This window comes from Lates calcarifer, linkage group LG7_2, assembly GCF_001640805.2.
Source record: "Lates calcarifer isolate ASB-BC8 linkage group LG7_2, TLL_Latcal_v3, whole genome shotgun sequence".
NCBI lineage: Eukaryota > Metazoa > Chordata > Actinopteri > Centropomidae > Lates > Lates calcarifer.
This window is the reverse complement of record NC_066854.1, coordinates 11158643-11228201: the sequence shown is the minus strand read 5'-3', so window position 1 is coordinate 11228201 and position 69559 is coordinate 11158643. Positions and strand designations below refer to the sequence as shown.

At 42.3% G+C, this 69559-nt stretch overlaps 1 protein-coding gene across 1 annotated transcript; it reads left to right on the top strand.

Annotated features, from left to right (window-relative positions):
• Positions 1–28260: 28260 nt before the first annotated feature.
• LOC108900603 (fidgetin-like) lies at positions 28261–61959 on the top strand. The gene is given in 5 exon segments (XM_051066020.1): positions 28261–28575; positions 29542–29572; positions 55710–56278; positions 56280–56579; positions 56581–61959. Coding segments are annotated over 4 exon segments (2304 nt in total). The 5' UTR covers positions 28261–28575; positions 29542–29547; the 3' UTR covers positions 57991–61959.
• Positions 61960–69559: the final 7600 nt, after the last annotated feature.

Sequence of the window (69559 nt, the reverse complement as noted above, 5' to 3'; positions counted from 1 at the left end):
TTGAGACATACTCTGCTGTCAGGTAAGAAGACAGAATATCACTTTACCCTATTGTGACTTTGAACTATATGACGGTAAGCAGACAGATTGTTTTTGTCACAGAACTAACTGACCTTGAACCCAACCGTTCTCTTTTCAAACTCTTCCTCCGTACATCTAAAAATATTCCCATCAGAAGCAAACTGATAGAATTTACAAGACCTAATGTCATTGCAAAGAAATATTACCACAAACATACAGTACATATTTTTGTCTTTATCATTCGAAGAGAGTTATCATTTAGCAAGCTTTGAGGTCCAAGGTGAGACAGGAATATTTGAGTATGCCTAATGAAAGGCAATATAAAAGGTGCCTCTTGTGCTGTTTGAAATCAGCTTGTTTTGTTTTTTGGCTATGTTACATGTGCTGGCACTAATTATACAAGCTAGGTAGTCCTCGCACATTCAAAAAAGAAAACTCGACCATTTTTGACATGTTCATTTAAAGTTACTAATCAGATGTAAATATGCAAAGCAGGTCCCAATGGGATTTCTTTGATATGCAAATTGAAAGTGCAAACAAAGGTGGGGGAGATGAAGGTTTTTTTTTTTTTTCTCAAAATAATAGAAAAAAAAAAAATCTCAGATGGTATTGTCATGACATTCTGCTAGAAAAGAAAAATGGGAGATACGACCATTAATGGCATTTTGTTCGACCAAGGCCAGAGCAGGTAGCATGGCTGCAAATGTGTGGGCATGATAGAAAACATCACACGCTAGAAACTCAAATCCGCAGTCAAATTTCTGACTCCTGTTCATGCATCAAAGCCAGCGTCCGATACGGATCTAGTCCTATTTGCCATTCGCCCGCAACACAACATGTAAACAGGCATGAGTGCTTTACCCCCTCCTCCTATCATAACAGCAACTTACTGGCCAGTTATCTGTTTGATGGGATGTAAAGGGAAGGTCAGTGTTTCCATAATTCACTCCACAACCATAAATCACATTATATGATCTCCTCTGCACAGGGAGCTGGCGTGTGCTGTTCACTCTAAAAGCAGAACATGAGCAATTCACTGCTGTATAATATGGCACTTATGGGCACAGGTGGAGTTTTTAAAGACTTTGTTTTGCTCTCTCTGTCTCTTAGTGTCTATCTGTGTGACCAGATTAATCGTTAAAATCTTACTGGCTGTAAATGCAATCACCATTTTCTGCACGTTAGCACAATATTAGCTGTCCGGCGCTCTGACTGTAGCTGACAAAAGTCCCTTTGTGGTCAGCGATGGGAAGCAATGGAGGGAAACTGACTTTTATTGACACAAGGCTGTCAGAATGGAGACGGGACCGCTGTTCATTTCCAATTTCAGCCCACAGATTGGAATCTGCCGCTGGGCTCTCCAGTGTCTCAAGCACCATTTTCTGAACCTATGGTGTGGAAAACATGATTTAATTCCTGTTCAATGCTTTTCATCAGATTCTCCATCTCTCCAAATCGTCTTTGTGTGGCATCATATTGAAGGAGTAATTGTGCATCACTGTGGATGGTGGAGTGCAACATCCTCTGGTAAAGCCAGGGGTAAAATTACAGCTGGACCATTCAAGTACACAATAATATATGAAGGAGGTTGTAGCTTGATGCTCCAGCACTGTTACTGATAATGACTTATTTCTGTGACACATTTACTTCCTATCCAGTACAAAAAAATTAAATATCCTCTTGCACTGCTATCATTACATTTCAATGCAACACCCTGCTTCTACCATCTGTGTCCTGTACTGATGTTTACAATATAGTGGTAATGTTCTTTTTCAGTGAAAGTGACTCAGGAGCTGCAGTCACAGGAGTGAAAACAACTGCAACTAATGAAAAGTGACTGTAAACCAATACCTGACTCTGTGATCAATATTTTAATTACATCTTTGTGGAAAGTACCATGATGCTGCTCCTTCACCACTGATATGTTTATTCAGGCAGAAGTGGGGGGCAAGTAAGTTAGATTTCCTCTTTTACTGGAGTAGGTGCACTACAATACATCCTTCTTTAAGTTACTTGCTCTCTGTTTCCATCACATTGGCTTTTTGCTCAGTTGCAATGGATATGACTTTACTTCCCATTAGGCCAGGTTCAGAGTCACAATATATGACAGTCTTTGACTCCACCCACCAGCCTTGTTCATGCAAAGCACCAGTTTTAAAAGAGCATGAGATACAGTAGTACAGGAGTAATTCCAATATTCAAATTCTTATCTTTATAAGTATCAGGTATATCAAAGGTTCTGTTGCGCTGTACAGTGTGTGTACTTTCCCTAGCTTATGTGGCATGACTGAGTGCTGGCAAATCTCCACACAGGCTCTCTGGAGATCAGCCAGAGTGACCATCAGGTTCTTGGTCACCTCTGTTACCAAGGCCATCTCCCCTGGTTGCACAGTTTAGCCAGGCAACCTGCTTTAGGAAGAGTCCTGGCTGTTCCAAACTTCCTCCTTATGGAAGCCACTATGCTCTTGAGAACTCTTAATGCAACAGATTTTTTATTCATTTTATTAATTCATTTATTTTTTTTGTAGCCTTCCCCAGATCTGTGCCTCAACACACTGAGCCCTGTTGGCAGTTCCTTTGATCTCAGAGCAGGTGTGTGGCTTTCCAAATCAAGCCCAATCAATTAAATGCACCACAGGTGGACCCCAATCAAGGTGTAGAAACATCTCAGAGATGATTAAGAGAAACTGGAGGAACCTGAGCTAAATTTCAAGTGTCATAGTAAAGGGTCTGAACACTTCTGTCCATGTGATATTTCAGTTTTTCCTTTTTAAAACATTTTCAAAAAAAGTCTAAAATCCTGCTCTCACTTTTATGGGGAACTGAGTGTCAACTGATGAGGAAAAAGAATTAACCTACACAATTTCAGCATAAGGCTGCAACATAGCAAATATAGAATAACTGAAGGGGTCTGAATACTTTCTGAATGCAGTGTATCAGCTTTGAATAAGGGTTTTTAATACATAAAATAGTCACATAAGAATGTGATAGAGCACTCTAGGTGGCAATGCTGAGGACCGTCAATGACACGGTTTTAAATGTGAGGACATGTAAGAATTTTGATGACTAGGAGAAGAAATATGTTAATTCTGTAAACAACACATTATCCCATTAGTCATAATTGTGACCGACAATAAAACACACTTTTTCACCTACATTTCCAAGAAAAGAAAAACAAAAAACAATGTCTTATTAATTCAAAGGGTTACCAATGACATTAGAGTTAGACATTTTCATGTCCTGCTGACAAAGTAATTGTAATTGTCATTACTGAATTTCACATTAGAATCCCTTACACCACTTGTTACTGTAAAGTAACTAAAAAAAGTAACTGTGTAGTTGCACTGGGGGGCAGGGGATCTCGTGAGGATCTCTAAACCATCTCCATGACAACCCAGAAGCCCTGTGTTACAGGCTCCACTCCAAGTTCAGTCTTTTACTTGTTTCTATTTCTGAGGTTTCCACTTACATGAGATATTTTTATATACAACACTCATGAGTATACAGCCACCTTTATTCGACTGAATGAGCTTTCCAACAAGGAGCTGCCCTGATCCTTCTGTCAATACTGACACATTCTTATTATGATTATGGAGAGGACACCAAACTGTAAATTGTGGGGGTGAAATGTTAATGCTCAAATCCATGGTGAATTCACCTGTAAATTAACTGAAAACTCCTTATTTGCAGATATGTTTTTGGCACAGCTTGATCCAATTTCTTAAAAAGTGAAGTGTTGACTTTGATGAATAAACACCGCAGTTACCCTCACGGATGAGAGACATTCATTATTCTGTATTTAAATGCAATTCATTTTTAAAAATGTCTTTAAATATGGTCTTAATGGCTTTTCAGATATTAATATCTCAGATGTGCAGTTGTATGGTGGAGTCCAGCTAAAATATATCATCATCGCTTTAGGACGAAGACATTTATCACACAATAGACAGACCACACAGATATATCCATCAAATGTTGTATGTTTTCCTACTTGTTGATGGGCTATTGTGGCGGGGCCAGCGCTAGAAGTATGGAGGGAAAAATAGAGAGAGGGATTTATTATCCTGTATTGAAGTTCACCCCAAAAGAGCTAGCATTTCACAGGAGCTGCACGCTGACCTTTACGACAGCCAAAAATGTCATTGAAGGTTTAAGGCAAAGAAATCCAGTCGTATTTAACCAAGCCTTCAAAATCTTTGACATTTCTTCTGATGTTGCCACAGGATGGCACCCTGAAGACTGAGAGCTGGCCTTCTCATAGAGAGCTATAGCTTTCTACACATACAGGCTTCACATGGAAGCAGCCCTTGTGCAAACACCAGTCTTCACTATGAAAAGAGAGGATTTAGAGATATGGCATCGTGGCTGATAGAAGATATGATTTGTCCCTTTTTTAAAAGCCTCTCTTTGTCTGCCTATTCTCTCACATGAATGGGTTATTAATTAGGAAAGACACACAGGTCACGTGGCAACAGTTGCAGATTATTTTAGAAAGATTATAAAGGTGAAACCAAGATATTGCTCAGCTGTTAATATTCCTTTTTTTCCTGACACACATACCCTTAAACTTTATTTTCTTCTTAATTATTTCCCTCTCTCTGCAGTTTGTCCCCCATTCTGTTAACCCACAAGTAATGGCTCACACCTCCCATCCCACAGACACACATGCACAAGCACACGCACACACACACTTCACTGAATCAGTGCGGTGCCAGTCCGCATCTTCCCTGCCACTCACTAAATTGGAGAGAGAGCTGCTCTGCGCTCAGGCAGAACTAAACTAGGAAGTGCTAAAGCTGGAGGCAGAAACAAGGGACAAGGATGGGGGTGGGGAGGGGAGGGAGTGGATTGTGAAAGAGAACACAGGGGTAGAGGTGGGGTGGGGGGGGGTTGTGGTGAGTGTGTGTGTGTGTGTGTGTGTGTGTTGGAGGTGGGGGGGGCACACTCTCAACACCACTGGATACCACCGCGGTGGTCCCTCACTGATTCACATTCCCCTAATCCCAGTTGGCAACCTCTTGGACAGGCACACTCACTCCACACACACAAACAAATGCTCACACACACACACACACACACACACACAAACACACTCACTACCCCCACGCTGTTCTAACTCACTTCACTCTTTTAGAAAATGGACACAATGGTGTGGATGGGTTCAGCTTTAGATGAGGCACAGCCGCAGATTGAAGTTTTTACACTTGCGTAGTCATCTCAGTAGATTGACACCACCTCCAGCAAAGAGGCTGAGCCACTGCAAATATCAGATCTAACCCTTTATTAAGGGAAACTGATGATATGGTATTTATTGAATCACCAGTGTAAATGCAGATACCTTTACTGAGGGACCCACATATTTTCATTTAATCAGTACAGACAATACAGAAATGTAGTTACACCCTGAGGTACCAGCAGTCGTACATCTCAATCCCACAGTTAGTATTTTGAAGTTGCAGTGTAGGTGGGAAATTCACCTGAAAGAACAAGTACAGCCATACTTCCCTTTCAAACCAGCATTATTTCAAACATTTTAATGAAAAATAATGAATAGACTCAAATTTTGAAAACTGAAGACGAATCAGCTGCAGCTCTTTTCCTGTAATCATCTGATAACTGGGTTACATGGCTGAAGTGGAGATGATGAGGATTTTGTAATCCAATGCTTTTTGGGTTTGGAAAAAGTTCCATGCACATTTCTGAAAAGTTCACAGATATATTTGTCCAACTGCTGTCAGGCTAATTCTTAATGGGCAAAGTGGCCAGTGCCAATCAGTGACATTTAAAACTGCAACTGATTTTTTTTTTTTTTTGGTCAATCTGGGGCAGTGCGCTGAAAACACTATTACATTCAGTCACATTTCCAGCCACTGGGTGAATAGCCACTCTCCTTTAAGCTCTGTGTCTGACTCTTTACCTATTAAATGCCGCACTATGACTAACTTGTCTACTTATTGTTGCTGAGCAGGCAGTGTATAATGGGTCTAAATACAACTTCATGATGTAAACAACTGCCTGCTGCTGAGAACACTGAAGAGCTAAAAGATTCTAAAGCGCTGCACTGCAGAATCAGGTGCTAATTCTCTATGATGGCAGAATTTTTGTTTGCAGGTGTTGGAGAATGCTCCTGCATAAGTTGTATAAAGTATTTTGGCTCCAGAGGGAGCTGTGTGACATCTGATAAATGTCTTCATGTGATATCACTTGAGTCAGTGTTGGCCGAGTCTGAGGACGAAGGACTGAAGTTTGAAAAATCTGGGGGGTTGGAGTTTGAGCAAAGTGAGCTTACCTGACCTGCGTGAAACTTTAGTTGTTACAAACAAAACACACTTGAATCTCAAACTGAACTGTTGGCTGCCAAGCTGGATGGTGGGTAAAGTAGGCACCATGTTTTAACAAAGAGGAGTGCGTATTTAAACAGTAATGACTTGGTTTTCTGGATGGCGGCCATTATCTTTTCAAGATGGATGCGAGTGGTTGCTGGTGGCCAGGTTTGGAGGACAAGAGCTGCAGAAATATAATAACCAAGGGCAAATTGTGGTTAGTGTTTAAGTAGCCTATTTCATATCCTCTTTTCAGTAAACAAACCCAAACAGAGAATATATATATATATATATATATATATATATATATATATATATATATGTGTGTGTGTGTGTACAGGGGTGGAGGGACAGAATGAAAACACACAATGTGCACATACACTGTAGATGGAATTTTGGGAATTTAGGGGAAAACACTTTGTATATTAAAGATGAAAATGGATATGAGGTTTCACACACACACATGCACACACACCTGTGCTTTTGGCTCCCTGCCAGGAGTTGTGACATGCAGACAGACTATAGTTTTGTCCATCTGGCTGCGCTTTCACATTTCACTTTTCTTAACATTTACATGTGCATCTTTATTCACACTCAGAATCTCAAACCTCTGTGATTGTATTCAGGGCCTGGCTGCGTTTGAGCTCTTACCTTGAATCTTGAACAGCACGCGTAAACAGAGACGTCTATATGAGCGTGAGTAAAAAAACACTTCATGATTTGGTTCTATGTGTGTGTCTGAGTCTTTCTGTGTATTTTGATGTGTAATTTTGTCATGTATCAGTTTGGTTTGTGTCTTGTGTCCTTTCACAGAAACAATAGCGGTTACCTTTTGCTACAGACTGTTCACAGCCAGTCATTTAGAGAAAGGGGGAAAGATTTTCTATATGAATTAATTACAAATGCTTCGAAATGTCAAGTATAGATAAAGCTTAATACCCTGTCTCCTCCCTTCTGCAACAGAGAAGCTTTTAAATGGCTCTCTGCCAGCCCCTATCTGCCAAACGACACCAAGGTTACTGGGAGAAGCTGAAATATTCATAATATATGCAAAACCACCGCTGTCCATGGACAGTGTTCATTGGAATTCAAGAGCGAGCTTCAAACCTTTGACAACTGCTTAAGTAATTAGTTGCTGGGAGAGCGACACCCCCCCCCCACCCCCCTCCCTCCCCCAATCCCTCCCTCCGCATAGCTGCTGAAACTGGCAAGTAAATATTAGAGCATTTTATCTTTTCAGTTTGATAGTATAATTGAATATGTTAAGGGAAGGTTGTTAGATTTCTTGTAATCTAAATTCATCTAAAAAAAATTGTTTGATATGGAATGAGCCATTGTTTAGATTCAGTTAATTGTATGACTAAAAGGACGTTTTAGTCAGCTGACTACAAAGACTGCAGTGTTTTTTTTCCCTTCTTTTAGAGTATTGAACCAAATTGCAGTAAAGGCCCATCCTGCTTTCTGATTTGAATGTCTAAATAAAAGGTTGAACGTAAGGAATGAAATGAATTTGCTGGGAATCTAACATCTGCATGTAATTTTAATCCGCGATCTTAAATTTTGCATGACAGAAAAGTCTCACTGCATGCTCATGAGTTATGTAATACTCAGTTTGGTTTTTGAACAAGGTGCCTCATGCCTAATTCTGCTGTATTTGACTTACAGATTTTGGTCAATGTATTATTAATAGCAGACAACAAAGAACAACATGTTTTGTGTTGAGACAATAGCAGAATTCAGTGTTGGACACCGGCCTGTGCTGCTTCTCTGCTCTATCTTCACTCCCCCCCCCCACTCCTCTCTGCAACTGCTAGTCACTGGTCAGTTTGTCAAGGCTGGGAGCTGCAGCACAATGAGAATCATGCCCGAATTGGAGTTGAGCCAAAGCCCATTCAAAGCAACTCCCCATGCCTAACGCATTACCCCGGCTTATTAATCTGAAGAGACCGTGTTTTTGTGTTTACTAAGCATGATTCGCTTCTAATTACAGTGAAATAATTATACTTCAAAGGAGCAGGGAGGCAGGATAAGTGTTCAAAGACAAGAGCACCTCTTGTCATGGGGAGAATTGCTTGCCACAACAATGCAGGACAGCAAAATTAATCAAACGGATTGTAAAGATATTAAAGTCTTTTAATATAAGAAGTCATTTTATATATTTATATATACATAAATGCTCAATCACAGAGAATTTCACATATAGCCTACAGCACCACACATTAATATTTCTGATCACCTGTACATCATAACTAAATGATTTGATTTTACAGGCATCACATGAAGTTATTCATAATTTACGCTCTTATAAATGATTAGAAATGTACTCAATACAGCAGATGTCTTCTTTAATGATCAATCATTTATAGACATGTTTTATCCTTGAATTTATTTGCAGTTTATTGATGTATTTATATGAGAAAGATGACATTTAATAGACTTGAGATCATCAAATGCTGAATCGAGCACTGGAACACTGAAGTCTAAATTCTAATTGAAGCTTATTTAGTCAGTGACATGTTAAACATGTGATTCGAAGAAATTCTGTGAAATACAAGCTGACTGATTGGGTATAATATGGACATGTCAGCCTGACTCCAAGGTTTGGTTCAGCAGCTATGGCTGGTGTGAACAATTGGACCACCCCTTTTTACGAGCACAAGTGTCCTTGTCCTTGGTAAGGCGAAGGTCGGTGCGTTCCCCCCTCTCTCTCCCGCTGTGGCGCTTCCACTGGCCATTCATTTGGGCCTGTGATGGCTCTAATAACATCTCCATCACATTAAAACCGAACCAGGCTGAGGAGATGTTAATACTCCCCTGCACTCGCTGCTGGGAAATTGGTCATGTATTACAACAAGTGCTTTTTAAGAGCCTCTGTGGCCAAGTCTATGGAAACGGCAGATATTCATGGCTGCCTGCATGTGAAGCTCTTAACACGGTGGATTTTCAAGTTGTGACAGTTCAAGGGAAGCGGCGCTGTTAACATATTCAGAATGGTCCTGTAGCAAGGCCGTTCTTCCAATTCCTCTTTGCATCTCCACTGCTCGGCTGACAAGGTTGCCTGTGATTTTTTTTTAAAAGGCGGAGATTAGAGAGGAATGCTGCAAACACTCAACTCAAAAGCAGGGTCTACTAAAGGGATAATACTGAATTTAAAACACCTGGTGAATAGATGGGAAACCAGACAGCCCCAAGACAGACAGTCAGACAGATATATACATAGATAGATAGATAGAAAGATGTGAATATTGGAAATGAGTGGGTCTAAGATAAAAGTGAGAATGCTGTTAATAGAAAAAATAGCTCACTGGGCCACATATGTGCACGGAAGTTAGACTGAATAAAGTTGGTTTGAAGTGTATATTAAAAAGATGAATAAAAAGAGAAACTTTTTGACAACATTTTTTTAGCTCATCAATTTTCCATCTAAGATCAAGCCATACAGGTTTCATTTTTGGATCACAAGCACCTTCTCTCTATGTTTTCTTAACAGATTTATTTGTAAACCATGGAAACAATACAAAAAAAAATGCAACTGCTCAGAGATGATTATCTGTTCATCCAAATTATGTATTTGTATTTGTTAACATACCTAATAGAAAAGATAAAGATAGAGAGATGATAGATGGAAGCAGTAGTCCTCGGGTGGCTGTCACTGCTGGTCACCATGGTAAAGGAGGGATTGATGGCACCCATTGGCTGCTCAAGATGTATACATCATGTTGGTCCAGGGCTGCTGCATCCAGATGGACCTGGGCCATCCATTGTCTGTCAGGGACACAGCTGTCTGAGAAGTGCCGTCCTCCCTTCTCCTTCTTTCTTACAGAGCTAACGAGTCTTTCACCCGCCACGCAGGATGATGTCGTCTATAGGGGCAGGAGGGTTTTTCTCTCGCTGCACAAGGTTTTCCATGGACTCCATGTACAGTTTTCTGACATCGCATCAGAGCAGCAAAGCTCACAGTGATTTGTTATTTCCTTTTGTCTGAAAAGAGGAAAAATGATTTTCAGTGTAATATTTTGAAGTGCTGGGACTCGAGAATCTAAAGGGAATATTGTGAAAAGGTGAAGGATGCAGTAAAAGAAATGGTTATTACTGCTGTTTTATTTCTAAAGTCAGTGAAAATGGTGAAGTGCTGGAATGGTTGCTTTTGTCTTACAAGGACAAGGTGAAGCTGAAGTATCTGTTATCGATTTTTACAAAATACCTTTCTTCACAAAATGGCTCAAGATGTAAGAGTTGTGTTTTATTCCACCATCCTTATACCACATATGAATAAATACAGTTAAGTGCTTATTTAAAGTTGCAATAATTGTGTCCATTCTGACAATGGGTCACCATAACACTGACTCCTTTGGAGAGATTCAAGAAATGGGACCCTGGCCAAACAATGCATATGTGGACCACAGTGCTCTCTTACAACAGGTCAAACACTCGTCTCAGACTGAAAGTAAACTCAAGAAGTAGCAATCTGGATGAGCTGTTGTTGCTAAATGTATAAGGATCTACTAGTCAGCATACTGACATGTGTGAGACTTTGGATCACTGTAGATCTGGTCTCTCTCATATAAACTGTAGGTATAAGCATGCATCTTAAACCAGAATATGTTGTTTTTCAATTTCAATTTATAAACAAAATGTGACATCTTGTTTGACATGCATTACAGGTGCTCACTGGCATACCTTTTTGTTACCTGCTTCCAGTCCAAATTAACCTAACAGTCTCCAGACTTTAATTCTCTGCGAGAAAGTAAAGAGGTATATTCCCCAAAGTGTTGAACTACTCCTTTAACCGAACCAGAAGCAGGTGTGACAACCATACACACTTATCCGCAGACACTTACATGCACACACACACACATTCCTTGCAGTCAGCCAGCCAGCCAGTTCATCGCTTCCCCCCGTGGTGTGAGGTGGGACTAGGGAAGCATGGAGTTATTCACTGTCTGCCTACTTGGTTCTAATAGTCTGGCACAGCGTGACTGACGCTGCCCCTCTCAGCCGTGATTGAGTGTATTGATCCTGAGCCGCAGCCGCCGGCGTGCTCCCTGGACACCAGGCGGGAGGAGACCAACAATCAGATCCTTCACTGAGGGAAAAAACCCTCCTCATCTGCCTTAATCATCCGATCGATGATTAGCGCGCCGGCCCACTCATGTCTCTCTCTTACTGACAAAGACATCTCCTAAGTCTCTGCTCCCTGTTTGTTTTTTTTTATCCTCACTTCCTTGTCTTTATTTCCTCCTTCATCCTGCTGTGTGTATTTCCTATGTTTGAGCGCTGCATTGGCTTTGGTGCGAGCGTGCGTGCATGACTGCAGCCAAACACAGAAATATTCTGTGAAAAGGCCTTCTGCTGACCATCCATTTTTTTGAGTGAGAGTGAGGACGACAGGGAAAGGACTTGATTAGAAGGAGAGGAGAGCAGAGAAATACAGGCAGAAAGAGGGAGAGACAGACAAAGATGGGGTGGGTTGGGGGGGCTGTAATGGAATCCGACAATAGGAACTGTTGAATCACCGGCTGCTTTTTGGGGTTGGGATGCTTCCAACCCTCTCTCCTAGCCCTCATAACCCCTCCCTGCTGTCGTCTGCAGCCAATGGTGCACTTCTCCCTCCTTCGTTCGGCGTTGATTGGGCAGCAAATTGCTCCCATCACCTGGCATTAGTCCAAGTCTCACCAGTCAAAGCTTTTAATCTGATCATTATCCTGGTGCTAAGCGGCAGCAGCACAGCTTCTGTTTGCTGGAGCAAGATATTGTGGCTGATTGAGTGAGGAGGATGGCTATAGAATTTCAGTTCCATCGCTGTCGAACCGTTTAAATGTGTGGATTATCAGAACTGGATCATGTGACCTCTGTCTGTGTGTCGTGCCTCTCAGGCAGCCCCTGTCTCTGTCTCTTTATCTCCTCCTTTTGTTTTTCTCTGCTTCTTTGAATCAAGTCGTTTCCACTCTCAAGGTTACTCCTGTAAATAGATTTTGTATCCACATACCCTCATAGAACACAATGGAAGCAGATAGCTGTGTTATTTTGCCATTCAGCACAATTTTCTGACCATTTCACCATCCTCCACTCTCCTGACAACATGTCCTTCAGAGAGGTGATCATTGTTGATGCTCAACATATTCTTGAAAGAGTTTATTCTTTGCCTTTCAACTTGCAGAAATGGAACAAGGCCTTATCTTCAGTGAAGCATCCGCTGAAAGCTTGTACTGACTGCTCAAATCTATTTGAGGGTGGGAAAAGTAGCGAAGGGTTGTCCTTAAAGCCACGGACAGCGGGAGATAGACAGAAAGAGTAGGGATACTGAGGTGGAGGCTCCTTCGGTGAGCCATCCTCTTCACATCCTGAAGGATTTGAGAAGAATTCTGTCACATTTCAGTAAAACTTTTCAAGGCTGCTGCTCTCCACCCAACAGTTAAGTGCAATATCTGCAAAACAAACCCTTCAGCAGACTGCGAAAAATTGTTGCAAGCTCATTATCTGTTCCTTCTTGTTTTCTGTGCAAAGCTAAGTTGAACACCTATAAACTGCATACTATCCACAAGCCCTTTGCCTGCATGTTGAGTACAGCAGTGTCTAGCACATGATTACAGCAGCCCTTCATCGTGCACGAGGAAAAACGCCAGCCAACGGCTCCTAAGTGCTCATTTTCAATTATGTTCTATTAGGAATTCCAGCATCTACTGCCCCTTGCAGAGAACCCACTCCTGCTGCCCACCCACTAACCTACACACACTCAATCCGGCACCCGAATGGGCCAAGAGCCCGCAAAACATGCCAGGCGGCGAAACAATGCATGATGTAAGTTTTGAGAGCGTTGAGTGGCTCTTCACGCAGGGAATCAGCCGGCACCTTCTCTCGAGATGTAAGGGTGGGGTGGGGTGGGGGGAAGACGCAGGAACAAAATGACTGTTTTTAGAAGATCCACTTCTTCCTGATGAAGAGAAAATCATTCTCCCCCCTTTGTGAGAATGGCTCTTGTGGACACAGAGAATAACTAACACTAGAGATGGGTAGTTATTGTTCAAGTAGCATTTTCTAACTTGCAAATAGCCCTTCAAATCTGCGTGGAGGGCTTTTCTTTAATGTAAATGCAGGAGTGCTCCCTCAAAGTAAATGAAGTAAAGAAATTAGAAGCAGGATTAGACAATAGAGGCATTTGCAGAGTGTGAGAAGTTAATTCCTCACTGGCAGAGAGTGTAAACAAAAAACTTCTGATTTATTTTATTTTATGATAAAACAAGTTTAGAGTTTGTTGGCTCAGACCCAAACAAAGAAGAGGCAGTAGCAGGCGATGGACAGAAATGACCCCCCCCCCCCTGTAAGTGACTAATTCATGACATCAGTCTTCACTAATGCCCAAGTGACAGTCAGTCTATTTGGTGTGACACGAAACAACCACCCTGTTGTTTCACTTCCCAATTCCGGAGGAGTTGATGGAGGGTGTTGATTGTTGTGTCGTTCCCATGACAAACAGGAGGCAGGGGAACCAATTAGTTGCAACGGCTTTTAACATTCCCCTCAAACCAGGAGGAGACACAGAGGTTTACGCTAAGGTTTGCTCGAGTCTGCCAGTGGCTTAATTATAAAAAGGGGATGTTTTCCCAAGGCCAGCGCATGCAGACATATTACTAATTCATTCTCCTAGCTTGAATACATTGCGTTTTGCATGCAGTGTGTTTTGGATACATATGTAGCCACATTTATTTCTACTGATGACCGTGCACTTTGTGTGTACAACATTCAGGACAGAAAGGATGCCTGCAGAAAACCTGACAATTCCTCAGAGAAAAAAATCACATTCAGTTGAAAAAAATGTTTTATTATGATAGACTCAACCTTATGAAAGCCTTCAGTTGCAGTACTCTTTCTCCTCATAATCTTCTTCTCTCCAGGGTCATTGGAGGCTGAGGTCTATATCAGCATATTTTCTGCAGTAGGCAGGAAGACCCCCTCAGGTCACCAGTCTGTCACAGTGTCAATGACAAGTCTATTAATTTCATTGATGTATTTAAAATGAATCCAAAGATATTGAAAATAATCTAACCAACCCTGGTATTATTTATAGGTCTGCACGTGCTGTTACCGTGAACTCTGTGTTCATGTTTATACAAGCAAAGTCAGAATTATGAATAACTTACTCATTAGATGCTGTTAGATATATTCCAGATATTTGTCCTTTCTCAAGACTTCAAAATGTCTGAATTCAGCTGGGTTATACACACTGTTAATTTTGTCAATGTTGAAAACGAAATGAAGTTGTATAATTTTAATCAACCAACAAGTAATGTAAAAGTTTAATTTGATAATCTGTGGCATCACTCCCTCAGAGGTAATTTAGCTGCTTAGCCTGCTGTGCTAATTACAATGCATGTTAGCTAATGTTTCGGATTCCGGGAGGTATTATTATTTTAAGTAGGTTATCGTTTACATGTCTATTACTATAGGCTGACAATCACGTACACTTTAACTTAGTTGTTTACCAAAGGAATTATGGTCATATTACCATAAAGAAACATTTCTGCAGCCCAGATATTGAACTGTTAGCCGCAGGGCTGTGTCCATACTGCATACATACTTTACATCTTCCACTGAGTTAACGGAGAAACCGTGTGTGATGTGCCAGACTCTCGACTGTCTTAACACATTTTCATTGTACACTTTTCTATCCATGTACTGTGTATTTAGTACTATTATTATTTTATAGCAGTTCCTACATTTATACTTGTTTACTTGTTCTTTTCTAATTGTGTGTTGAGCAATTGTGTAAAAGCAGTTTACCTGTGGGTTTTTCTGCCTCTGAGTCTGATTCTAAAACAACTAACAGTATTTTAGCTGTCGCTTCAAAATGTAAAATGCCTTGTTGCCTAATGCCTAAGACTAATTGCTAAAATGCGACCTAAAATAATAATGTAACTCTATGTTGTTGTTATGTGTAAGTTATTCAGTTGTGAGTGCCTGATCAACATGACCGTAACCTCGCCCATGTTTGGCATCTTTTCCATATCTATAAAAATAAAGACACAGCAGCAGGCAACAAAATTGGCCAGGAAAAGTAAGGTGCATCACCATTAGCTGGATTTCCAACAGTCTTTAAGTTTTTCATGGTGGGTTTTTTTTTCTCTAACAAATCATCTGCCGGGCTGCTGCTGACTTGTTGGACATCACTGTGTAAATGGTTCACCACATATGGCAGCTGCAAGCTTTCGGGCCAACTTGTTGAATTTGATGGATAGTGAAAAGGCCTTCGGGCTGCATGTGTTGGCCCTCCCTACCCCATGCTTTCTTTCCTTCTTTCTGTCTTTGTGTCTTCCTCTCCGACTTACTCTCTGTGCCTATTGATTATCAAAACTTCTTCTCAACACTTGGATATATTACCTCTTCTCCTCAGCGTGTCTTCACTGCTCTGACTGTTGGAGGTTCTCCAGCACTCTCCAAACATGTCTGATTCTTAACAAAGGTGAGGGGCTGGAGCTCGTTGTGTTCCAGCACAGCAGAGGTGAACGGAGAGAGGTCTGTGTTCCTGGCACACGATTCCTTCAGCATGCTGTCACGTCTCTTCAACTCTCCCCCTCTCTGATGTTACCTGACAGGTGAGGGTGTGTGTGTGTGTGTATGTTGTTTCATGCATTCTCCAGTTGGAAGGGGGAGGAGAAGGAGGGCTGGGGGGTGAGGAGGAGGAGGTGAGGGAGGGAGGAGGACAAACAACAGGATATGGATAGGGCGCGAGGGAAAGGATGCTAGGAAGAGAAGAGGTGGGAGGTAAGTAAGTAGGAGACGAGGGGGAGCTGGGTGTATATGTGCATTGTGGATCTATGTGTGTCTGTAAGTATGTGGGCATGTGTGTGTGTCTATTGATTTGTGTATTTGTGTGTGTGTGTGTGCCATGGACAGGGAGGGTGTGTGATGGCAGTGCCTTCAGGCTCCTCCAGGCGTAAGAATCAGTGAGCAGGTGGAGCGCACCGGCAGCGCTGTCTTCTGACGAGTCCCCGCCGTCTCCTGTTTTGTCAGGACCCCTGGAGCGAAGACCGGGGAGTGTGTTGGTGTGTGTCTGTGCGTGCGTGCGCGCGTGTGTGTGTGTGTGTGTGTGTTGAGCGGTTGGGATGCACTGTGATCATTAGGATTCACAATGGCTTTGACAGCAGGGCTCTGGAGCAGTGGACACAGCATATGCCCAGGGAGATAACTGGTTGGCTGACTGGTTATCTTACTGGCTGGCTGGTACGCTAACTGCACCCACTCCACTACTAACTCCAAATCCTTTAATTCAAACAGACTTCACTCTGGATGTAAGGCCCATTCTGTTCTTATATTGCATCAGGCAGGGCCATGAGTCTGAATTATTTGTTTGCTCTCAAAGTTGTGATTAATTTTGCAGCACTCTTGTTTCTATTCAAGTAAATTCAAAGCAGCACAGGGAGAACATGTTGATTTTAAATTTTGAATATTTGGGACTGCTGCTACAAAACAAAGTTTGTCTGTATTAATAATTCTAGAGATGAAGAAAATGCCTGTTTCCCCAAAAGCATCATTTGTTCTTGGATGCAAGCACTTTTGACCGAGGAGGAGTGTCTGTGTGTGTGTGTGTGTGACTATCTTAAGTGTGTAAGTGGCTCAGGTGGTAAAGAAAGGACGTCCTAATAATAGGCCCCTGTCTCCACACTGGTCCACAGGCTGTAGCCGTATCGATTCTGCCTCTCCATCTTCTGCGTTGCCCGGCATCGTTATAGACCAGATACTGAGGGTTTAGTTTGGAATCTTGCGAAGCACAGAGCAGCGATTTCTCCGACCCGAGCTGGATAAAGCCGAACGCCCCAGGGGGGAGGCAGCAGTGGTTTTTAATTGTTTGTAGTGTTAGTTGGCCACGCTGGAGGCGAGCTCTCCAGGGACAGGCCTCCAGCCAGGGTCCTGACCTCGCTACTCGCACACAAACACCAATGACAAAATGAACACACTCGTGCACACAGCCTCGGACAGGTACACTGAAGCAACAGTGCCTGAATACACACTAACTCAATTACATGAACATGCATGGGAGCTCCTAGTCTATAATGAGAAACCCAATTAACATCAATGCTGAGAATTTCCCTTTAAGAATCGTTTTCAGATGTATTGAAAACATAAATCTTTGCTCTAATGTGGTTGTTCACCACTACCCTACTCATCACACACATGGATTTAGGATCTCTGTTAACACTAAATTTGCTTCTGGAGCTTTATTTTTGCCTTAAAACAACAACATAAAACTAAATCTTATTAACTTCAAAGCTGTTAATTTGGTTATTTTTTTCCTATATATTTTATTGGACATAAATTAACGGCGCCAAACACATTAATAACTTAATATCTCCACAATTACTCTGTGCAAAATGTACTGTATAAGCTAAGATACACAGTAAATGTGCTTTGATTTTGCCTTAAGTGCCTTTTAATCGTTTATAAGACTATAATCATTTGTGACAGTGAGAACCCAAATGGACTTCTCATAAAGAAAATCTAAAATCTTCCCTGCACACGTTTTTCCCCCTCATCTGCAGAAGTGGTTGTTTTATCCTTTGATCTACAGTACATTAAAGTAATACTGTGGGTTTGAAAAACCATTAGATGGCCTTTTGCAGGGCAGCAGGTCTCTTTTAAAAGCACAGTGAACCTCTGTACAGATCAGGTTAGAAACTTAGTTAAAGGCACAATAACACATAGTCTCAAATTAGTCTTAAATGGTGTTAGCCCTCAAATAAGACCATTGACTCCTGACCTGTGCTGCTGCGGTCCAATTACACCTACGGCTTTTTCCTGTTTTCAGCTGTTTGGAACCAGACGAGGAGTTCTCGAATTCAGTCGAGAGTTAAAATATTCACATGCTGTGTCTTTTGTCTTCCTGCCCGCCTGTCTTACTGTCCATCATACTCTCTGTCTGTCTGTCTGTCAGGGAGGCAGGTCTTGTTGAATAGAGAGTGGGTCATCTCCCTGACAGAGCTCAACTGGTAGTTATGGCAGCCTCGCTACGGCTGGCTGGCTCCACACAGTCACCAGGAGACAGGGGATCATCAAGTCTGTCCTCGTGCTCCACCACACACACACACACATACACATCTGTGTTACTCATGCTCACTCTCTCATAGACACACAACATGTACCTATAATAATAATGGCTAGATAAAGTTGTAAGATTATTATGAGAGACAAGGACATATCTGTCCATTTTATAACCTTATCTGCAGATTACAAATGGCCACATTTCTGTACTGCCAGGAGAAATTTGGAGTTAAACTAAACTTGAACTGAAATTGAAATAAATGTTTAATAAGAAAGAAAATATTATATATATAAAATCTGGGTCTAGATTCTCTGTCCCCTGGAGCAAAACTTGAGGTGACAGCAAATCACCTGTAGGTGTCAAAGACTGCGTTTACACCTACCTAAGATCTGAACACAGTGCAAACCAGACCACCTCCAGAAGTGCTCAGACAGATCCGATCACATTCTGAACACAAGCGTTTTTCCTTATTTGGATAACGTGTTCAGATACAGATCACACATTAATACTAGGTGTAAACTGGTGTCAGTTACTCTGTGTGTCATGATTCAAATCACTAATGCTGGCTAAAGGTGAGCGAGCTTTCTAAGACAAAGCCACTGGAGTATGATAGCCAATGCTTTATGGACTTGTTAAAAAGAAGAAAAAGTTCCTTGTATCAGTGTGTGTGAGCTAACTGATATGACATTGTCCGGTTAGCAGAGCACCAGTGGAGCTGACAGTGCGTCTCCTGACATCTGCTGAAATGGGTAAAACATGCCCTCGTGGCTTGAAGCTTAGATACAGTTTGTCCTAAACCAGTGCTACCCAGTATTGAAAAATCAAAAAAATATGCACCAGTATTATGATTCTAATTTATATTTCTTAAAAAGAGAGCAAAATTCAAATCTAGTTAGGCTTTAATATATTTTGACTGCTCAGAATGAGCATAGTTACTGTAAGGGGGGGAAAAAAAGCCATAATACTCTGCCAGTGAACGTCCCAGTTATTCCACAAAGCCAACAGTGTTTTAATCTTCTTCGCCACTTAATGTCCCATTTAAATGTTCTGCAGCCTTCAAATATGAATCATGAATATCTGCACCCGGGGGTTGGCCAGCACAGTCTATTAGAATACATCACTACCCTACCAGGGGACCACTTTGTGCATCCCTCTAAAATGTATCATATCTCCACTGTAGAGAGGGAGACATGACTTCATGTGTCTTGTGATGTAAGTATTATTACAATTCATGAAATTCAAACACTTATGGCAGGGCCATTAATTTGAACCATAAGCCGTTGGGGAGAGATTTACAGTGGAGTTAAGGACGATCACACCATTAAAGGACTTGGGAGGAAAACAGAGAGAGACTGCGAGAGATAACTGGTTAGAGCTGGAGCTCGGCAATAGCAGCAGCTGTTACAATTTCTTCATGTATAAATGCAGCAATTAATATTTCTGTTTCACGCTCTCAGGTCAAATTCGCAAACATTTCCTTCAGAATTAGAGGGGGAATAGTCGAGTTCTGAAGGTTCACCAGTTAAAATATAACCCCTGCCTTCTGCCTCGGCTCCGTCTCAGTCTACATACAAAGTGCTGAATTTTGCATGAGCGCCTGAGCGTATAGCAACTGGAACCCTATAGCGTTGTTTACTGATACTTCCTTGAGGCGTCTCACTCCGCGCAGTCCATTCTGATAAGAGTGCAAGCAGCTGAGACCTGTCTCCCGTTGGTGCCGTGTGATGGTCTTGTTATACAGCAGAGCATGAAGAAACAACGGGCAGAGGTCAGGACATGCAGACGTACTTCTCTGCTTCAAAATGACCAATCAGGAAGTCTGCTCCCAGCCAATGTTCATTTCTCAGATAGAGCTGGTACAAATTGACATGTGACTCACAGCAGAAATTGTCTGGGTAGTCCTTCATGCTGTAAGTGCAACAAAATTTATTTCCCTATTCCGAGGAAATCGATTTTACTGTGACAAATAGAAACTTTTAAACAATGTTTAGTGAAAGATTACTTCTCTTGACAAACTTGTGTCACTTTAAACACACTTACAGGAAATCTCTATCATACTGTATCTGCAGGCATTAGCACAGAAGCTGGATGCAAGAGTAATCAGCTAGCCTGGCTCTTTCTAAACATTAACAAATGCAACCTGTCTTTTTTGTTTTTTTGTAGAGATGAACAGACCACTCTCACAGCAGTTCAGGAAATAGTCATGAAATGTAATCTATCAATGTTACATATGTGGATATGAATTTTCTTTTTTTTGTGACACAACTTTTTGTTTCTGAAATGACGCTTAATGTATAGATTCATCAGAGTATATTGATTGGAATACATTTTTTTTCCAGGAAATATCAATGGTAGTGATTACAGCAATATTACATATTACACACCACTCGTGACCTGGTTTAATACAAAAAAAGTTCATTAATGAATGTAGCACTTCTGACATTTGCACTTGAAATAAAGAGTTTGAGTCAGACTACATTTGGTGACTATTATTTTTCATGACTATTTCACAAAGCAGTGAAAACAAGGAAGATGTATTTAGATTGATTTAGAGGCACCAGTTGGCATGTGTTTTAGACAGAAAGCCTGTTCCCCCTGCTCGCTGTCTTTACACTAAACTAATATTTAACAGCCAAAATATTGCACTGTTCCATTAATACTTACTTGACATGTTTTTGCAGAAATACAAATAGGTCATTGTCAACTGAACTGGGTTAAATAATGATTGCAAGTACAACATGAACAGTGAAAGCCTCAAAAACCAGAAAAAAAATCACCTTTTTGGAGTTTTAGTTTGAACTCAGCTGACTATAATCTTCTACGAGTGGCTCAGGCTCCATGTTTGCTATCATTTGTCACATGGGCACAGTGTTATGGGTTCAAACAGAAATTTGCAATGGCTCATTGCACTCCAACAGCACAGTTTTCCATCTCCACTCTCCCCCTGGCCCAGTTTCATTATCCTCAAGGTATTCAAGGAGTAATGGCTTCTAGGGCCAGAAACCTATTGGCCATTTCAAGTTCTTTGGCCAGACCTTCATAGTCATTGTTCAGGAACTGCGTGTGAGACGGGACAGAATCCTGGAGAGATTTGTGCAGCTAACTGCAGCTGTATTTACTGACAATCCTCCAGCCCTTTTTAAGCTGTACATCTGTTATAAATCAGATTTTAGGATAAGTAACTCTGTGGTGTGCTTTTGATGATTTAAATACACATTTGAATCTTTTGCTTTAAAATGGGTTTGACAGTAGAAAAGTAAAAAAAAAAAAAAAAAAAAAAAAAGGCAAAGATGATTTATTTTAAGTGCAGCCTTGATTCTCACTGGAAATCTTCCACATGGACTGACAACCAGCAAACTATATGAAGTAGAAAACTGCGTATGAAAATGTTGTTTGTTCCCAAACATAAAATACATTTCCGTGCCAGTGACAACAATTAAGCAATTTAGCAGAGCTGCTTCATGTCAGCAAGTCAAGCTTTGTTTATGTAGTTAAAACTCTGGTTCTCTGTGGTTTCTACAGGGTAAGAATTAAAAAAAGTGTCTTTACATGTAAACATCGTCTGAGAACCAGGCTGTCTTTTCTCCACGGAGCTGCTGTAGTGTAACTTCGGCTCCATTGAACATCACCCTTCACTGGGTTTGAGGTATCTGATTGAGTCCATCCATGTGGAGCGCTATTGAATCAAGAGAGTAAACCTCAAGGACATGGTCCACCACACACACTTCTACTGTGTGGACACAGAAAAGTGCTCACACATACAAACTACAACACACACAAAAACTGTATTTTGTGCAGGTGCACACACATAAAACATACACACTTAATAATGACTGCAGTAATAAGACTAGGTGCAGATGTGTGTTTAAAATGTCTGGCATAAATGAGTGAACACTTAGATCTAATTAAAAATCTTGTCAGTGAAATCAAAAGCTGTATAATATAAAGTTAAATAGACATTTTATTGTCCCAGTTTATTGCATTTGACTCAGAGGCTGTAATGGAGTAGAGCAGCCAGTGATTTATCATTTAATCCCAGCATGTGTAATCTGTTCCTCCACAACCCTGGTGAGATGTTTTTCTCGTAATTATATTGTTCTTGATTGTCAGACGTTGATTCACATTAGTGGTAGAAAGGCAAATTCTTGCTCAGAGGGAGATTTGTCTCATTTCAAAGAGCCAGCAGAGAGAGATGCAGAGAGCTGCTGAGAGATGGACTGGTCAGCAACAATAACCCTGCACTCACCACTGCAGGAGACAGCGCTGGACTACTGTAGACTCGGCTACACCTCTCAAGTGGTTAATTAAATGAGTCCAAGCACAGTGCTAGCACACAACGCTTGGTTTACCATAAACAATGTGATTAAAGCGGCCGTGGGCCAGCCAGAATGTAGAGTTGAAAAAAATAATTCAGATCACCATGGAGATGTGTGAGAAAAAAAGAGGTCTGAATGCAGATAGGGATGTCATTATTACTTTTTTATTCATTATTTTCATAATGACTGTCATTATGCGCAGGCTCTGATTGAATTCCATTTTGTTAGTCAGGTTTGTGGCGAGCTGAATAATTATCACTTAAGTGATATTAAGATTCATGCTGAACATTTTCATGGTCAAAGCCTCTACATGTTTGGCAAAAGGATACGTTCATCTTTGATTATAAAAGGAAAGATAAAGAAATGGAATGTTTTTAGCTGCAGAAATTAGTTCTGACTGATTAAAACAGGGACAGTAATACAGCAGACCGATTTAAATGCTGTTTATCAGCCATTATTTCCATTAGCATGGTCAGTCTTAGCAACTTGGAGTATGAATATTACAAATACAAATACATTAATTGCTTTGTATTATTATTTTTGGTTTGTGTATATAATGTTCAGGAACAACATGAACACCAGGTTCATTTGCTCTACATGCAGAATTCACAATTCATACACAATATAAAACAGATGAAAACACATGATTACGTCACTGGAAGTGTAATCATCAGTGGACTAATTCATTTACAGCGTGTGAAATATAAGAATTGATTAAATCTGTGCGGCCATTAAAAAGCCTTTTTTGCAGGATGAAGGATAATATGGATTTTAGCTGCAAAGCGACTCATTCCCTCTTTATCCCTTCTGTGTGTTTCCTCTCTGGATCTAATAGAGGAACAGTCCAGGATCTGACAAAGCAAAACAGAAATCACATGAAATTTGGCAGCAGTGAGTGGCTGTGCTCATACCTGTGTTAGGTGTTTACATCAGCAGCTGGATCAATACTTATAGATTTTTCAGTCTGATGACATTCCATTTCATCATAATACATGATCTTACACTAAGTGCAGTTGAGGTACTCTTGAGCAAGACACCACATTCCCAGCGTTTCCAGTAAATCTCTCAGTGCTCAGTGAGCAGCAGTGTGAGACTTGTTGCACTGATCATCTGTTTGAAATAAACCTGCGGGCTCAGATTTAGTCCTCTGACGTGTAGAATGTGTGTTTTAGATTTGGATAGTTTACCTTCCATCCACATGAATCACTTCGACATTTCAATGTGGAATTGTCAAAAATTTCTTAACCCCTTCAGTGCCATCATCATCATCATCTCATTCCACACTGACGGCATTATATATACACTCATGAGCTTTATTTTAGTGCAGTGTTGAGGCACTGTACTTGTACTTTAATTAAGTATTCATACTACTTAAAATAATGTATATAAAATGAGCTTATGCATTAACAGAAATATCTCCACCTCAAGCAGCTACAATATTAAAGTGCTGCTGACATGTTAATGAAAATGTATTAATAAAATAAAAACTTGATTAAATACTGACTGGACTTTTCACCACCCCATACTGACTTCTTTTATTTTGATACTTGGCTACTTTTATTTCATTAAGAATTTGAATGCATGGCTCTTACTTGTAATTGAATGTTTTTACTTTATGGTGTTACGACTGTCACTTAAGTACATGATCAGAATACGTCTTCCTCCACTGCAGTATTTATTCAGCGATATGATGTTCACACTAAGGAAATATTCAAACCCATTACCCCACTTTTTTTTCTTTTTTAATAAGCTGCACTATACCATCAAGTGTCCATGTTCTACATGTCTGGATCTGGTTTGAGATGAAGGCTCTGTAGATTTGAAAAATGTGGCTTACTGGTGAGGTTCCTCTTTAATAGCTTCAACAAATTGCATGATTTTGAAGTCAGCTACAGAAAGTGACCTCACATGACCTCTGTTTTTGGGTCTCGTATGTGCTGTTTACACAGCACTACTCCTCCAAATTCTCAAGTATGTGTAATATTTGGATTAATGTGATTGGAGTTTTATTACAGTAAGATGTCAAACAGATTAAAAACATAAGAAATTCTAGACTGATTTTTTCCCCTTGAATTATGGAATATAATTTACCATGAATTGAATTCTTATCAGTATAGATGAACTTTTCCATTTGAATTGTCTGTAGATACATACATGTACTCACACATCAGAGAAGTCAGTTTCTGTCTTCTGCTCTCTCGGTGTCTCTCTCTCTGCCTCACACAGCAGCAGGCGGGCCTGCAGCCTACCAATGCGTTCAGTGAGGGGATTTGGCCGGGCTCTAATCAATCACTGACAGATTACCTCCAAAGCCACTTCCACAGCCATTAAAGCAGGACAAATGCAGAATTGCAACTGAACAAGTTGGAGTTTTTAAGCCAACACCAGGACTTCCTGGTTATTTGTCAAAGTCACTGCCGCTGAGCCGCATGAGTGGCTGCGCGAGTGTGTGGGGCTCAGAGGCAAGCTGGCCAGGCATTCGCTATGTGTGTGTGTGTGTGTCAGGGAGAATGAGGGAGAGAGCAAGAGACAGTAACAGAGTGAGTGAGTTATTGTTACTGTATGTGTGTGTGTGTTTTTATGCTCTCAGGTGCGTGTGTGTGCATGTACACATGCCGTCGGCTGTGTCGCTCTCGGCCCAGTGGAGCTTACAGTAAATCACATTCCCTTTATTGCCAAATTTAGCAGCTTATGCTCAATAGGCTCTGCTCAAATCTACGCCGTGTCCCATCAGGGCGTTAGTCTAGGCTCATAAAAGAGGATTGGCCACACACACTCGCCTCTGAGCAAAGACGACTCATCCCCTCTCCTATTTTCCAATGTTATTTCCCCTCTTCTTTATCTGAGCAACTGGAAACACTGTCTAATCTTCTTCTTCTCCCACTGGATTTCCTGCTTTGAGATTCCCCCACCATTGTCCCCCCATTCACTGGGGCTTTGTTTATAGCAGGGTGCGCTCGATAGAAGACACTAAGAAATTGGATATCATCATTTTCACAGCCTGTATTACCAAGGGAACACGGTCTATTCTAAATGTATTGTACAGTTTATAAAGAGTGGACATTTTATCCTATAAGCTTTCTGCTTTGCTCAAATTGATTTTGACATTTTTATGTCTTCACAGACATGGCGGGTTAAGTGCTGATAATTATTTGGAAGAGATGAATAAAAATATGAAATGTGTCGAGAAGAGGGGACATCAAAGTGGTGGGTTTTTGTTGCATTTTTCCCCTCTTATACTGTGAATAAGAAAGTGTGATTAGTGTGACGTTCAATGAGCCCTTTGATTACGCTCTTATTGTGAAAAACAGCTTTGTTTTTGCTATATATTAAAGAACACACCTTGTATTTCATCTGTAGCAGTGATTTAATAAATAACACAGCAGAAATAACATTAAATCAGGTTTGTTTGCCCTGTTTTATTTTTATTTTTAGGGTTTGTGTTTGGGGGGGGGGGGGTGTATATAAAAAGTGCAGTGTTGAAGTGATAAGGGCCGACACTGAGGTCCGCAGGCAGTGGAGTTGAAATTTAGCTGGTCATGTGACTCTGACTCCCCCCTCTCATGACCCCAGAGAGAGAAAGGAGGAAAAAAACACCCCATACCAACACAGGAGGCGGGATTGTATTTGTAGGTGTGTGTGTCTTTGTGTGTACATCCTTTTGTGCACTGAAGGTTGTGTGGGTGTCCATGCTGTGTATGTGTGTGTGTGTGTGCGCGTGTGTGCGTTCCTCCACCCCCCTCCTATTCAATTAAGAGCTTAAGCTCATTAGTGGCAGACTTACATCATTACCTCTCCAATGGCTAATGAGTTAAAATCTATTTAGATTTATGTTGCCGTTAAATCTGCTCTACCACAAACACACACATACACACACACACATGCAGTTTGTGGCAATCACAAATCAAAAAAAGTGTGATAAAATTAAATCTGAAAGTGTTCTACACAACATTTTCCATATCAGTGTGGGAGCCTTTTATAGAAACACTGCATATTCAACGCACTTGAATTATACCTTTGCCTTCAGTATGTAAATCCAAGAGGAGAAAAAGCAACGCCTGGTGATGTATCTGCACGCTATAATGTTACACAAAGCCCTGCTGTCCTCACTTAAACATTAAAGACACTCATTTAAGGATTTTCTAATTACTAACTAATAATTAGCACTGCATAACAAAAAGAACACTTCTTTATGAAGCTATTACACAGCAATTATTTGAGTTTTCAATCAATTTTAATTACGCTAACAAATCCTTGATTGCATTGCAGGCTTGACAAATTTAATGAACTGATGGAATTGTTAAAAAAAAAAAAAAAAAAAAAAGACAATTAATGATAGACAATTGAGAGTGAAGTCGTAGCTCAGGCCTGCAGGAGTGTGTAATGTGCCGCAGCCGAAGCTCCAGTAAACAAAGACTGGGAATAAGAGCAGGTGGAGGAAGGAAACAATCCACTTTTCTGCATATGCTGCTGCTCGCTGGTGGTGACTCAAGGACATCATGTTTGACTGGAGAGAGAGAGAGAGGGAGAGAGACGCGCGCGCGCGCGCGCGCGCTTGTGCGCAACGTGCCTTGACCTCAGCACAGGATGCACAGCTGACCCTCCTGTGTGTGTGTGTGTGTGTGTGGTGTGTGAGAGAGAGAGAGAGAGAGAGAGAGAGAAAGAGAGCAATTACTTCTCCTCCGTCCAGATGACACTTTTGTTTACATTTTTCACCCTTTTATTAACCCCACCCTGGACTGTGTTTGACCATATTACGGAATATTTCCAGTATCAACTTGTGGGGGTGATTACGAACAATGAACTGACAGTTATTCCATCTTTGATGTCTTGTTTAAATCTGCTCTCCCTGCTGATGCTTTGATAACGCGCTAACTGGGACATTTTCATTCTAATTAGGGCTTCAATTGCTAATTCCATATTGCTGCTATAATTATCACTAGGAGATACGCGGACTCCGCCGGCGCGTTTGGAGCCAGATTTCGGGCAGAAGGGGGGGGGGGGGTTGCCCCCGTGTCTCTCCACTTCAATGGGTGGCCAAACTGCGGCCACGGGACTTGAAGGGGTTCTCCTGCGCGTTAAAGAAGGACTTTACTTCCATTTGACTGTGTTCTCCCTCAGTAAGCTTTAGAGATGAGTGTTAAAGTTTGACCCTCATTCTCTTCTCTGATTGGTTAAATAATCTGACAGCTTTCTGGGGTCAAAGTAGCTCCATGACTGATTAACAATTATTTTAGCTGATCATACACACCTTACTTATATAAATGTCAGTTTTAAGGACTGAGGTCCTTATTGATCTCCAGAGATAAAAGGTTCGTTGCTTGTCAGAAATGTTTTTATAACTGATGTGCATTAGAAAAAATAAGTCTCATCTTTATTTTCTTAATTTGGGCAAAAAGTCGTGTTGAAATCATTAAAGGTGACTCGTTAAACAGCACGTCCTGCAGTGCAGAGGTCCTCAGCCTCTCCTCTCTCTGCCTCATTCTATCTTTGGCTTCTAAACTCGTTTCTGTTCGTCTCTCCTCGCCATTTAGACTCCCTCTGACCACTTTGCCAACCTCGCCATACAAACCAGACGCCTATAATAACCTTATGGGAATAATTGGAATTGAGGTTTTTTTTTTTTCTCGCTTTCCCCCTTTGGACGCATGCGCAGTGGGGAGCGTACTGGTCAGTCTGAGAAGCAGCTGTTCAGGGCTGGTGAAATTCCAACATGGCAGTGGCTGTGGTCAGTGTTTCCTGCGTTAACTTGGGATGGTTTCAGCTCGCACGCAACCCGGCTTAACCTCGGCACCCCGTTCATCAGCAGAACCCCTCCCAGGGATCGATGAGACCCTAAACCCCCACGTGAGAGGTCGACCTGTCGCTAAAAAAACAGGTAAGGAAGGATAGTCCGGGGGATCCGCTGCGTCTGCAATTAGACAGAGTGGTCAGAGCAGACAGCCTCTCCAGGCAGCGCGTCTGTAGGGGAGACGAGCTCAGACCAGCTCGTGCACGCCGGTTATCTCGGAATAATGCACGTGCAGTTTGTGATTTAACAAGTTTCCCGAATTGCAGGCGATGTACCTGAGCGTGAATTGCCGTGTGCGTTTTTCTTTAATGTGATTTTCAAGGAGCGCACCTGCGCCACGGTTAAATCGCAGAGGCATGGACACGTAGGCTGCACTATAGGTTCCCTGTTTTGTGTGTGTCGGGCTGTGCGGCACTCATTAAATGAAGGGAAGGGGGGAAAAATACAACTACTTGCATGCACACGGAGGCTTTTCCTGCCTCTCTCAGGCGGCTGCGGCGATTCGGTTACAACAAGTTGCCCTATGCACGCGTGCACACAGAGGATACAATGTCACCGCGGCATGTATTTTTTAGAAGCTGGGACGTTTTAGGGCGTTATCGACAGATTTAACTTGGCTCGACTCTCCGGGCATCACTCCGAACAATCATCCAGCTACACTAGTTGATTTTTCTCTGTACACCCCCCCCCTCCTCCTCCTCCTCCTCCTCCTCCTCACCCCAACCCCCCTCCTCCCTCCACCTACCACCACCACCAGCAGCACCACCGCTGCCTGTCATCCCGGGCTCCACTTTCTAATGAGATGCATGTAGGTTAGATGCCTCTCCTATTGAGTTGCTCGCTCCAAGACTTGAAGGGCCCACCTTTCACACGACTAGCAGTGCTGGACCCAGAAAAAAACAAAAAAAAAACAAAACAAAAAAGAAACAAAGTATCTTGTAATGTAACGCTTTTTTCTTTTTATTCAGAGGGAATCCTTCCGCTTTTTTCTCCAACAATTAATTCCAATGCTCTCATCTCCTCTTCCTCTCCCTCTTCCTCTCCCTGTTCCAGCACGACATGATCAGCAGCAGCGGCGTCTATGGTAGGTTGATTTTCCATCAACTTGTGCACTTTATCGCTTTTAAACTCATGCAACACGAGGTGTAAAATGCACTGACGACTTCCAGTGGCTGGTGTGGGAGATGGGGAACAGTCGGCATGCCGCACACTGAGTGTATTTATCTGTAGAGCAACAAAACATTTTACTTTGAAACACAAATCAGATTGTGTGTTTATTCACACCTTCAGCTTGAGTTTAAATTGTGCATTATTTTGCTTTTTATAGGTTAAATGCAGAGAAGTGTAGCTGCCATGTTTTGGTTTATTTTCCATCTTTGCTCATATCACACACATGCAGCCATGGTACACACACAACAGCCATGTCACCTGGTAATTAATATTTGGTGACTGATAAGTGTTCTACATTTAAATTACACATGGCTTAATTAGATTTGTTCAATTACAAATCTGTTCTGGAATATTTTTCTTTAACTTTTTAAATATTCAAACCTACAGGTTAATGAGTCAGAAGGTTTTTTTTAATTTTATTTTATTTTTTTGCTCATTTGTGCTCAAACACACACACTCCTGCTATCACACACACACGAAGCTGTGCAGTGTTTCTTCTAACTGAAACATAAAAACAGTCGAATTCAAGTGGCATGTTGATGTAATTGCATGTGAATGGAGTCACAGTGAACAAGGCCTCAATCACTGCAAAGTCAGAATGCATATTTATGATTAGGATTTTTTTTCATTAGTCACATCCTAATGAATATGAACTACTTGATGACTTCACTGATAATTATTAACATTATGGTGTGTGTTAATAACAGGAATAAACAGCATTAACCACACTGTGAGCACAACTTGCTGCACAAATAGATTCAGCCTCGTGCCCGTTCAGATTTTAGGTATATTTTAAAAAATGATCTGTGTGAGTTGCTCCTAACGCTGCAGAGTGTCCTTTCAGAAAATGTCTCCCAACATTCATGTAGAACAATGGCAGACTGTTGAAATCGAAAAACAGCCATCCCACCCTGTTGCAAGTGCAGCGGATAGTTTTCTAATGAATAATCACGCTCGGAGCCACAATGTGCCGTCTGTGCACGCGCCGGCTGAAGTTCCACGATTGCACATTCTTGGTTTTTGTAGCAGTTATTAGTGAGGACTCAACCTTTCACCATTGATCTCTCTCTCTCTCTCTCTCTGCTCTCTCTCTCATCCACACACACACACACACACACTCAGAGTTATTTGCTTCACGTCATGTGCTGTTTCCTCCTTTCTCCTGCTGAGGCACTTGTGTGTGTGTGTGTGTGTGTGTGTGTGTGTGTGTGTGTGTTGACCGTACACATGCAGCATGTGCATTTACCACCTTGTGAGTGTTTGCATTCTTGTATGTATAGGTGTGTATGAGTGTGTGTGTGTCCACATTAGTAAACGCTATCTGTAATGAAAATATATAACACAGGAAAAGAATATTTCTTTTTGAACCTCAGCTGTGGAAATGATGTAAAATTCCATAGAAATGCTGGTGTGCTTTTATTTTAACAGCACATCATGAACACATAAAAATCAGCATTTTCTGGAGCTTTTTTAAAATTGTAATTTCTTAAGAATTGTCTGACTTTTGATTCACATTTTGAAAACTGATTTGATTTTATTACTAATATAAATATTGGAGGACAAAAGGAGGCGTCTCTTGCAGTTGCCAGCTTGCTATATTGCTTCTGTTTTGCAAAAAAAAAAAAAAAAAAACAGAATCAACTTTCCAGATGAACATATGGGGACCGATGGGGTGTGTGACTTCTGAAATGCACGTTTGTGTGTGTGTGTGTGTGTGAGATGAGGAAGCCCAGGCGCAGCCATGCATGTGTCAGGTTCTGTGTGTAATGTAAATAATGTAGATACTCAGCGGTTTGTTTATTCCTCTAAGTCTATTTGTTTGCTACAGTCCCGGCTTAAGATCCGTCCCTCTGCATCCGCTGTCTGCGCGTGTTGCAGTGACAGTAGCAATAATCCCCCTCATTATACACATAACGTATCGCCTCACATCTCTGGCAGCCCCCCGATACAGCTAATAGGGACAGAGAGAGGAGAGATAATAGGAAGAGAAGAAAAACTGCTTTACAAACAGGCACCCCTTTACTCTTCCTTTATTTATCTAAATATGGACTTTTCCCTTCAAATGAATAGAGAGAACCGGTGTGCTACAAGGGTGGCTAAGCTACTCCCAGTGGGACCGTATAAATAAATTATCCTGACACTTTCTATCAGTCTGTAATGTTTACCATTAAAAGCTGTTTTACCGTCCCGGAGCCACCGGCGTGCGATCTGGCCCGCCCCGTGGGACTTCTGCCAGATGTAAGGCGATGTGGGGAAATATTGTGCTTTTTAGACACACACACACACACACACACACACACTGAGAAAGAAAGAGAGAGAGAGAGAGAGAGACATTTGTTAGTCTCTGCCGCGTCCATATCAGTGGATTTCTCCTGTCTGCACGTCCTGACAAAGGGCCTCTTCAAACGAGATCCAGGCAGGGTTGTCATCTTTTAGCAAATATGTTAAGTGTTATCTTTTGTGCTCTCGGCTCGCCGAGCGGAGCTGGACCCCATGGGAGCCCGGCGCATGCAAATAGAACAAATCCCTCTCGGACCTGTCTGTCTGTTTCACTCTCTCCATTTCTCTCTTTCCCTGTCTTCTCATCTTTCCACCCCCCCTCCTTTCTTTTCTCCACGTTTGCTCGACAGTGCGTCAGCCTGTCTTGTCTCCTTGCTCTCTCATCTATTTCACTCTTTGTCCACTTATTTCCCTCTCTCTCTCTCTCTCTCTCCCTCCCTCTCTCTCTCTCTCTCTCTCTCTCTGTCTCTGTCCCAGAAGACAGTGCTGGGGCTGTGTGTCAGCTAACTGTAGCGGGGGCTGTGTAGTCTTTGTGTGTTTCCCTGCATGCTCGCTGACAGCCCCTCCTCGCTGATCTAAGTTCCTCTTCCCGGAGACGGCGGGCAGCTGTCGGTAGCGCCGCTGCCCGAGACGCGTTTCTCCGTAGATGAGCGGACGCCAATTCCTTAAATCCTTGACACCATGATCCACTCAATCCCCCCCCCCTCTCCTCCTCCTCCTTCTCCCCCTCCTTCTCTCTTTCATTGGTACACTGGCTCCATTTTCCTTTTAAATAGGGGTTTTGGGATTTTTTTTTTTTTTTGAGGGGTGAGGGGGGCAGTGTTGGTGTGACTGACACTTGCTGGTTGATGGATTTTTTTCATGTTGCAGTACATATATTCATTCTGCCGTCACTTCCCTCTCCCAGCACTGACTGGTTATTATCTAGTCCAAATCTGATGGGTGTACTTAAGGTGAGGGGTATCCACACAAAGCTCACTCTGGGGTAGAATAATACTTGCAGCTTATTACTTTGTACCCTGCTGTAACCTGTGATACTTAATACCAGGATAATGCTTTTACGTATCCTGGTGATACATACCACTTGAAAGCTTTGTCGTGTTTGATCAGGTTTCTGTGGATTTTTCTTCCAGCTCAGTGGTCAGGATGTGATCATAAATCAACTGGAAAAGTCTTAAATCTTAAATGTATTTCATATCATCAAAGTTTTTAGGTAAAAAAAGAAAATAAATAAATAAAATGGGTCTTAACAAGAGATGAGAACCAGTGTGACAGAGCAGCTCCAGGGTCAGTCCAGGCCTCGATAGCAGATGGGAACCATTTGAGCCTGAAGAGCCAAAACTGATCTAAGATCAGTGTCACTAAATTTCCAGACTCTTCTTCCGCCTCTTGTTTTCCGTCCTCGCAGAGACACTCTGTTAAATTCATTTCCATGTTAATTCCAGCATTAAAAGCATTATCTCACTTTCTTTGAACTCTGAATCCCAGAAAATGTTTGAAGTTTCCTCGTTTTATGTAATGCGTCATTTTCATAGGTTTTAATCAAATCAAAGCTGTAGATTTTTTTTTTTCCTTCCTCCTACCTTCTTTGCGAGCCGCTGCCCCCTTTTCTGAATTTTAAGCAGACCCCGCTCATCTCCCTTTACTCTTCACCGGCAATCTCCACCACCCATGGCCCGGATTCTCTGGCAGATATTAAAACATTCAGTGTGTGGAAGCGTTAAATATGCTAAGGACTTATTAAAAAAGAAAAAAAAAAAATCTAACTCCCACTTTGGAATATTCCACACCATTAGACCTCAATAGACATGGCAGCATACAGCTTATCCTTTACATTGTGCCTTCAAATGAGAAGGCGCCATTTCTAATTAGGTTATTGCCATGGAAGTCTTAAGTTAAATTGTGCATTGATGTGCGGAGAAGCTCGCCACTCATTTGGCCCAATGATGGAGGACGCCGACGAGAGCCTTTTTTTTTTTTTTTTTTTTTTTTTTTCCTTCCAGGGGCCAAAGAAAATGACAGCTATGAGAGAGGAAGGATCTGACTGTAATCTCTCGCCGCCGCTGCTCTTCTCTCGCCGGCTCTGGCTGGATGATCTGATTTTGTTAACAGCGAGCCTTGGCTAGATAGTGGCCGTCTGCTGCCGCTGCACCCCACCCCACCCTAACCCACTCCACACCACAGCACCCTACCCTCTCCCCTCCACCTCACCCCCCCCGATCTCCCGTCTGCAGCTCAGTTTGAATGTCTTGATTAGCGAGGCATCTTGGGTGAGCGGCAAGTAAGTCGGACACTTTTGTGTCTGCGAGGCGGCAAAGGTGTGCGTGCGCGTTAATGAACAATGGCTCATTGGGTATGAGGCAGTATTTGTGTGTGTGTGTGTGTGTGTGTGTGTGTGTGTGTGTGTGTTGAAGCCTGGCAGGCTGCCAGGGGATGGACACAAAGGATGTTGAGTGGCTGGGCGTGTGGCACAGCATCACTGAGCTGCCTGTGGCCTCTGGGAGATGGACACAAACTGGGAACGAGAGCAAAAACACGGCCACTGCTAAATAGCTTCAAATTTTGCGATTTCTCTTGAAAGACCGCAACTGATTATTTGTTGCAGTCGATTAGATTATTGATTAGTCGGCCAGTTATATTTTATCATTTAATCAACTCATCTTTTGGTCTGTGCAATTCAAAAAATGGAGAATAAATGTCAGCTGCAACTTCCAAGAGCTTAAGGCGACTGTCTCTTTTTGTCTGACCAGAACCCAAAGATGCTCAGTTTGTAATCACATATGATAAAGACAAGCAGCAACTCCTCACATTTGAGACTCAAAAATAATTCTTTTTTTCTCTCCTCTTCTTTCATTAATGACTTAAACGATTACTGAAATAGCTGCTCCCTATTTCTCTGTCAATCAGTTAAACAACTAATCATTTCAGCTCTGGTGTGTTGTCCAGCTTTTATCAGTAGAATGTGTCACGTACATGGTCATGCTTTCAATCGAAGCAGCAGCTAATGATTATTTATACCATCTGCCAACAACTGATAATTGTCCATCCCAGTTTCCCTCAGTCTAAGGTGACATCCTCAAATGTCTTGTTTTGTCTGACCAGCAGTCGTAAACACACAGTTTACAGTGATAGAAAACTGATACTGGAGGAGCATGAACCGGAGAAGTTAAGTATTTTTGCTTGAAAAAAATGACTTGAAATCCGTCTATGTTCATGTACCCAGGCTTGTTGGGAAAGAAAGGTGTTTGTATGCTTAACTGATTATTTGTGCATGCTTGTACGCAGTGTGTGTGTATGTGTGTGTGTGCGCGGGCCAAGTTTCCCCACTGGAAGCAGGCAGGCGCATTAGGATGTTGCTTGTACGACTCTGTTGGCAGGATGGACACATGTGGTAGATAACTAATGATAGCATGCAGCGTATAATGAGATCCTACTCTCCGTCTGTCTCCCCTACCTGGCATCATGCATTAACCATACAAGAGGAAGAGGAGGCACGCATGGTATTGACTTTTGAGTGGGTGTCTGCTTGTCCGTTGTTGGTTTTGTTTAGTACTCAGAGGTCAGCATGGCTGCAAGCGCCGCACATTTATAACAAGTGTTTTGGTTTTTTTTTTTCATGGCAGGAGCTCATTTTTTTGTAAGGCAAGAATCTCTCCTCATCAGCACCCCTTGAGCTCTGTTAAATGGTTGTAAATTGATCTTGGATGTGCTGCAATGTATATGCTTAACAAGCCAAATGGGTTCAGTTTGTGGGTTAGTTTGTGTGTTCAGAAGATTATTCTATTAATGTATTCCACACACTCATAATCCACAGTATGTTGAGTGAAGGAGGGAGGCATTGGCAGTGGTCCATCTTCTTGCCCAGTAACATATATTTATCCTCTTCACTACACAATCCTCTAGGCTGCTCAAATCCCCCAGGGGGTCCCAATGACATGCTTACTAATGTGTGCTTTGGAAACGGAGTGCTATTGTATCCCCTAAATCTCACAAAGCACTGTATGATTTGCCCATTGTCGTTAAATCGCTTTGCTTGTGCCAAGTACTTGCATCTCACAGAGGCTTAATGCTTTGAGGGTTTCAGGGACAGCTTCGAGTTCCTCTTTTGTTGATTTCGGGGAAAAGTGCCAAGACTGCTGCGCTGAATATTGTTTTGAGTATGGAGGAGGGAGGGGAAGAAGGGCCATTGCCAAGCGACTCCATTGAGCCCTGTGAATGGGCCATTCATATTTAGGAGAATCACCCAGATGCCATATTGTTGGCTCAACAACGCTAAATATTCTCCAACAAGGATGGGATTGTAACAGGTTTTTGAATTGTGCAAGTGTAGAAAAGGACATTGGGAAATTGGGGGAAAAAAAACGCCCAGCCTTCGGTTACTCTGAAAAGGGCGAATAGTAAAGCAACGACCACTACAACTGTGACATGATAGTGTTCTTACTTTGCTGTAAAAGTTTTATTTGTATTTGTAATCAAGAAAGAATTGAAGTATTTGTGAAATAGTGCATTTATCTTTTTTTTCTTCATGCACTTAAAGAATCAAACCTTTACCAATATTCTGGACAGGATGCCTGTCAAATATTACATTTTTAAAAGGTACTGTCTAAATTGTAATACAGCTTGATATTACATGGCTTTTTATGAAAGTTCAAACATATGTTTTAAATATTATTCTAAAATTAAAATATACTTATATATAATATATGTTGAATATATACATATATTTGATAAATAGTAACATGAATATATATTAATATGATACATATATGGTAACACTTTAACACACATAATGTTCATGAATGCTACATAGGGAGGGTTAAAGTTACCTTAGATTTCTTTATGGATCAGCTTCAGCAGTTACCAGTATGCGTTTTAACATAATTATACTGAATTATACTTTACTTGAAGGGCACAGTCTAAAGTGCAAACACAAAAATCTCTGAAATCTCATCTTTCAGAGTTTCATCTGAGCAGTTTCTCCAGCTCATCACTGCTGTTAGATTTTTAATGGAAAGCAGGGCGTGTCGTTCGCTGTTTCGGCCTCAGGACAGCAGGTACTGGTGGGTTTCCATCCAGTACGGACAGTATGTCGTTGCTGAGGTCCACAAAATCCCATTCAGTGCACCTGGAGCTCTGTGAAGGTCCTGCTGCACTAAACAACCTTGAAACTGCCACTGTAAGCAGCCAAACTCTTGTCCCTGCACCGTCAAAGGGCCTAAGACAGGACTTAGTAAAATGTCATTGTAGTCTTTTATGTCATGCATGCACTGAGTATTAATCACGGCTGGATCTGTGCCTGAGAGGCTGATCAAATTTATTGTTTGGCTGCACGGGACAGTAATGGGTGTTTAATTACTCAATAAAAGCCCTTTTATAGATTCCCAGGCCTCCTGTGTGTTGAGCAAATGGTATTGATCTGTCTCCGGGCTGCAACATGATAGTCTGTGAAGGAGAATTAGAGCCGTTAGCCTGCTAGCGCTTTCTCATTCATTAGCTGCATTAGCCAGAGGGTGGTTAAGACGTAGCATCGTTGTTAATACCAAAGTCTCAAAGGTTTTTGTGTCTGCCTTGTGTTGTAAAGCTCTGTGCACCTCATTCACACAAATATGGATTAGATGAGCAATGAATAACATTGACCCCTGTGGAAAGTGTTTCAATAACAATATCCAGGAGAGTTGTTTTTCTTTAAAACATTTCCCTCAGTGCAGTTTGTCAGTGGTATAACCACAGCATAATCCACAGGACTAAATTTGACAACGCCCTTAGCCAAGCTGTGAGCTGTACGAGACCGCATGTTTAATCCCACCACTTCCCCACCTTCTAATCTGTAATCTGACGGCTCCCCCACCTCTTCCTCCTCCTCCTCCTCTTCATCCTCAGAGGCCTAATTCTGGATCTCCGTCCTCCTGCTCACAGTGCAGTCTAGAGAACAACACTAAAAAGGAGGAAAAAGCTGATTGATAATGACAGTGAGCCGTACCGTGTCTCCATATGGTTTTCCATTCATGCATTCATGCAAGGATACATGTTTGGTGTTTATTTACAGGCCTGCACAGAGTCCACTGTATCTTCTTTTTTGCCTAACTGCATCTGCCTTGTGTCCATTGTTCTTTTATGTTCAGAGCATATTGCTGTTTCTGTGAACCAGCTCCACTCCTCTTGATGCACGGCAAAACCACTGCAATATCTCCCTTGATGTGTCTATATCAAATGAATGTGGCCTATTACAGACGTGGTGGAGTCAGTTGGGTGGCTTTGTGGACGAAAAAGGGCCTGCAAGGGACCATGAAAGAGACATTGTCCAATATGGACCATACAGTTCCTTTGTAGATAAATGGATTTTCATGCTTATCAACTCGGACAGTGACATGAGTGAAAACTGTGGAGAATGTGGAATTATTCTCACTCCACGGCCATACACATGGACAACTGTAGTTTCAAGTGTGTGTGGTCTTGCATTGTGCTGCAGTAAGCTTTTTTTATTTGAGTGTAAGATTCAATTAGGAACAATACTCACTGTTAATGCCACGAATGTGCATCATACATGGAGCCAACTGTATCCCTGTGGGAAAATATGACTGAACCCCTCACTTCTACATTATAATATCAGCTATATACTGTATAATACTTAAGATTAATACTCATATGAAATTGTTTTTTTTAGGTGGATTTTGATATTAGTTGAAATATGTTTGCAATTTGAATAATTGTGTTTATACTGAAATCACAGTTTGAACTTTTAAGTCTGTACTTTTCAGACAGAATGTAATGAGTAAATGCTGTCATTAGTAAATTATATCATTGTTTTACACTTGTAACATTAAAGTCTCCAAATTGAAACCCTTAGGAGCTATGATGAAGCTCATCTTGTTAGCCTGATAAGCTAACATTTATATTCAAACTACTTAAGCAAACATTAACGTTAGCTTATGAAGCCACAGTGCAATGTAACAGCACATTTTCATTTTTTACCACAACTTGCCAACTGTGGTGCCGCTACCAATAAATAATACATCACTTTAGTCCTGCTGTGTCATGGCTAAATTAAGTGTTTTGAATTTCAAGTATTTTTCACCAAAGTATACAACTAATACCTTAATAACAAATACAGGCCTGTAGTATTTTGAAGAAAACATTAACAATTAAACTCTGGTCTGTAAAATTACAATTAGGTTATTTCCCCAAATCATTCAGCTCTATGCAAAATGTTTTCTTCAAATTAGTGAAACAGTATCTTTCACTAATTTGATCAGTTTTTAAGTTCAGCTTGCTTGGACTCATTCATTTGGGACACACTTTATGAATCCTCAAATCCATAGAGGAGCATATCAGAAGATATAATTAATGAGGCCTATGAAAATTTTTACCTGATGGCGACAATGTGCAAGTTGAGAATTAACCCCCATGGACGTAAACCAGGCCCCTTGATTCTTGTTCTAATCCCAGGGACACGTGTACATATATGCAAGCTTGCCCCCACACACACACACACACACACACAGACACACATTAAACCCTGTTCACATTCCACTGCCTGTGGGGTGCGAATGAGAAGCGATGTCTACTCGATGCAGAGCCAGTGATCTAGGTAATCTGCCTGTGCAGTGGGACAGGTCTATTGGTCCACAAATCAATTGGCTTCATGTCCGTGCCATTAGGCTAACATGGCGCTGCCGAGGCGCTGAGATGGTAAACAGACTGTTTAATTCCCCTGGACACCAGCCAGGTGGACACTCCTCCTCCTCCTCTTGCTTCGTCCTGATCCTTCCGTTTTATTTTTTTCTCTTCCTCCCCTCGTTCTATCATCCTCTTACATTCCTTCCTCCTCTCCACTTCAGTCAATGCAGTTATTCTCAGTGGACGAGTGCTTACAGGAATATTGCTTGGAGGGATTGTGTGTGTGTATGTGTGTGTAAAGAGGAGAGATTTTGGCCAATGAACCCTTGTTGTGCTCTGTCCTCCAGTACTGTGTCTATACTGAGTAAGTGATCCCTTGGGATGCAGTACACACATCCAGCATCCTTATCTCTCTCTCTCTACTTCTCTGTCTGTGTGTCTCTCCCTTCACGCTCTGTGTGTTTGTCTCAGTCTTTGTTTCTCTCTCTGTGAATCTGTTTCCCATTCTGTTTCTGTCTCTATCTGTCTCCCTCTTTATATATGTCCTGCCTCCTCCTCTCTTTATCCCTCTGTCTCCAGACAGAGGCAGCAAACAAGTACAGTAATTTAAGGGGCTGCATCAAAAACAAACACACTCATGATTAGAAAAAGGCACATTTATGTCTGGGCTGCAAGAAGTTTACCACTTCCTCTTTAGCACGGATACGCCAAATAAAACAACACCTCTGTCCTCTCGTTTCTGCCGAGCTTTTGCTTTCCCTATACGGACGCGACTAATGACTTAGTTCGTATAACGTCAGCAATTCAATTTATCCACCCCACCGCCGTGCAGTGCATTCTGTTTTGTGCAAATCTTTGTGCTACAGTATGGTAATTGAGCCACTGTGTGTTGACAGATGAGTGTTGTTGGCAGTATCGCTGTCTCATTTCCTGCATGCTGTTGCCGATTGACTGATAAGATAAGAGGCCTGTAGCCACGTCTGAGGGCTTCGCTGCAACTAACAACCTGATGAACAGGCAGCGCTAAACCTGTGATCCGTGATTAAGCCGGAGGGACGGGGGGGGAGCGACGCTGGCTCTGGCTCTGGTAATCTGTGGCCAACGCAGTGTAACATACAGAACAAGCACAGAATCTCCTCATGATAGAAAACTTCAAATTACAGCGGCAGCATTATTTGAAGTTCTGCTGGACACCAGACCATTAGGGAATGACACAGTATAGAGCTCTGTGCTGTGGTGTCAGACTTGCCCGAAGCGCCAGAACGTTTTACTGTTGCTAGGAGACACTGAAACCCTGGGACACATCTGGTCAGCTGTTAGTACAAGTTGTTGACAAGGGCTAGAGCATCGGCAACAGCATGATATTGTTTACAATATGAATCCGTCTATAGACTTAATGTCAATCTGCTTGTCAGTTGCTGAGGGGGTGTGGGCACTGTACGGCTGAGTAGCAGGTAAATATGTTTTTGGAAGGAGACATTTTGAGGAAGTGAAGTTGAAGCTGAGAGAAGTCTAAAGAATTAATTAGTAAGCAATTAATTAGAGTATGTTAAACAGCAGGCATCAAAGAGGCATTATCAGCAGGTTTCATTTAGGACAAAATGACTAGTCTCCAAAATGAAAATATCCTGGCCTGTATTTCAGGCTGTTCTGTCGTTCCTTCGTTCCTCGGCCTTGACTCATCTCCCTCCTGGGACCTCCGTGGTGGAATGACATTCCCCATCCAACAGGACAGCACAGTCGCTCCTTATCACAGCTCATCACTTCAATAAATACTTCATGCCCTTTCTCCGTGCTGGATCTCATCCTTCTCACTGCTCCCTCCTCTCTACCTGTACCCTTCTTCTCTTTGGACCAGACTGTGTTTATCATCCGGTTTCTCATGTGTCTTATATGTGTAACACTCCTTAAATTATGTGATGACAAACTGAGATTCAGAGAGAGAAGCAGCACAGAGGTATCGGTGCTGCAATTAAGTGGAGACCCGTGTCCGTCTGAATAGGGAACGTCATGCTTCCTATAACTGGGTGATTTTTTTTCTTTTGGAGATAGAGCACAGTTTTTTTCTTCTTTTTCCCAATGACAAACAAGTGCAGATCCTGTGTTTCCCTCAGGCTTGGAGCTGTGCCCCACAGTAATAAAGCTGTAATTATTTATTTAGTGAGAGTGAAAACAAGACTTTCTAACTGCTGCTGCTGTGAGAAAATATTGTGCGGAAAATATGTGAAAGTAGATTAAGTTGCCAACAAACAAACAAACATACAAAGCCACACTGCTGTTATCAAGGTCCTGGTCTTTCTCGCTCCAGATCAGGCAGAACTGGAGGGAAAATGCAGAATGGCGAACAGAGAGGTATTAAATATCTCAGTCTGTGCTTGCTTCACACAGCCTCAGTGGCTTTGAGTACGATGCTACAGAATGCTCCTCTGGCAGGATGTGATAGTTACTGCTGATAACAGCTATAATAGGTGCAGGAGTACACTTTAACTTACAAAATAAACAGAAATAATGTCAGTCTGTGCTTAGTGTGATGAATGTTTCTGCTGGCAGTGGTTTGGTTGAATTTTTTTTTTAAAGCTTGAAGTGGTATTTCATTTACTGATGGCAGGTAGTGTATGTACACTGGTAAGCACAACTGCTAGTAGTCACATTTTAGGCTCAATACTGTAGAAATGTGAAGTGTCTACTGACCGTCCAGCCTCAATAATGACATTTGAGAACTTTGGACCAATGAAAAGACAGTTTAGAGCTGAAACGATTAGTCAATTAGTTGATAGGCAGGAAGTTAATCTGCAATTTAGCCATACGTGACATGTTTTATGATACTTAAGTGAAAACCTTTGGGTTTTGGACATTAGACGCAGGGAGATTGTAGACCAAACACTATTAAGTAGTACAATGAAAATAGTTGTTGGGCTTCTTTGAAGAGTAGCAATGACTTAAAATGAGGTGCCAGATCCCGATGGAATGACTCGATTGTTGTGAACTGGCCAGGCACATTCCTGATCTACATACTGTCATGAATAAACATATAACATAGTAATCTCTGCAGGAAACACAAATTTAATTGGAATATTGTGATAGCTAATGATAGAAAATAAGGATTTTATACTAGGTGTGTTATTTTCAAATTGAATTCCTAAGAATGCGCAATTGTACAAAGCTACCTTACAGCCTTACCTTTACCATAGGGGTTTTTCCCAAATCCATTCCCCTACAGCTCCACACGTTACTTCTCAGATGGTGATATAAGTGATTTTTACAGGCTGAATATGTAATTATACCCACAGTGAATGGTAGTTTGAATTCTAGTTGTAGAAGTTGTATGTCATCCTCAGGCATAGCCTCAGTGAGACCCTGAGCCTAGATGGTAGCTAAGCCTTAAGTGGCCTTGACAGCAGCAGGCAGAGTGCAGAGTTATATTTACTTTATGAGTAAATACTGTATATGTTTTTTATTATCTTGTGAGCATAGCTGATAGAATCTGCCAGTGGTGGTTGTCAGTTTAGCCTCTGAAATCAGCAGTCAGCAGATAAACTGAGAAGCCTGTGTTCACAGTGCAGAGCCTGCTACCATGTTCATCGCCTGTGAATGTGATTACAGCTATTGATCGATAGACAATGACACAACGTTGGTGGATGTCACCTGAGGAGAGAGAGAGAGTGTGTGTGTGTGTGTGTGTGTGTACTGTGTGTGCATGTAAATGTGTGTGGGTGACTGAGAGAAAACAAGCATACAGAAAGAGAGAGAGAGAGTGTGTGTGTCCATATGTTGGTGCGTGTTGCTCCATATGCCGGTGTTCACGCATGCACATACTTTGTGTGTGTGTGTGTGTGTGCGCACAAGCATGTGCATGTATGTTAAAGCCAGACCTAGTGTGGTAATGTGAGATCAGACGTAGCCTGTTAGCCGGAGCCTTACATCTGCTGTCAGCCACTCGCTCTAACTCTGTTAAGGACGTTATTGATTGCTCATTATTACCCCGTTCCCTGAAAGATGAGCGTCCCCTATGATCACATTAAATCTCTCCTCTGTCCAATTCTCCTGAGATGCCTTCTGCTCATCGGTGCCCATCAAATTTCTCCTCCGAGATCTGATATCAAGCAGCCTGACGTTTTTTATTGCCTCTGGTTCTCTTTGCGTCTTGTTTGATTTACTCCAAATAACTGTCTGTTTTCTTTCTTGTATTTTTTTCCTCTTTTTTTTTTTTGAACGGACGCAGTTTAGCTAATTGATGTCTTTAGTCTGTGTAATGGAAATCAGCAAACACGGATGAGCAACATTTGAAATTATGATTTGTTTTCTTTTTATTAGCGCAAAGAGACGCTTCAGGTTTTCATGTTAACTTTGTGATCCGTGTTTATTGACTTGATAGCAAACAAGAGGGTCTGACAAGAGAGTCATAATATGTACTTTATTTTTCAGAGTGGGGCTATTTTAGCTTATTTTTAAAGGCACCAACACTTGGTTGTGAAAAGTTGTCTTCAAACCATTGTGTCAAACTTATAGTCTCATTTAAAATCTACAAATTTGCCTTTGAATTTGCTTACAGGTTCAAATTCCTCCCCAGCCTCCCCTTTAAGGTTCCGTGCCCTTTTCTCGTGCCTCGCGTTGTCATTTTCGCTGACGATAAACAGTTGTTGAAGGTGTCAGGCATCCGCCAGCCCCTGTAAAGTTTGGGACTGTTGAAATCCAGCCCTCAGTGAGAGGCCATCTCATCGGCCCCCTCCGTCCCCATGAATAATGCAGAGCTATCGACTGTGTCAGTTGAGCGCGAGGAGACGCGGCGGCAGCCAGCTTGATATTCAGCTGCTGAAGCTGACTGGATGCCCTCACTTTGAGACAAACTGCTGGCAGACCGCTCTGACTTGAACAGACAGGACCTGAATCTGCTCATATGAGCTGAGCGTCGTCGTGTTGGTGTGGAGGTAATTTTTTGTCCCGAGGAGGCCTGTGTTTCAGTTGGAGTGGGCAGAGAGGCAGATATGAGCGGAGACAGAAGAGAGCACAGATATGTGTGTTTAGAAATCTGTATACACACGTTCACAAATATTTGCAGTTTATACTATACCAGATCCTCAGCTGTACAGTTTATATATGTATTTATATGTGTGTGTACATATGTACACACGCACCCAAACACACACATAAATATATATAAACATATATATATATCTATATATGCTGTGTGTGTGTGTTTGTGTGTGTGCCCTCCAGCCGGCAGCATGCAGAGAGCTCTAGTGAGAATCTCCTGCCCCCTCGACACGACCAGTTCAGTCTCAATGCCACCGATCGATGGGTGTATTGATCCACTGTTTGACTGTTTAGACAACCTGTGTGAATTCCAGCATAATGCGAGCCACAGTGGATTTAAAGACGCACGCGCAGGCTTCGCCGACTCGTGTCCGTGCACCGCTGTCATACCTGAGAACTCCAGATATACAGCACATGTGAGTTCAGATGGAAATGAAGCAGCTGTAGGACGAGCCTGACAGGCTGCTGAGGCGTCCTGATGACTCAGTGTGGGCTGGAGCTCGTAGCAGTAGAGTTTGAATCCAACTCCATGACCTTAAGCGACATGTCCTCCTGTTCCTCTCTTACCAAGCCAAAGATGTGACAATAAGATAAATGACTTCAAAGTTTATTTCCAACTCATTGTTAGTAGAGAGGTGGACAAAATATTGTGCAATTAAATTACATTTTTTATAGTGTATTATTAAGTTCTTATCAAACTTAGTGCAATTAAACCAAATATCCAGGAATTTGATGAAAGAAAGAAAAGAACCACCATTATGAGTATTTGGAGTGGTGTGTATCGAAACAATCAGTTCTCCAAGTAGGTGGCATTCAACCATTGCAGGAGGTAAATGCAATAGAAATCTATAATATATTTTTATTTTTGTTAATTTGAGGAGAGTTACATTCTTGTCATTGGCCCGCATGTTTTCATCTTTCTTTAGAAGCCTCAGTGAAGTCACGTCCTTCATGTACCTTACCTTTATTCACACTTTATTCTCACTTCAGCCAAACCTTGTGATATTTTCACTTTTAAAAAAATGAAAAATTCTACACAAAGGTGTTTTATGCACTTATTGAAAATACACACACAAAAAGCAGGTGGATAGAAACACAATTTCTGAGATGGACTACACTCCCATTTTTCATTTTTATTGGGACACAGTGATTGAAGGCGTAAGCTGGCAGATCTTGCCAGAATCTATATGAAGTGTGCAGGATTTGACACTTCAAACATGCACCGTGAAGGATCCTGCGAGTTCGCAGGCTGGGGGTAGAGGTTATCCCAGCCAGGGCCTCTTCAGTAATCCACACATACCCCACAGGCAGGTACACACACATGCACACACAGCCTTGCACGTGCGCTACTCACGGCGGGCGTTAATCTTCACCAACTGCTATTGAACTCTAATCTCACTTGCTTGCCAAGTGTTTCATACACTGCAAAAATCCATCTTTTTGAGCTGAAAACGCTTTAAAATCTTGCCTTTATTTATTAGCCCTGGGGATGAAATGACAGTTTAAAGTATTAGTTTTATTTAATTGGTAGGGAGGAAAAGTAGGGAGATTTGTCTTTTTATGTATTGTGATGAAAAAAGGATGAAGTGTAATTTTGAACCTGTAAAGTTGTCGTCTTGTTAAAATCGATAGTTTTTGCAGTGTAGTTAGCACTGGCCACTGAGTTGGCCTGTTGTTAGAAGTTGCAAACTATGAAGTTGCGGTCCAGTCTACTGTCTGACTGAGTGCACCCCCCCACCCCCCTCCCTTCCTATCTAAACCACCCACACACACACACACACACACACACACACACACACACACGTTGAGACACACCGAGCCCGGTGCAGACAGACATAAATGCATCCACAGATGGTGACACTCCGGCAGTCACTCCTGGGCTGTCTGTCTATGTGCCAGCGATGATAATATGCACACACACACACACACACACACACACACACACACACACACTCGTATGCATATGCACACATATACACACAGCCTGGCGGCAACAAACACGGTGATGCATCATTGAGCATCGGCTGGTTTTTCTCTAACTGCTGAGGGGAAATCAGTGTGGTGTTAAGTAACCATTCATGTGGAGCCGAGACCACACACAAACAAACATCGCACCTACACTTCTAAAGATACATTTACCTTGGCTGAATAATATAATATGACTGAATAATATGAAAGTTCTCTCACAGACACGACTTGTAGCTGGATATTATTGACTACTAAGCTTTTCATCGAGTGGGATCGTTGATATGTTAATAAACTCCAGTATCACCATTTAATTCCCATGACAAATATCTCTTGTGCGCTTTCAAACTCTTACTTGGATTGTGATATATTCATTTGTTGATGCATTGTTAATGTTTCCACTCTGGACCAGGGTGTGCTGTGTAGGTAATCGCCCACTCTGGGGCTGCGGCGCCGCTGTTTGTGATGTGGATCTTCCTGAGGATTCTATTTGAATAATGAGGGAGGCTGGAGCGTTCTCTTGTGCAGAGTGTCTCCGTGCTGCCGCAGTAAATGACCTCTGAATAGTTGTTTTGGATTAGCCATCAAAGTCTTCTCTCGAAGTGGCCAATAGATAGGTACTTCCAGAAATGAGTCACTTGAAAATGATCATCGCCGCCGTTGCCGTATAAGATAATGGATAACCATTACACTCCATTTTCCCCAGCTCCTCACCCACACAATGCCTGCTCTTGAAATATGATGCATCCACTGTGCTTAGTGAGCACTTAATGTCCAAAAGCACCGTGTTTGTTGAGATTTACAACTGCGCCGGCAGGAGGGGGGTAGAAGAAAGAGTGCGTCGTCGGCGTATAATGTTGTTCACTCAATAATTATCTCATTTTATTTACGAAGACAGACAGCTTTAGACGAGGTTAGAGGCTTCCTTTCTATTATCTCCACCTGCCACCCCTCTACTGCGCCCCCCCCCACCTGGCCCTAAATGACGTCCTTCATGTCGAGGACTTTCCAAAGTTTCAATCGAGGAGGAAGGGCCAGGGGAGGGGGTTGGGAGGTGTAGGTTGGGCTGCCTCAACACAGCTTGTATGGAAAGAGTGTCGGGGAGGAAAAAAAAAACAGAATTTCAGCACAGCTCTCTTGCATTGGTAGCCGGATCGATGTCATTTCTAAAAGGATTAGGCCTCCTCTCAGAAATCTATTTTAATTACTGAACACACAGGTAAACAAAGTGGTGGTGGTTCACAGGTATGGATCTGGGCGTCAGAGGAGTATTGATAGTATGTGGCCCCATGTTAACCTCAGGGGCATTCTCAGAGATCCTGTTGACTGCACCTCAGGTGGAGGCGCAGCAGCAGCAGCCTCAGAGCTGTTTGGAGGGAATGTCGATGTACGACTGTTCCTGCTGTCACCTGACAAACACTGCACATGGACAGTGTGTGTTTAACTGACACTGGTATATGAGGACATTTGTCTCACAAGTTATTTACTTTGTTACTTATCTTAATAAGTGAGCTGAGTGTGTGTCTGTCAGTTCTGATTAATTATATATTATTAAACATTAGCACCAATTTATAATCCCTTAACATGTGTCTTATTAAGGGTTTACTAGTTGTTACTAATGGCTGTATTCAGTCCATAAATTGTTAATCAGTGCTATGTAGAGCAGCAGTATGAATTCATATTTTATTGACTTAATAAAGCTGTTTGTATCAGCTAATAAACCCTTCATATAGTATGATTCATTAATGGCTTTTATGTGGGTTCTAATCTATATTCTACATTTATTAAGTTAATAAGTTGTTTACTGATAGAGACATTAGTAACTACTCATAAACCACCAATAAAGTATGCTTATTGAAGGTTTATATATTAGTATAGAATTAGTTCCAGTGTACAAACATTGCTGTATTACTCTTTACTGATAGTAGATAATCCTTTGATATAAAGTCATCAATAATAATTATATATTAGTATTACCACTAAATACTGTGTTATGGGTCTGTAAATGGTTACCAATGGCTTCATTAATGTTTACTGACAGGTAATAAGGGTTAATAAGTTAGTTAATAACTTAATAAAGCCAATAGGAACAGCTTCTGCTCCCTACTCCATTAGGTTTTTGTAAGTTTTTACCAAAGGGTTTAAATGTGTAATGTATGTGTAGCAAGTCCTTCAGACTTGCTATGTTTTTTTTTTAACTTAGTAAGTCATTATTAAGCACTTACAACCCTTTAATAAACTCTGCATTATTTATTAAGTTGATAAAATGTTTAAGGCTTTAAAGTTCAGAAATAACAATAAATAAGATTTATTAACTTGATAAAGATATCAATAACAACTAGAAGCCTTTAAAAATATATATACGCTGTTGCAAATATGTTTATGAAAATAATACTGTTGGGGCTTCATAGTTCAGGTGAATGTTTAGGTTATAAGGTCATGCTTCTCCTCCAGTGTAACTTCAGTCTTGAAAATAGTTTAAACACTGAGCCAGATACATTTACATTTACACATCACTGCATGACATTTCACACTTATCTGAATTTTTCATTTGATAAAAATGATCCTGCAATTAAACAAAAGAATTCATGTACAAGGTGTAATTTTAGTGATCCCACATGACAGGACAGGTGTGTCAGTCACATTAAGTCACATACTGTATGTCTGATTATGCGTATGTGGATTTTTCCCTGCATGTGAAAGGTTTTTTCTTTTCTAAGTGATGAAAGAGGAGATGTGGAGATGCTGTTAGGGTCGTGACACTGTTAGAGCACAGTGGTGGTGAGAGTCTTTACAGATGTTTTGTTCGCTAGATAAGAATAATCTGTTTGCCTCAGCGGGCTTGATGTTTCTATGCATGTCGGTGTGTCCTGCATGTGTCTGTCTTCATTCTTGCCTGTGTGACCGCGCGTGTGTGTGTGCAGTAGTGTGTGCACAGGGCTGTCTTTGAGGAAGGAACCCCGCGTCGAGCCGGGTGATTAGGCACGCTGCGCTAGTCACAGGAAATGGAGTAGCTGACGGACAGGCCGAGTGCATTATAGATGAATGCCATGCGTTAGCCGCTCCGAGCCCCCACCGAATATCTCTCAATTTCCTCTCTGAATGACAAAAGAAGCCACGCACAATTTCCTTGATCCGGAGCATTTGTTTAACTGCGCCCTACCCATTTAACCCACCCATTCAATAGTCTGTCTAGTAAAAGGAAATTTAGACAGTGTCAATTTATACAGCTCTAAGGAAGATCTGATACTGCCGGGCAGGGGCGCCGATGATATGCCTCTGGAATTTAGTTAGAGATTTATCACGGTTAAGTCTGGTTTCTTCTGCGAGCTAAATTTAGAGTCATCATTAAATATACCCTAATATTTTAAAAGCTTCAACACTTCCATACCACAATGGAGCCCATTTCTCAAAGCTGAGTTTCTGTTTTTACTCCAAATCCACTCTGCAAAGATTTCAAACTTTGATGGTCGGAGCTGCGAAAACTTGTCACGGGGTCAAAGATCACAGATTACAATGAATATTTGATTTTTTTTTAAGATGCTGTCATTTGTCAAATATCCTTATATCGCAGCTCTGAGCTGTCATCTTTACAGCAATCCCCCCCCACCCCACCCCTCCCTCAACGTCTTTGAGTTAGTGACAGCTCATCTCTCCCGGTCACTGCTCGCCGTCTAGACTTTGAACTCGCTCTGTTTACTCCCTTATCTGTTGTTGTTGTTGTTGTTGTCGTCGTTGCTTTGCGACAGACTACTCGTCGTAATGGTGAGCTGAACTAAAGGCTTCAAAGATGTGGATCTGGGCTCGTTGGTTATTTTCACAGGAAGAGTCTGGCGTGGTGGACAGTTTTGTTTGTCACGGGGGGTGAAAGAGAAATTTAGTTCATCTGTTAACACACATTTGTCTTGTTTATTCACTTTATGTAGCTTTGACTCACATCTAAATGAATACAGGTTAATTAATTTTTAAGTTTTTGTCTGGTGTGTGTGTGTGTGTGTGACACCGGCTCATGACTAATTTCATAATTAATTGCCTTTTGGAGGACCTAATCACATTATTTGACTCTGTACTGTAGGTTGTGTGCCAATACAGCGTAGCCCGTGGCTTAGTCACAGTGTGCTCGACTCATTAACAAGGTGGTCCAGAGGTTGTCAAACACACACAAGGACTGTGTGCATGAGAATTTTCACACACAATACGATAAATACCTACATACAAAGCATATACAGGTTTTTTTTTCGTGTGCACACGTGCAGCAGTTTAGAGGTTAAAAGATGCCCTCTGGTATATTTGATAAGGATTTGAATAACTGGCTGGTTAGATTTCCCTGGTGGTGTGTGAAAACAGGTCTCTCTTGATGAAGTTATCACTTGTCGTGCAACTCCTTCTCCTCCTCCGTCGGAGCGGCAGGAACAGATTTTTAAAAAAGAATAAGACATGGTAGTTTGTTTTTGAAGGTCTTCAGTGTCTGTTTATGTTAGAAAGACAAAGAAGGCCACACACATTTGTACGTCTTATCTCAGAATGTGTGCACGTGTGTGTGTGTGTGTGCGTGCAAGCATGTTGGCGCCGACGTGTGCGCCGGCATCTCTTCCCCACACTCACACGGCTTAATTATGACGTTACCAAAATGGGCAGTTTGCTCTGACACCCCGCTTGCAGAATCACACAGCGGACAGACTTAAAAGAGCTCATTAGCTCTCTCTAAAGAGCTGTTTACTGCACATACACACACGCACAGTAATAGGCAGCTCTGTTGATGCAGATGGACGCCGAGTGTAATGAGAATGATTAGGCTTCTCTATGTGGAGGCTGGAGGAGAAAAAAAACAAAGTGCTGGCAGACTTGACGCTTCAGAAGGTGGAGAAGATTTCTGTTGGATGTTGTTTCAGCTGAGTGCACGATCTCTCTCCCTCCCTCTTTCACTGCAACACAAACACACATCCATTGCTTTTTTTTTTTTTTTACTCACACAATTGACTGCATGTGTCCATCCAAATGCTTTGCAAATTTCCCTCAGGCCTGAAAACCCATTGTGGACACAGAGAAAATCAAATATCCTGCAGCCTTGCAGCTCCATCAAGGTGCTATAATCAAAAATACGAATGAATGGAAAGAATTCAACTACTCTTTAGGAAAATCTGGACAAAGCTTTGTGCATGCATTGTCTGTGCACGATATCCTGTAATCCTGACGAAGGCTGTTGCAGAAAAAACACACTCATTTCAATATTAAAGCTAGGGCAAATTGGGATCCACGGGCAACAGGATTCTTTTTATATTCTAAATAAGAAAAGGGCCTTGAAAGTTTTTGGAAATGAATGGGTGGCATTCAAAGTAGCTGATGCTTTATTAATGAAAATCTACGCCAGGTATTTGTGTTGATTTTGATCCACGTCTTGTCCGATTTGAGCCCTTGTTTTTCTCTGACAATGAATTCAAGGACTTTTCAGAGACTTTCAAGGTCTTTTCAAAGTGAGCAAAGTAGCGGAGTATCCGAGCTACCTTGAATATCTCTCCCCCGTGCAACCCCGCCCATCCTGCAGCACCACATTAAGCGACTTTGCTTTGCTCATTGCCCTTGGTTTACATCACATTGAATTAAAGGATACACCCCGAATGATACCAAAGTCAATCCTCCTCCATCTCTTCCATATGTTTTGGAGAAGGAGCAGCGAGTTCAAAGCGCTCAGTTCAAAGCATCTGTCCTCATTTGAATAACGTAGAGTAATCGCTATTACCTTATTTAAATAGTGCAAGTTATCATTTGGCCTTCATTTGCATTGCTGGGGTAATCACTGCGTCTCTGCATTAACCTCATTACAGAAGAGATGAAAGCCCTGATGGAGGCTGACACACTCTTTTATATATGTTATCTTTATTAATGATGGAATTAGAAAGATTCATGTTTCTTTAAATGGAGGACATATCTGAGTTTGATGGAGTGTCAAACTATGTGGAGGAAAGAATGTGTGATTCACGATTGTCGTATTTTGTCGCACGTATTCTGTTATTTTTCCGTCCCCTCGTCTTCCTCCAGAGCTTGCCTTCTCTCCTCCTCCTCGTCCTCCTCATCTATCCCCCCCGTCAGCAGCTTTTCTTACGTGTTAAATCAACTAATAATGGTCTTGGAGCAGCCTTATTTTGCAATGTAGTCACTCACTTCAAGAAGCTTGTCTGGCTGCATTTCACTGAGGACCTGCAGACAAAAATCTCTTCACTGCATTGACAGATTTTTTTTTTTTTTTTTACCTCAGACACAGTAAAAATGAAAAACAGTGTTTTAGATCAGCAGTATGTGTAACAAAAGACTGTTTAGAATGCTTTAATTTCTTTATTCCACTAGCATAAATGTAAAGAATTTATTCGGCCATAGCTTTAACCTGACATAGCTATCTAATGTTGCTGCTTCCAAAGTCCATATAACATCAAATCCAGAACAAAACCAGAATAGCAACTGCACACAAAGAGTGAAGACACTGCAGTTTGGCTTTAGCTCTGTTTTGTATTTAAAGCAAATATAAGATGCTGTGTTGATGTTTTATGGTAAAATAAATGCCAAAAAGTCAGATCGTGCTCTTAACTCAGTTTGGAGCAACTCTGTAGTTACTGTTGTTGCAGGGTTATGTCCTGTCACAGGGCTGCAGGGTCATCAATGAGCTAAACACTGCCAGGTGCTGAGATTTCTTCTACTCACTTTGTCATCTGTTCCTTGATGAAAGACAAGAAAGGAAAGGTAAACAGACATTCCATTCTCAGGTCATATCAGAATCTGCAGCAGAATCAGGAGAATACATTGTGCGAGCCATGTTAGGATCACATGGTCTTTAGGATAAGAGTGAACAGTTCTCATGAATAACAGTGATAATAAATAACAAACCACATCCTCACAAACATCATTTGAAAGTAAAGGATAACACAGTCCTTTTTCACTGACACTGAAAGCAGTGGTTGTGTTGCTGTATAGAATACAAAGGCTTTTCAGTTTCATGTTTGTAAATTTACTCAGGTGAAACACACAGTTAGTGTTTGGTAAATATGGATTCAGTTTTTATTGTCTGTTAAATGCAAGAGAGACATTTTAACTATTGTTGTTTTTTTCTTCTACAGCTCACAACAGTATAATAGCATACACACACACATCATGCTGCTTTAGAAGGTCTGTTGTGAGCTCTGTATTTGGCCTGAAGCCTCATTTTCTCTTCTTTTGTCCAGTTTTCCTGACTTGTAATTTTCTCCTTGAAATACTGCCCTTTTATTGCACTGTTTCCACTTAATATATTCTCAATTTTAAAGGGAGCCTCCCAGCTAATACAAAACTTCCCTCTGCTCAGCTCTTTGTCTGAGGCGTTCCCTGGGCGTACACTGGGAGGGTGACAGGCTTGCCAGCCCCTGCTAGACTCCCCTCGGCTAAAATGTTGTAAATTAACACAATTAGCAGATCGCCATTCTGCTAATTAGCCACTGGCGTCTGCCGAGAGATGGCTAGAGAGGAGAATCAGAGAGGAAATGGGAGTCTGGGGATTCCCCCCTCCCTCGCTGTGTTGTTACCAAACAAACACAGGGACACAAACAAGAGAGTGTGAAAGTGTATGTGTTTCTGCCTGTGCGCTCTTTTTTGTGTATGTCTGTGTTTTCAGCAGCATAAATAGACCGGAGGAAGGGAAGATTTGCTCCTCCATGAATGGATTTTATTGTGCATGCCTGCTTTACTCACACAAGCACAAAAGCACACACATAAACCAATTCTGAAGCAGGTATTGCTCACTAGACCCCCAACTGTGGATCTCTACATGCATCCACTGCCAGTCAATAAGTCAGAGGAAGCAGCCTAAATGACACCGATATTATCCTTTATTTGTGTGCACTAAGTCAAATCAAACGGGGTTCAATCTGCCGTGCGGCTGCTGTGATTACGCCCCGTCCAGCCTTTGATAGCGCCACGGCTTTGATAGTGAGACAACGATGGAGTCGCTGTGTGACTGTCAGTGTTTGCAGATGGCATTGGCTGGGATTAAAGGAAACAGTGGCTCTCCAGCCTCCTGAGGCAATAAAGGGGAGAGCCAGGTGAGTGTGTCTGAGATGAGATGGAGCAAGGAAGGAGGGAGGAGGGGGGGGGGGGGGGAGGCAGAGGCGAGCACAGGGGGAGTAAATAAAAGGAGGGGTGGCCGCAAAGAAAGAGCAGAGAGGGAATGAAAAGAAGAGATATATATCGAAATAGATGGAGTCAGAATAAAAGGAGGTGAGGAGAAATAAAGAGGGGATCTAGCAGGAGGGGAGGTGGAAAATGGATGACCAAAAAAAAGCAAAGAGAAGGGAGTGAGGGGGAAGACAAGGCAGCAGGGAGGCATGAAGAAGAGACGCAGACAGAAAGGTAAAGAGAACGGTAGAGAGAGGAGGTCAAGGTGGAGCTGTGCAGACAGGAACTAAGCTTGAGACACAATGTGTTGTAATTCATAGCTCGCTACAGCTCCTGTGTGCGTGCCTGTGTTTGTCCGTCTGGGTCAGTGGATGTGAGCTTGTGAGCTTGCGTGTGTGCGTGTGCGCGTCAGCACGCTTGAGTGCAGGCATAGATAGTTTTTTTTTTTTTCTTCTTCTTTTTTTTTTAAACGCCTGTGTGTCTGAGCAGGGGTTTGTGTAGTTTTGTGCATGTGCGTGTGTTCGATGAAAGCACCATGAGCAGAAGGGGTGTATGGGTGTGTGTGTGTGTGTGTGTGTTGCTTTGTGGCACTCGGCGAGGCGCATTTTCAAACTCATCTCCAGCCACCTCAGATGAGCCGGGGATTATAGAATGACCCTCAATGCCTCTGTCTTATTGGTCTGGCCGGGGTGCATTAGGCTGCCGTAACCAGCCATCCCTCAGTCCCTCTGTACTGCACTATACCTACCGACACACACTCTGCCCTCTGCATGATCTGTAGAAATTTACAATTTATGTCTAGTTTGACAGAAAACTCTCTCATGATAAATATAAGAAAGATAAATAAATAAAAAATAGTACCACACCGAACAAGCCTGTAGATGAATATCACCTTTTTTAATTTACCACCCTCCATCTCAGCCAATTTGAAGGTGTTGTCATTTTAATTATTGCTCAAATGATTTTAGCATGTCAGTGTGTTCACATGTGGCTGTCTGTGTCTTTTGTTCCCTCAGGCTTAAAGATGCAGTGGACCCCAGAGCACAGCCAGTGGGCCGAACAGCATTTCGACATCTCCTCCACCACGCGCTCGCCAGCCCACAAGGCTGAGGCCTACAGGGCGGTGCCGGGCCACCTGCAGCGCTCCGCCACCTACCAGTACGCCTGGGCCAACGATGACATCTCAGCCCTCACTGCCTCCAACCTGCTTAAGAAGTATGCTGAGAAGTATTCCGGCATTCTGGAGATGCCCGGCTCGTACTCGGAGGCCCCCGGGGTCCCAGGAGTGATGAATGGACGGAAAGGTGAATCAGAGCCCTGGCAGGACGGCGTCTATCCAATGAGCTGCATCCCAGAGGGGGTTTCGGTGAGAAAAGGAGGGGTGGCGGCAGCTTCGGAAGTGGTGTCTGGCATGTGCAGCTCCCCGGGCCTGGCCTCCAGCACTCTGAGCGAGCCCAGCTACTCCAGCAGCAGCTGTGGGAGCCACACCGCCACCGCCCTCCACTCCTCCTCCATGCCCTCTCAGGAATACGGCCCGGCGTACAGCGGCTCCTACTTGCACAGTAGTTACAGCTCCCAGTCTGCCCCCTGCCCCGGCTCTTCCCTCCCCGCTGCACAGCTCTGGGCTCCTGCAGCCACCCCCTCCACCGCCCTCCCACCCCACTTTAGTCCCAGCTTACAACGGAGGCTCTCCTAACTTGTCTAGTTATAATTACCCCCCAGCAGGCTACCCAGCTCAGAGCTCAGTCGGGCCAGGATACAGCCCTGGGGGAGCGCCCCCTCCCTCCTCATACCTCCCCTCAGGCATCGCTGCACCTACACCTCTTCCCCCCTCCTCTGCTTTACCTGGATACCCATACCAGAGCCACAACCTGACCCCAATCGCAGCCGACCCCTCTCAGCAGTAGCTCCTCCAACTCACTGAAGAGGAAAGCCTTCTACATGACAGGCCAAGGAGAAATAGACTCTTACGCTAACTTCGGCTACGGTCAGGCTCGGAGCTCGGCTGAGAGCCCCATGTACAGGATAGCAGACAGCAGCAGCGCAAATGGAGGCTCCAACAGCGCCAGCGGAGGTGGCTTCGACAGGAGCGCTGAAAAGTCGTCTTTACCTTTTAATCCTCAGAAGCAGTCCACAATGCCGTCAGAGCAGCAACAGAGGAAGTACAGCAGCCAGGCAACAGGTGGGCCACTGACTCCGCCAGCCTATGTCTCCTCCACCCTGGGGGGTTCCCGTTCGGCAGACTCCCTCGCCAGCTTCACCTCCCCCTCCCTCAGTGAGCAAGGTGCTGATGATCACCGTCTCCACCTCTCCCACTCAGCACCGGGGCCTACCTCCTCCTCATCCACTTCCTCCTCCAGGCCTGCTGAAGAGCAGCTAAAAACCAGTGACCCTCACCTCCTAGATATGGTTACCTCTGAAATCGTTCAGCAGGGCCCCCCAGTGGATTGGAGTGACATTGCAGGTCTAGACCTGGCCAAGGCGACCCTGAAGGAGGAGGTCCTGTGGCCCATTCTTCGCCCGGACATGTTCAGCAGTTTGGGACCGGCCCCACGTTGTGTGTTGCTGTTTGGCCCGAGGGGCAGTGGCAGGACGTTGCTGGGTCGCTGCCTGGCCAGCCAGCTGGGGGCGCCATTCCTCCAGCTCAGCGGTTCCACGTTGGCCACCAAGTGGCTGGCTGATGGAGAAAAAATTATCCGGGCGTCCTTCCTGGTGGCACGGTGCCGACAGCCGTCAGTACTGTTCATTAGTGAGGTTGACATGCTGCTGTCAGCCCACCTCAGTGAAGAGAGTCCCATCAACCGGCTGAAAGGGGAGCTGCTCGCCCAGTTGGACTCGCTTCTCATGGGCTCCGGCGAGGACGGAGGCAACCAAGTGTTGGTGGTTTGCTCCACAAGCAGACCCCAGGACATGGACGAGGGGCTGCGCAGGTACTTTGCTCGGAGGGTCCTGGTGCCCCTGCCGGATAGCGCGGCCCGACACCAGATCGTGAACCAGCTCCTGGCCCAATCTCAGCACAAATACTGCTTGAGCGAGGAGGAGCTGGCACTGCTGGTCCAGCGTACAGAGGGTTTCTCTGGACTGGACCTGGCCAGACTCTGCCAAGAGGCCCTCGTAGGTCTGTTACACGTCTCTGCACAGGGCATGGACATGACAGGTATGATGCCCAGGGGACAGATCAGGCCCCTCACCTACCAGGACTTTGAGAGTGTCTTTTGTAAATTCCAAGCCAGTATATCGCAGAAAGAGATTGACACGTACACTGAGTGGAACAAAATGTTCGGCTGCAGCCAGTGAAAAGATAGAGTCCGCCCTTGAGAAAAAGAGGCATCCACAATTCCTTTCCTCAGGGCAGAAGCATTGTGCTGGAGGGAAAGGCACGCAGAAGGCCAACACAAGCCCACCGAGTTCTCACAAGCAGGGTTTAAATGCTCCAAGAGACCTGGTTTGATGAGACAACTGGCAGTTTTGCAGTTAATGAGCAAGAGTTTTAATTTGAATGCTTGACACTCCAGAAAGCCAGGCATTGTTTACACATTGCAAGCAAGTTGGCTTCAGAAGAAAGATGCCCCAGTGTCTGTGTATATATATCGTTACGTTCTTGTTCTTGAGATTTAGTTTGGCTATCCAAGTGCCTGAAGTGGTGCTTTCTGATTTTCTTTCTTTATTTGCCTCACAGTCTACATTCATGGCATGAGCTGATGATTATTAAGAGCTTTAAAACTTCAGCGGTGAGTCTGAACGACAGAGATTGACAGTTGCTGGTGGTCAATCATTCTTTATTGTCTTGCTAAGAGCAGTAATCCATCAGAGCGGCAGTAGTCTGGGCCCTTACTCGCACTCATCTCTTCTGATCCTGTGTCTGCAAAACAAACAAACGTAACAAACAAAACTCAGGAAAGCGTTTGTGAATTGTACAGTACCTCAAGATATCTTGACGAAAAGCACTAAGATCTGAGAGGGGAATCCGAGGTGGTTTGGCAAAGCAGTGTTAGGTGTACCTCAGCTGGCTAGGATAAATAGCAAAGAGGTGACAATGAATGTACTAGATATGTTCTGGATTGATGGGACATAATCAATAGTGAGAGTAAAAACATTATTTCTTTCCATTTTTTTTCCTCCCAGCAGGTGCTTTAGTTACCTGATTCTTCTTGACCAGTCCTGAAGCTTATTTCCATTGCTCTTAAAAAAATGTAAAACAGTGTTGCCCAGTTTTGTCGTTTGGGGGTTTTAAAGAGACGGGCAGGTTTTGGGGATGGTGGGAGTTGTATATTTATTAAAACAACCATAATCAACATTGTTTATATTATGTGATCTAGGCTATATGGTTAGGCTGCATCGAGGTTCCATCAGTCAGCTAACTTCTGCGCAAAATACCTCAAATAGCTCGTTTGTCATATTGTTTAGCAAGGGAAGCTGTATTCTCTGACATTAGAGGAACATGATGCTAAAAACACCTCCAAATTATTTAAAGGAATAGTTTGGGATATATGCTTTTTTGCTTTCTTGCCTGGAGTGAGATGAGAAGGTCGCTGCTACTCTCATGTCTGTGCCGGCGTGCTCGCTTGACCTAAAAAAAAAACCCCAAAACATGGGAACAATAGCCTGGCTCTTTCAGAAGGTAACAAAATCCAGCTACTGGCACCTCTGAAGATCAACAATTAACACATTATATTTTGTTTACTTAGTTTGTACCAAACTTAAATGTTAAAATGACAATTTGTAATTTTACAGGGGATTGTGCGTTGTTAAGCTACAGGCAGCTGGCTGTAGCCTTATAACAAGAGTGGTATTAACTCTCAGCAAGAAAGTAAATAGTATTTCCTAAAATGTCAAGCTGTTATTTTAAATCACAGTAATATCAAACACAGTTTATTGTATCTCTCTCTGTGTGGGTCTTAAATTAAATGTTTGACTTAGCGCCATTTTGTCCAGTTTACTCCAGTAGGTTTCAGCCAGAAATGCTGCATTGGACAGAATAATCAGTAAGCAGCTCATCTGCTGTGTTCAAGGAAATCTGTTTTTATAAAAGTGAACTAGCATCAGGAGAGCTAATTCCAGATCTTCTCCTAGTTTTGAAGTTGGATTGAGTTGGTATCACAACCTAGGTATGGGAGTATGGGTGTTGCAGTTGCCCTTTTACTCACGCTGATTAGCCGTATTTGAATTGAATCAGCTATAGAATGGGATAGCAGTCCTGTAATTTTAATTATACATTCATCCAGTACATATCTCACATGTCTATGATTTTTACAAGTGTGGAAAGCAGAAAATCAAGAGTAAATTACTGTTTTTGTCAGAGGTCAAGAGGTCATTTGATGATAGCAATTTTCACTGACTGACATCTCTGTAATGCGGTTTGTATTATTATTGCCATGGCCATGTTATTGTCCAGTTGAGAAGCATATACATAGTTCGCAAAATGGTGAATTACATTATTTCTATCCGGCTGCATCACAAAATTGATTTTAATGAAAAGATGTTTTATCCAAAACGATTGCACCAGGCTAAGTATTATAGTTCAATTTCAAATTTTTACCTGTCTGTAACTGTATTGTCCGTTTTTTTAAACTGTATTTACACAATGTCATGAAGCACATAATCTAAGTGCATTTTCAGTTTACTGAAAAGCTTTGTAACATGAGTGGGGAATTTTGGCACGAGTCTTAAAGCCCTTCATCCCTGAAGGTTATCTGTTGCCCATTGTATTGCATCAGAATGTATTTTTGTCTTTTCCTTGTCACTGTAAGAAGCTGTCCTTAGCTCTACTGTTGTGGCATTGGAGTACTTAAGATAGTTTATTGTATGTGCACTAAAGCATTTTTGTGTGTAATATTGTTTTGTTGAAATGTCTCAATGCCACTGACAGCGCTTGCTTTGTTTTGTTTTGTAAGTTTGGTATTTATCCTGAAGGAGATTCCATTTAACTGATGATCAGTTTTACAATTTTATTGTACATCCTGCTTTTTCTTTTTTTCTTTTTTTTTTTGTTCTAATATCACTGTTGAAGTAGGAGATACATACAGTATGTGCAGGCCCACTCCATGTTGCTATCCCTGGTCTAGGCACCATCAGTGCAGCACCTGATGTGGGGGGGAAAAAAAAGTTCTGCTGAGCATCAGCAAAACTGACGGAAAGGAAAGACAGCCAGGCAGTGTGGCGGCAGCACAAGGGGAAAGCAGAGTGGTCCGTCAGAAAACCACCCTCAAAACAATCTGTACCAGAATTCCTTCTGTCAGCAAATCCTCTGGAGAGAGAGTCCCTTTAGACTGAAAAACCTACTAATGCACTTCAGAGCACACAACAACAGCACAGGCGTTCTCTCTCACCCCGTTCTCTACAGCCGACGAACAAACGACTTGAAACACACTGGTCAATGCTACGCTTGTTTGTTACGTGTTTTGTGGTCCTTCTTTTGTGTCTTGCTCTTTTTCTACATGGTGTTTAAATCTAGCTTTTCTTTTTCTTCTTTCTTTTTTCTTTTTTTCTTGGAAATCTTTCCTTAAATGGACGCTAGAGTTCTTCTTTAAAGCATTTCTACCTCATGGCTACAAAACACACGTGGTATTTGATTTACGTCTTACCAAATGTCAGACATTTGTGAAAAATACATTGAAAAAAAAAAACAAAAAGAAGTGGAGAGAATAACACCATAAAGTTTTGCGCAGTCTACCTCAGATGACTGTACTTAAAACATTTAGCTGATGGTGCAACCGCAGGCTGCAGCATAGCCTAGTGTGTGTGTGTGTGTGTGTGTGTGTGTGTGTGTGTGTGTGCGTGTGCGTGCGCGCGTCTCTGTCACTGTGTGTCAGATCCGAGCTATAGGCAAAACACACACACACACCTGATAACATTGACGTCAAAAACACACTCACAAGTGATTTGTGAGGAGGAAACAGTTGGGAGGGGGAGGGGGGGGGTCAACCTAAAGGTGACCTGGAAATGTATAATCCAATACATTTGCTTTAATCTTTTGTGAACTACTGTGGTTGTGCGCGTGTGAATGTGTATATACGTGGGCACACTCTTCTTTTTTTTATTTAGTGTGTTGAATTTTATAAATTGTTAGTATATATAACACACTTGCACAACTTTAAACCAGAGTGTAACGTGTTTCTGTTGTACATACCTATACATACAATACAAATGCACCACTTGTTTATATGTGTGAATATGTTGCCATACTTGCAGTCAACTTAAATGTATTTTCATGTAATCTGAGGTACAAGCAGCAACAAACGATTCATTAAAGACATTTTCTTGGGAGATTATATCTTGTACATCTCGTTTTTTTAATGTCACTGGTCACATTAAGGCTCTGAAGGATGAATAAATAAAAAGGAAGATTAATAACCGAATTTATTTATCAGTAGAATGGAAAAATAAATGTATTGTCCTGCCATGAAATAGTCCAGCTGAAAAATCGCCTTAATGAGCCTTGAGTTAGTCACCCTTGTGTGCAATTATAAAATCATCCGTGTTGCGCAGGAAGCCAGCGCTGTCGCTTCTCTCATTAAAATGTAACAATTCATTTCTCTTGCTGTGGTAAGAGTGGCAAGACTAAAACATTAAAGCATTAATTATCTTTCTCCATCACAAAGAATTTGGATTATGTGAGTACTCTTAATGAAAATGATGTGCATTTGCCCACTACATTTCCAAGGTATCATTATATATCTGGTGGTGAGGTGTGGGAAGCTGCTGTATAGCCTCTATAATTATCTGTGAAAACTCAAACGCTTCACAACAGGTTAGAGAGCATCAGGCTGCTGTTTTCTTTATTTTTCCACTCTGAAACATGCTATAGCCACGATCAGAAATTATTTATGACACAAGCTTTTCTTGGTGATATAGAAAGCTGTTAAATGTAGTTTTTTCTTACAGATTTTGAGCCCAGGAGTTTGATCACTTTATTCTCCTTTTCTTGCTCTAAGCTTCATAAATACTGAAGTAGCAGCCTCATCTGTAAATAACCTGTACTCAAAAGCTGTAGTTGGTTTTGCTTTGACTCAGTGGGGGGCGGGGTACAGGAAATGTTATCGACAAACTGACCCGCGAGTTTTTACCCAAATTGAGGTGCGGCAGCCGCACTTTCATGTCTGGCTTTATTCATAATTTAAATGTTTACATGCCTTCTTACAATACACAGAACCAAGTGTGTGTGATAAGGCTCGTATTAGCTGGTGCGTGCGTGTGTGTGTGTGTGTGTGTGTGTGTGTGAACCCCCGAGGTTATCTGCCACAACACCACCGTGTCCTCTTCACTTTAAAGGGTCCTCATTCCATAAGCTTTGCCTCACACCTCTGCTCACTCTTTGCGCGACAATTAAAATATGCTAAGTGATCATTTTCCTTAAGTAGTCTTAAATGTGCAATCTATTCAAATATGAGAGGAAATTGCCCACAGCTCGCAAAAAAAAAAAAAAAAAACCAGAGGTGGTTGAACAGGGGGGTAAAGCCGGAATAAATTATGCAAATAACACAAAGGACTTTACCACTTGAAAGCCTAATTTTCCTATAATCAGCACACTGTCGCCTAATATTTTTTTCCCACCTCTTATTAAAAGTGACTGTTCTTTTGCCGATCATCAGATGGCTCTATCTGTCACTGGACTGTGAAATGACTGCAGCCTGCCAGACTAAATGCTAAAGCATTTTGCTGGAGCTTTTAGATGATGGTTACATTCCCACACAAGTAATTATGCGTCAGAGAGTCCAGAAATAAGGTTTAATTATACAGTAATCGTCTGTGATGGACACTAGGAAGTGGTGAGTACCGCCAGACTGCAATCCATCAATGACAAACCTCTGGCCAGTTTTAATTCCTCCTCATTTGCATCCTAACCTCCACACCAAGTTGCGCAAACGCTGTTAAATGTTAATAGGACCTGTCTCGCCACTCAAAATGAATGCTTAAGCCATTTTTTAGCCCCCCCTCCCCCTCCTCCTCTACACCACCACTCACACTCCTCTCTCCCTTTTTGTTTCATCTCTTGTCCTCTCTTTATCTAGCTACCTCTCTAACCCGCTTCATTCTTTTATTCCCTTTCCAAAGCCATCGTCTTCACGCCGTTCTCTCCTTTCCTGTCATCCCTCCTCCAATCTTTCACCCGGCGTGGCCCCTCCTCCCTCCCTTCCTCCTCGCAGGCCTCGCCGTGGAGGAGGCACAGAGCGGTCACTGATGCACTAATTGGGAGCAACACTTACAGTTTTATCTCCCCCCACCACTAATAGCGGTCTGCACTGAAGCAACTCACCTTAGGATGAGGAATGGATGGATGAGTTGGAGGTAGGAGGTGGTGGTGGGTGGGTGGTGGGGGCTGGTCGAGGCCTTGAATGAGAAATTCCTCCATGCAGACCGCAGCGCAGACTCAGTGTGAGATTGGGCCCTCAAGCCATCATGGTTAATCCATATCCCGCAGGACCTCGGACTCAATTCCCTGCTTCATTAATTGAAAACGATGGCCTTTTTTTTTTTTTGGTGTGAGTGAATAAAACAAGGAGCCATTTATGAAAAAAAAGCATTTTGTCTGGTTTTGTTCCTGAAGTAGCTGCAATCTCATTATGTCTCTGTGCTGCATTTCAAAATGTGCTATCATCTTTGTCTTGATTGTCTCCCAGCGTCGGGAGAGATAAATACACACGCTGCTTTGCTGTGCTGGTGCCAGGACTGTTTTTCAGTGAATCATTTGAAGTCTTATCAGCCTTTATGGAAATAAAGCCTTTGCTTAATAAACTGTTCCACAGGCTTTGGGAGAGTAGCACATAAACACCTTTTTTTCTCCCGACAACGCCATCATTAGCGCATCTTGTTCAATGCTTTACACATAATTGGAATCAACATCTATTGTTCGTGTTCTTGACCTTCCACTTGTTTTCCAGCAGACACTCAGAAACATTGTATTACTGCTGAGAGGGAATCTTAACTAGGAGAACACATGCTAAGTGCCTTTGCTTTGTTTTATCAGGGGCACATTGCTTCACTTTGAATATAACTTGAAAACCCATACCTTTCTGATTTAATGATAAAAATCCCAATGTGATACCATGTATCTAACATGCAATTGAAATTAATCACATTGTCTATTTTCTATCACGTTGTTGACATATGTCCATGCAGGGCAACAATATAGGAAATAGATCCATATAGTGGAGTAGAACAGTCCATAACTGATGGAACCATAGATCTCATAGGAAATGATGTGAATCATCAGCAGCTCTGCAGCGAGCTGGTGAACGTAGCAGAGCACTGAGCAGCTACAGAGAAAGGGGAGTCAACATTGTGCTGACATTTATCAGGTGGAGCTCCAAATTAATGCTAATGTTGTTCAGCAACAGTGTCATGTGGTCCAAAACATCAGTTGATCCAGGTTTTTAGTGAGCCTATGTATGGTTGTATGCAAAAGTTTAGGCACCCCTGGGAGAACTTTTGCATCCAACTGTAACTTTAACTGTATGATCACTGTGGCCTTTAGGGAGAATGTTTCATACTACAAACCCAGTGTAACAGGAACACAAGTTGAGAAGGATCATAAAAATGACCTGACTCAATAATGTCTGCTAACGTTAGCCACCATTAGCTACCGGTCAAGACCAAGTGAGGCTGTGGCAACAAACCCCCCGAGCTTACTGAACTGAGCAATGGTGTGTTTTCCTTAATGTAAAGTCAACTTTTTATTTTAAAGGTGAAGAATGTCTTACTTCTTCTAATCTATCCATCCATCCATCCATTATCTATACTGTTTATCCTCTGAGGGTGGTGGACACTGGGGGAGAGGCGGGGTACACCATGGACAGGTCACCAGTCTATCATTTCTTCTTTTGAACAAGTTATAAACCATCAGGTAGTTAAATCAATAATAATGCTTCTTACTTCACAAAGTTATCATATATTTTATATGTAAAACCTGAATCTAAAAGACAAGTAGTGTCTGTAGCCATTAGATAAATGTAGTGGTGTAAAAAGAACATTTCCTTTTGAAATTTAGTGGAGTAGAAATATAAAGTAGCAGGCAAGCAACAAGGTCCACTCTGGAGTCAGCACTAGATCCATTTCATTAAAATAATGGTGTTTGGTGTGACTGGAAGCTCTGAACTGTCTGCAGAAACTGAATTGTCTTCACCTTTTGCTGATGCATGGAGATCCTGTGTGGTTTGCAAGAACATCTCCCATGCAAATGGAGGTCTTGATTATGCTAATATATTATTATGTTAATGGTGTTCATCTTTAATAATGCATGATGTTGGCATATTGATAATGCATTGCATTTATTGTCATGCAAATTCTATGTTAGAAGCTTATTAATTGACACTTATCAGAGACTCTAAATCACAACAGGAATAAGGTTTGATTTCGTAAAAAAAAATAATGAATAATGTGATTTCCCAATTAAACTGCAACTGCAGGAAAATAAAGTGTCACACAATACAGTCATTCATTTAGGCCAGCCTGTCGTATCTACAAGGTATCAGCCAGTGTTTGAGATCAGAGATGTTCTTTAGGTTTAACAGCTGGCTGTTATCAGTCCACGAGGCTCCTGAGCCATCATCAAGATTCAAAGGCACCGAAAATCAGATCCATTTGATCGCACAGCCCCCTCGCTAACAGGGAGTCAGACGTGAATCATCCTCACTCCGATGCCCACCTCCCTCTGCAGAGAAACTTAAAACAAGCCTTTTTGGGGCATCACAGGAGGGTACCTTCAGAAACACTCTCTTGCTTTTTTGTATGTGTGTGTGTGTGTGTGTTGTCAGATTGGCGTCGCTTGTGGAGTGTTCACAGGCACTCGGGGACGGGCTGTCGCGTTAGCGGTGAGTGGCAGACCGACCGACTGACAGCCAGCGAGGTTGTCTCTGGAGGATTCCTACTGAGGAGGTGTCGCTGAGTGAACTATCAGGGACTGTGATGTGCATTAGGCTGTGCAAGAGACCTCCACAAAGACAGCTTTTTTTAGTGGGTGGGGAGTTGTTTTTTTTTTTATTTGTTTTTTGTGGATGACATTATGAGAGATTCATTAGCTGTCTATCTTTTTTCAGATCATTACTCATCAAAGCCTTTCATCTTTCCAGACAGTGATGGACAGGTGGAAATAACTCCATTCCTGCCTCTCTGATTGATTTTATCACAGCACATACTATAGCAGCACCATCATCTGATCATCATGTGATATTTTCCTTTACTGCGAGGAGAATCCCTCGCTGCTGCACTTGTTCTATTTTCTCCACAGTGTTGGAGGTGTAGTTCCCTATGTGATTTTCTCTCAGCCGTAATGCCACATCGTGTATAACTGCCGATGGAGACATCCAATTAGTAGCCAGTCAGGCTGTGTTAGCTTAGTTAAGAACACACACCTACACTCAGACACACACTCACACACACACACATCACACGTGTCGGAAATGTACAAACACACACCCACACATGGTGGAGGGAGTGGATGCACACAGAAAATGCACACAACCACTTGCTGTTTCCACATGAGTACACTGGGTGGAGATGGGGGGATGGGAGACCTGAGATGTGTGCAGGGAGAGTGGGGATCGTGGCAGCAGCAGCAGCAGTGGTGGCTGCAGCGATGGTGGTGGTGTGGTGGTGGTGGCAATCTCACCCAATCATGTGTGCTGGGAATGACTTCATTAGGAGGCCCTGTTGAAGTCCAATGCCTGGGAATTGCGTTTGCGGCGGGGATTGGAGGGAGGAACGGAGCAGAGGGAGAAGCACGAATGAGTCCTGAATCCCTCTTTTATCTGGCGTGTGATGGAGATCCAAATCAACAGCTGTCAGTCAGGTGGGCCCCAGGGCGAAGGCCTCCGGCAGTGGGGGAGGATGGGAATGGGAGTGGGATGGAAAGGGGAGATCTGCAGGAAGAGGAAGGGGAGGGGCAGGTTGCCGAGGACAGGCCCTGACTGATGAGTTGAGTGAGTGTCAGCCCTGGGTTCTTCCACAGGTTGGTGATACTAATTTGCATTTTTACCCATCAGTACTATTTGCAAAGGTGTAATTCTGACATCTCAGAATCACTGTCAGGAATATGAAATGCAGAAAGTAGCCACACTTTTTCAAGAGTCTGCTTAACGTGAGAGTTAATGGCAGGTTATAAATGAGTGGCTCAGGTTCCCACTTACTGACACCACCTCTCATGTCGATGTGTTCTTTTGAATTGATATTAAACAGAACGTTATTTAACACTTAATTATATAAAAGAGGATGGTCTCAATAATGATTTTTACATATAAGTCATCTGTGTAGTAGGCTGTAAGAAAACACTGGCAAGTCACTCAAGGCTTAAAGAATAGTAGTCCGTTTGACTCAGCTCCATGGCCACAGGTCTAATCAGCTGCAGTAATTGGAAACACCTGTGTGGGTGTGCAGAGCTTTTAATTTGCAAAGTAACTGTGAAGAGTAAGAAATACAATCTTTCCCTTTCAGGTCTTGTGGATTAGAAATAGCATAGAATGAAAACACTCAAGTAATGTACCAACACTTAAAAGACAATGACAGTATTTGAAACGTTTTTCCATGACTTTTGGTGTGAATTGATTCAGAGCAGTATTGAGTAAGACTGTCAGCGTCAATGTAGGTCCACTAAAGTCTGACAACATTATGGAGAGGATTCTTATTCTGCCCTCCTCCTTCATATTCTGCTCTGTAAAATAACTGCCTTTGTCAATGGAAGAATGATATTTCAATGTTTCTGGTTCAACAAATAGATTTTATGCTTTCATAAAAAGGTCGGAATAGTATCCCTAACACTGTCAGACACTTATAATAACAATCTGTCAGTGGCAAAGAAGCACTTTAGTGGATGTGATTACTTTTACATGGACAGTTGTCCATTGGATTACATTGCAGCAGCTGTTTACGGTGGCTGGGTACACTGTTCTTAATCAATACTGCACCGATTCCAAAGATTTCTGTCCTATTCAAGGACAATGCCTGAGTAAATGTATTTTGTCACTTCTGCTTAAAAGAAGGAACAAATTTGTGTCACTTTGAGAATTTCTGTCCACTTAGAACTAATTTGTTACTCTGAGACACTTGATAAATACAGGCCCCTGTTACCACACGAATCACCTTCTTACTTAAGTGTGTTTTTATTTTCCGCAGGAGTTCACATGCTATATCACAGCCCAAATTTCTCATTATCGTATAAAAGCAGGCTATTATGTAAATTGTACATTTCTTGTAGTCAAATCCCTGTAATAAACCCAAACATCCCTGGCTACTGGTGACTTCTGCTCAGATGAGGGGGAGTAGAGTAGACGCAGAGAGAGAGGTGAGTGTGTTTGAGCGCCACGAAGGTCACTCCAGATTGAGAAGTTTGTCAAAATGTGATGACATCAGCAGCCTGTAAACTGTTATTGGCTCTAGCTGAGCATCGGCCACGTCCAAACCGTCTGAAATTACGAAAAGGAAAAAAAAAGAAAAAGAAAAAGAAAAAACACACACTCAAACTGACTGCCACCGCTCTGCCAGAAATGATTGCCTCCGAGGTTTCTTTTTTCTTCTCCCATCTCCGCACCCAGGCCTTTTCCTCCTCCTCCCCACCTCACCACTACCAACAACAACACAACTCATATCCCCATCCCCCACTGTCTTTCTGCCTCGTTCTCACATGCTCATACTGTAGAAGGCTGCCAGATATGTGTAAGCTTCTAGGAAAGAAGGAAAGGAAGGGGCAGAGGAGGAGGGAGGAGGGAGGGGAGATCGATCTGGATTTAATGACATTAAAACATGGTTTTTATGCTCAATAAGAGGCCTATATTATGTTTGATCCAAGACAGTCAACACTTTATCTAGACACAAATGGAATCGTCTGTCACTGAGTCTATTGAGTCATCAATATCTGCTGTAGTTATTTCTCTTT